General features: G+C 37.4%; 4 protein-coding genes across 15 annotated transcripts; 3 read left to right on the forward strand and 1 right to left on the reverse strand.

The window, feature by feature from the left end:
* Positions 1–5,010: 5,010 nt before the first annotated feature.
* glrx2 (glutaredoxin 2) lies at positions 5,011–7,902 on the forward strand. 7 transcript variants are annotated; one of them, XM_026947260.3, is made up of 4 exons: positions 5,011–5,067; positions 5,716–5,782; positions 6,804–6,980; positions 7,167–7,593. In XM_026947260.3, exons 2-4 carry the CDS (start codon positions 5,717–5,719, stop codon positions 7,323–7,325), a joined length of 402 nt encoding a protein of 133 aa, XP_026803061.1. In that variant the 5' UTR covers positions 5,011–5,067; position 5,716; the 3' UTR covers positions 7,326–7,593. The 7 variants fall into 7 exon arrangements, with proteins under 7 accessions (XP_026803061.1, XP_026803057.2, XP_026803056.1 ...); XM_026947256.3 differs by having other exon boundaries at positions 5,026–5,086; XM_026947255.3 differs by lacking the exon at positions 5,011–5,067 and adding an exon at positions 5,093–5,286.
* A 1,736-nt stretch (positions 7,903–9,638) lies between these two features.
* Positions 9,639–26,460, forward strand: uchl5 (ubiquitin carboxyl-terminal hydrolase L5). Its single transcript, XM_026947284.3, has 11 exons — positions 9,639–9,879; positions 12,620–12,683; positions 13,752–13,857; positions 14,104–14,229; positions 15,189–15,250; positions 18,382–18,512; positions 19,821–19,884; positions 19,966–20,068; positions 20,153–20,266; positions 22,036–22,134; positions 26,224–26,460. Exons 1-11 carry the CDS (start codon positions 9,804–9,806, stop codon positions 26,266–26,268), a joined length of 990 nt encoding a protein of 329 aa, XP_026803085.1. The 5' UTR covers positions 9,639–9,803; the 3' UTR covers positions 26,269–26,460.
* A 2,451-nt stretch (positions 26,461–28,911) lies between these two features.
* On the reverse strand, positions 28,912–39,638 carry LOC113547068 (platelet glycoprotein V). Of its 2 annotated transcripts, none has more exons than XM_034308737.2 (2): positions 37,247–39,638; positions 28,912–31,530 (listed from the first exon to the last, which is right to left on the reverse strand). In XM_034308737.2, exons 1-2 carry the CDS (start codon positions 37,442–37,444, stop codon positions 29,671–29,673), a joined length of 2,058 nt encoding a protein of 685 aa, XP_034164628.2. In that variant the 5' UTR covers positions 37,445–39,638; the 3' UTR covers positions 28,912–29,670. The 2 variants fall into 2 exon arrangements, 1 of the variants encoding a protein (XP_034164628.2); XR_008302621.1 differs by lacking the exon at positions 37,247–39,638 and adding an exon at positions 31,832–36,673 and having other exon boundaries at positions 31,394–31,530.
* On the forward strand, positions 36,973–60,742 carry ccdc50a (coiled-coil domain containing 50a). 5 transcript variants are annotated; one of them, XM_026947273.3, is made up of 12 exons: positions 36,978–37,153; positions 48,899–48,961; positions 51,095–51,224; positions 52,326–52,416; positions 53,322–53,424; positions 55,223–56,065; positions 56,489–56,613; positions 56,694–56,738; positions 56,964–57,059; positions 57,872–57,951; positions 58,073–58,176; positions 59,380–60,742. In XM_026947273.3, the coding sequence occupies exons 1-12, from the start codon at positions 37,105–37,107 to the stop codon at positions 59,397–59,399; spliced, it is 1,749 nt and encodes a 582-aa protein (XP_026803074.3). In that variant the 5' UTR covers positions 36,978–37,104; the 3' UTR covers positions 59,400–60,742. The 5 variants fall into 5 exon arrangements, with proteins under 5 accessions (XP_053093940.1, XP_026803074.3, XP_026803075.3 ...); XM_026947274.3 differs by having other exon boundaries at positions 36,979–37,153; positions 55,223–55,372; XM_034308736.2 differs by lacking the exon at positions 55,223–56,065 and having other exon boundaries at positions 36,979–37,153; positions 53,322–53,439.
* Positions 60,743–60,948: the final 206 nt, after the last annotated feature.

The following is a 60,948-nucleotide window of genomic DNA, read 5'->3' on the forward strand; positions in this document are numbered from 1 at the left end:
ACGGATGTACTTTGTAAATGTTTCAGCTGAGCTTAGTGAGAAAGGAGGGAGAATAACAGATTTAAATACAAACTATAGCCCATAGCTTAAACACGGACCGACTGAGTGAGTGTGTGGATGGGTGGAGGATGGCTATCTCTATAAGTGATTGGGAACTAGTAATCTGGCTCAGGGTAAGGTGATGTGAGCAACCCCACCCCCACCCTGATAGGTTAGGTTGGTTAGGGTTAGGAATAGGGTTAGGCACAATCGCATCCCCACCCTGACATCTTTTATAGCTCCCACAGAAGAAAAAAGAGCACAGTCCCATATAGTACTTAAAAAAAAGGAACAGATGTAATTTGTAAAAATTTCAGCTGTGCTTAGTGAGAAAGGAGGGAGAATAACAGATTTAAATACAAACTAGAGCCCATAGCTTAAACACGGACCGACTGAGTGAGTGTGTGGATGGGTGGGTGATAGCTATCTCTATAAGTGATTGGGAACTAGTAATCTGGCTCAGGGTAAGGAGACCTGAGCAACCCCACGCCCAACCTGATAGGTTAGGTTGGTTAGGGTTAGGAATAGGGTTAGGCACAATCGCATCCCCACCCTGACATCTTTTATAGCTCCCACAGAAGAAAAAAGAGCACAGTCCCATATAGTACTTAAAAAAAAGGAACAGATGTAATTTGTAAAAATTTCAGCTGTGCTTAGTGAGAAAGGAGGGAGAATAACAGATTTAAATACAAACTATAGCCCATTGCTTAAACACTGACCAACTGAGTGAGTGGATGGGTGGGTGATAGCTATCTCTATAAGTGATTGGGAACTAGTAATCTGGCTCAGGGTAAGGTGATGTGAGCAAGGGTTAGGCACAACTGCATCCCCACCCTGATATCTTTTATAGCTCCCACAGAAGAAGAAAGAGCAGAGTACCATATGGTAAAAAAAAAAAAAAAAAAAAAAAAAAAAACTTTTGTGCAAAGTTTTTTATCTTTTTATCTTTTGCATAGAGACTCTCCCCCCCGGAACATTCAGATAGCAAGGTATTAGTAAGCAACTAGTAATTCATCAGTAAGGCTTAGCAATTTGAAATTAATGTTAATGTGATCAGTAATTAATAATTACTTAACAATTAATAATTAGTTATTTAAAAAAGTGTCAGTTTTTTCAGGACATTCCAAATTGTTGTATTCGATATGTCCAATGCTTGTGTAATGGTTCTGATCAATTTTCTTTCTTTTCTTCAGAATTGCTTGCTTTCTTCTCATAGCTCTCTCGTCTTCACGAAGTTTTATCTTTTTTAACAACAAATGCAGTTTTTGCAGATGAAACCCAGGGCACAAACCAAGAGTAGACATTCAGAGCTATTAACTGTTCAAACATTCAATCTATCAGGGCACACCTGGGCAACAAGAAACACCTGTCAGTCACATGTTTCAATATTTCTGATCACTTTAAAAATGGATGGGTTCAAACAAAAAGTGTTTAACACATCTAGATGTAAATATCAGGAAATGAAAGCTGAAATTTGGATTTATGGTCTCATATTCATCTTTTGATCTCAAACTCAAACGTCTTCAGTGTATAGGAAAAACAATAGAATTGGCCTTCCTTTCATAAAGGACTGTATTTTACAGCAAAATACTGTTTTATTATTTTTACAAGATTGTACTGTAAATGATTAGGCAATTAGAGCAGTACATTGTTTTACAGTAAAATACCACACAATGCAATGCATAGTGGTATATCTAACATTTTGGCAGCAGTGAGAATGGTAATAATTTTCCATTGTTGAGATCAATTAATTAATTCAGTGTTGGAGGTAGTTAAATCAATGTAATCTAGTTGGGCTAGCTATAGTAGGTCAGTGGTTAAGGCTTTGAGTTTCAGATCAGATAGTTGTGTGGTCAAATCCCAGCACCACCAAGCTGCCATGGTTGGCTTCTTGCTACCTTAATAGGTAGCAAGCTTGAAATTATGCAGGATTCTGTTAGACAATTGTGCTGTATAATTGAACACAAATGGAAGATTATTTCTTTCACCACCTATAATCTCCATTTCAAAATATAAAAATGTAGAATTTCTTAAATTCTTAAATCTTAAATGTAGAGCTTTAATGTAGATGACTAATCTAGAGAAGGGGGGCATGGTGGCTTGGTGGCTTAGTGGCTAGCACCATTGCCTCACATCTCCAGAGTTGGGGGTTCAGATCCTGCCTCTGCTCTGTGTGTGTAACTTGCATGTTCTCTCCGTGCTTCGGGGGTATCCTCCCCCAGTCCAAAGATTGTCTGTAAAGTGTGTGATTGTGTGCTGTGATGGGTTGATGCCCTGCCCAGGGTGTCCCCTGCCTTGTGCCCCAAGTCCCCTGGTACAGGCTCCAGGCTTCCCTGCAACCCTGTGTATGATAAGCAGTGTGGAAAATGGATGGATGGACCAATCTAGGGAGGCACATTGTAGTTTAAAAAAAAAAAAAAAATGAACCGATATGGTGTCCATACTCATTGGCTGTGTGGACAATGTACCTGGGCTGTTATATTCACTCACAGAAGGCTAAACCAGGGGAGAGACCCAAATAGCCGAACACTGTCTGTTAAAATTGGACAAAAATCTGTGGTCTTCAGTTCAATAGCGTATTTTCATCTTGCTCCACTGGATGCACTATTCTCACTAACTAGTAAAGCAAAGCACCCTATACAGTTGAAGTCAAAAGTTTACATCTCCCTTTCAGAATCTGCAAAGTGTTTATTATTTTACCAAAATAAGAGGGATCATACAAAATGCATGTTATTGTTTATTTAGTGCTGACCTCAATAAGATATTTCACATAAAAGATGTTTACATATCGTCCACAAGAGAAAATAATAGCTGAATTTATAAAAATGACCGCGTTCAAAAGTTTACATCCCCTTGATTCTTAATACTGTGTTGTTACCTGAATGATCCACAGCTGTGTTTTTTTGTTTACTGATAGTTGTTCATGAGTCCCTTGTTTGTCCTGAACAGTTAAACTGCCTGCTGTTCTTCAGAAAAATCCTTCAGGTCCCACAAATTCTTTGGTTTTCCAGCATTTTTGTGTATTTGAACCCTTTCCAACAATGACTGTATGATTTTGAGATCCATCTTTTCACACTGAGGACAACTGAGGGATGTTCACCCCCCAGCTCTTAATGCATGGTTTTTCCTTCTGGAGCATCAGTGAGCGTTTGAACCCTCTTTCAAAAGGCAGCTTTGCATCATTATCCTCCTGAAAAACCGACTTCTGTCACTTGCTAATTTCTGCAAGTTTGCACACAAAATGCCTCTGTACACATCTGAGTTCATGATGCCATCAGTACAACACAAGCTCACCAACGTGACTGCGCAAAACAGCCCCAGCCTCCTCTGTACTTTATACGGTTTGGTTGTAATTCTTCTCCTGGCCTTTTGTAAGTGTGGCTAAAGTGTCCAAATACTTTTGGGGGCGACTATACTTTTTTTTATTTTTTTAAATAAGGCATCCATGTTTTTCCCACTTTGTAGCTCTTATGTGACAAGATAAAGAATTATGTAATTCCATTTTTTATGTCATGTTTGTGGTATATATATATATGTGTGTGTGTGTGTATAACTTATATAACTTTATATATTTATTTATATAACTTATATATATATATATATATATATATATATATATATATATATATATATATATATATATATCAGGGGCGTTTCCTCCGAGGAGGCAAGGGAGGCAGTGTCTCCTCAAAAATTGGATGAGAAAATAATCGATATTGCAAAAATAACACGACGCAAATATTACTAAAAATGACATTAAAAGTATAAAAGTCACTCGTTGTTATACAGTAACACTGTCCAACAGCGCCACCCGCAGGTACAGTTACAGCAGAGGTTTGCCTCCCCTCAGCCCACTGACTTATAACAGAGACCCCAGAACGCGCCGTGGGTTTAGTGGAGGGTCATTGAGAATGAATGGGGGAAAGTCACGTGAGAGGAGGCAACGCCTCCATCGCGCTATAACTGGATGTGATCGGTTATGATTGGATGTGACAGGTTATGATTGGATGTGACGGGTTATGATTGGATGTGATCGGTTATGATTGGATGTGATGGGTTATGATTGGATGTGATCGGTTATGATTGGATGTGACAGGTTATGATTGGATGTGACGGGTTATGATTGGATGTGATCGGTTATGATTGGATGTGATGGGTTATGATTGGATGTGATCGGTTATGATTGGATGTGACAGGTTATGATTGGATGTGACGGGTTATGATTGGATGTGATCGGTTATGATTGGATGTGATGGGTTATGATTGGATGTGATCGGTTATGATTGGATGTGATCGGTTATGATTGGATGTGACAGGTTATGATTGGATGTGATCGGTTATGATTGGATGTGATCGGTTATGATTGGATGTGACAGGTTATGATTGGATGTGATCGGTTATGATTGGATGTGACAGGTTATGATTGGATGTGATCGGTTATGATTGGATGTGATCGGTTATGATTGGATGTGATCGGTTATGATTGGATGTGACAGGTTATGATTGGATGTGATCGGTTCGTTCGATAAATCCCGCCTCTTGTTTTCGTGCGAGCTCTCGGCCTGAATGGACAAAAGTTTTTCCAAAACATTGTTCAAATTGTTACTGCAATAATTGTTACTTTAGTTATTATTCTGGAATAAATGGAAAAATGCATAAAAACACTATCTAATGTATAATTAGTATTAAATATATTAAATTAAATTAAAAAATAATAATAATATACAAAATAGAATTATATTTGTTCTCTCTTTTTATGTAATGTTTATATATATATATATATATATATATATACTGCCTCCTCATTTTAAAACACCACCGCACGCCACTGATATATATATATGTGTGTGTGTGTGTGTGTGTGTGTGTGTGTGTGTGTGCGTGTGTGTGTGTGTGTGCGTGTGTGCGCGCGCGCGCATATGCATATAGCCATATTATTTTGTTTTTGGAGAAACGAGACTTTTATTTTGAAAAAAAAAAAAATCCTGATGAAATTGACCCGGATGTAAAATAAATAATATAGTACAGGTATGAGGGGGAAAAATTGGTAAATAACTGTTGTTTTATGTAACTTGTCAAAATAGAAATCTTAAAAAATAAAAGAAAATCTATTATGCTCTTGAGAGAATGTCTACATAAGTCTGGAAAGGTTTACAGTCCAATTCAAAGGTCATTATCTTTGTGAGGGTTTATTATGGTGTCCTTGTACTAGTACATGACGGTGGTGTTCTTGGTCCAGAGCTCTCAGTAAGTCACGTGGGGCAGCTAAAACACCCTTACATTGTTCATTTAAACTTGTCCGATAGGCTGTCAGGCTTTGTGTGGTGTATTTGACTCTCATAAAATAGAACTAAACCAGTGAAGCTCCTGAATTGGCCAGTGGCAGCATCTGAGGATCCTTTAACGGTAATCTCTCCCTATAATCAGATGAGCTGTAATTAGAAAATCCTCCTCACACTGCTGCGTCTTACTCAACTACTGCCAGAATACAGCATCGAAAAATGGTTAAGGTTCATAGGCAGCTCATTGTTTTAACGGAGCTTTTATTCTTTGCGTCAGCTGCATGCTTCTCCTATCATCCAGCAAGGTTCAGTTCCTAACTCTGTGTAAATAAAGCTTGTTTGCTGCTTGTGTCACTCTGAACTAATCCTAATGAAGCCTGTGTTCTATGTCTAGGATGGGAAACTTCATGTCCACTAGGGCTGGAAGGTTTTCAAACCAGGCCTGTACTCAGTTTATCCAGGTAAGCATTCCTTTCTACACTGATTTCAGATTTCTGATGTCAGAAGGTGTTGATTCACTTTCTACAGCAGCAGATCCGACTGCTGCGTTTATATGACAAGTCTGTTTTAATACGCTCATAACAGCTCATTCACAGGGCCTCGAAGTGGGGTCTGGTGTCCCTCAGGCGTCCGTGGCTTTTTTTTTAATTATTATTTATTTAGTTACAACAGGGAAAATCACAACACATCATTATCAAACTTTGTATATTTATTAGTGAGTATTTAGTTCATGAGTTCTCATATGGTGGTCAGTTGGACTGCTTACTTGAATTGAATGAGTTTTAATCCAAACCTCGATAACTCAAAAACGAAAAGTCACCTGTAAATGATTTAAATGTGGAAGGTTTAGGAACAGAAACCTCTATAGGTCTAACAAATAGACAGAATATTATTGTACGCATTTAAATAATGTTCATTAAATAAATCTGTACTGTACTCTGGAATTTATTAAATTTATTTATTAAAATTGGAGAACACCTAATCTATGTTTTTTTTAAAAAGAAAAAAAAAACGTGTTGTTAATTAACAAAGAAAAACATATTGATATGATGAAGTTTCTTTATTGGGAGAAGTTTGTTTAACATTTATGGAAGGAGTCAGTAAGTTTTCTGACTCTCCAGAAGAATCTTCAGGACAGAGAAGTTCCTGCTTTGTGGTTTCTCAGTAACGTGGCAAGCTGCGTTTTTGTCTGAATAACATAATGAGGAACAGCTGGAGAGGGAAGGACTGTTTATAGCTGTTATAACATAAGTGATAGCAAGAACTAACTTGTCTTGTGGATGTTACATAACATTAAATGTAAATGTAAAGGGTTAAAAACCATGACATGTTATTCATTAATAAATTAGAAACTGTAATTGTTAGCTAATTGCTGTGGTGTAAGAGTAATAAAACACTTCAGGATATGCTGTTGTGGCATCACACTGCCCCGATATGTATCATGATTTATTCCTTACATGTGTTTTTTTTCCCCTCATTTAGGATGTGGTGTCTCATAACTGCGTTGTTATATTCTCCAAGACAACGTGTCCTTATTGCAAGATGGCCAAGAATGTCTTTAATCAAATAGGAGCCACCTATAAGGTGATTGAACTGGATAAACATAATGACGGCCAACAGCTTCAAGAGGCTTTAGCACAAATGTCCGGTGCCAGAACAGTAAGGCATTCAAGATCATTTATGTGCATGTTCACTGTATAAATTACTGTAGTAGCTCATTAACTTAAGGCCAGTTATACTGTATAATGTAACAATGGAACAAAAATCAAATCACCCCGTGTAAATATAGCTATGTTGGTTCTGAAATGGTTTAAATAGCTTTTTAATTGGTCTGGTTTCTTTCAGGTCCCGAGAGTCTTTATCAATGGACAGTGCATTGGAGGAGGCTCTGATACACGACAGCTTCATGAACAGGGCAAACTGTTGCCACTCATTGAGAAGTGTAACCCGTGCTGCTTAAATAATGCTGCAGAGGGATCAGGGAGTGGACAATATGTTTCATAACTGTTCATTAATTTATGCACTGTTATTTACCATCCTCCTGCAGCCCAGATGAATTAAATCAGTGAGTACTGAGATAAAGAACTAGTGACTGGCATCCGGGTTTCATTATTTTGGTGTATTTTATTTTTTGTTAAAAGTGTTCCTACCTCAGTACTATTTAGTCATGTTTAGTTTTTAAAATAAAGTAATAGTGTAATGAATGCCTTTTTGACAAGCATGTGGAAATGTATTAATTCTCTGAAGATGATAAAATATTGCTGCATACAAACGCCAGATCGTTACAGCGCACTTGTTTAATTGCATAGAGATCTGTGTCTGTTACGGCTGTTTAGTGGGTGTGGTTTAAACAAATTTTGTTAACATGATGACAAGATTGCAAAGAAATTTTTGTTATCCAAAAAAGTTGTTGCTAAGGCAAGGTAAACAATTAGGAAGGCAAGTGTGGCAGAATTCTGCTGTACCTCATGCAGTGTGGCTCTGAGATGAAGGAATTACATTAGGCTATGATGTGGAATGAACCAAAAATCTAGTCCATTTAACTACACATATTTTAAATTATTAAAGAAAATTAACTAGACATCTGTAAGATTGCACTTTTTGTATCACCAGATAATTCTTTTGTACAAAACCAAGTCAGGGACACTGAACTCAGCATTACAGAAAACCCTCCAGACTTCTTAATAACCGATAGCGAAGCACTCAGAGTTGTGCCCATTTTAAGTTACGTCCTTCCCATTATGTCCCTCTCATTTGGAGTTATGTCCCTCTCATTTGGAGTTATGTCTCTCTCGTTTGGAGTTATGTCTCTCTCGTTTGGAGTTATCTCTCTCTCGTTTGGAGTTATCTCTCTCTCGTTTGGAGTTATGACCTGCTCATTTGGAGGTGTTCCAGCATGAATACGCTTCTTGCAGTCTCACACACTTGCTAAATCAGGGGTTCCCAAACTAGGGGTTGTGACCCCATGTGGGGTCGTAAGAGAAACTCACAATCTCCTCTTTTTATCCCTTCATTTATTTTACACATTAGAAATATTGGTCTAACTATGAAAAAGGATTTAGTCAAGCCCTATTTAAATAAAGAGTGTATGTGCTATTTTAGTCTTTTCACTGTCCTGACATGCAGCAAATGGACAAATTTCCCAGTCCATCTCCTCCACAAAAACAAACTAGTGCTGTGTCTCAAATTGCATTAACACTAACTGGTTGTCCTACTATGTTCCTATATTCATTTGGAGTTGTGTCCCTCTCACTTGATTTTCTAAATTAGTAAATACTTTTAAATGTAAGGTCAGAGTTTTCAAATGAGACACAGTTCCAACTTTATCTGATGTACTAAAACAATGACCAGGGAAAACCATTTTTCTCTCCCATTTCTCTTGTCATAAACACTATCTACTGCTAAGACAATGGCACCGTAATCCAGGTAGAAAGACAATATTTTTAGGTTAAGCATTTTCTCCCCATAGAAAACCTGTTATAAAGAAAACACCTAACGTGACTTAATGGACTAAGGCAGTGATATTGGAGGACCAAATTTAGTACACACCTTATTAATAATGATAATAACATCATACTCTGGGTTCATCTGCCTGTACATGATACGCATCATCAATAAGGTGTGTATTAAATCTGGTCTTTTAATATCACTGTCTTAGTCCATTAAGCCATATTAAGTGTTATCTTTATAACGGGTTTTCTATCGGGAGAAAACGCTTAACGTAAAAATTTGTTGTACTGAATTTGATCTTTTCATATATCTGTCTGAAATGTGAGAAATGTGAGAGAAAAATGATTTTCCCTGGTCCTGATTTTAGTATATTAGGCCACATTAAGCGTTTTAGAATATCCCAGAAGTAGAGTTAAAAAAAACCACAAAAACTTTGCTGTATTTTTTTGTAGTTAATTAAGAGAAGGTACAACCCCATCTTGCTCCTACCAGAGTGACTTGAACGCCAGAGTAACTTGACATGGCTTCGTAAATGCGACTTCCCGACTCGTAATGACGACTTCCTGACCCGTAAACACGACTTCCCGACTAGTAAACACGACTTCCCGACTCGTAATGACGACTTCCTGACCCGTAAACACGACTTCCCGACTAGTAAACACGACTTCCCGACTAGTAAACACGACTTCCCGACTCGTAATGACGACTTCCCGACTCGTAAATACGACTTCCCGACTAGTAATGACGTCTTCCCGACTCGTAAGTACGACTTCCCGACCCGTAAGTACGACTTCCCGGCTTGAACGCACAGCCAGGCTGCACTCCCCACTCCAGCTCAGCAGGTGGCAGTAAGTGTCTGATGCACCTGCAGTGAGTCTGCCGTCTACAGAAGCGGTGAAGAAGAGGAAGACGCTGGCGTGTTCGTGAATGAATGCTTGGCGGTGTTTGAATATTTTAGTAACCCTGCCAGCTAATTCTGTTATTTATTGCATGGTATAATAATTCTGCTTTAGATAAGTCGAGTGTGAAGACATGGCCGGAAGTGCTGGAGAGTGGTGCCTCATGGAGAGTGACCCTGGAGTTTTCACAGAGCTGATAAAAGGCTTTGGTAAGCTCTGCGTGTTTCCTCACCTACTGTATTTACTGCATTAGAACAGAGATAATCAACCCATGGCAGGAAAACTCCTGAAATATACTGTATTTCACAGTGTTATACACGGCTCTGGAGTGATTGTGCTAATCTTCATGGGCTGGTCCACTAAATTTCTCTGTTGTCATTGTGCAGCTAACTAGCATGACAGCTAATCCTCATCCACAAACACACGCCCGTGAAATGAAGCGGCTCCTTTACTGCGTGGCCTTTTGTTTTGTTTTGTTTTGTTTCGTTTCAGCTTATAACTGGCTTCTTGTTGTTATCTCGACTGTTTGTGGATATTTATTTATTTATTTATTTTAATGCCGTTTTCTTGTTTTTGATCTGCACCACGCATGTGTTAATTCACGCCGCTGCGCATGCGCAGAGAGATGTCACAGCTCAACGGTTATAACGCACAAAACCAAACCGATTCAACACAAGCTTAACTTTTATATCATAACATAAAGCGTATAATGCTAAAAAGATGAACTGATTAAGAGGTTTTTTTTAAATCTCTAGCCTTTAATTAATATATAATCATTTCCAGTTTTGCATTCTCAAGTGTTTTTATTATGTAATTGCTGCATATCAAACCTACCAATTAGCAATACAGTTTCCATAAACAAATATTTTCTTTTCACTTTTTTAAATTAATAAAATGATAAAATGTTCCAGTCACTAACAGTGATGCTGTTCCTAACAGAGTTTATACACTTTTACATTCGGTGTAAAGCCCTATTTGGATTGGATTAGTTTACTGGCAGTCACTGTAATACTTTTTTTTAAAATTATTTTTATCTATTTATTTTTTTTAAATAGGCTTCCTCAGTACGCTTGCCGCTTCCTCTGTGTTTTCTGCGAGCTCGGACCTTTGCGTCACGTGAGTCATTAGATATTTAAGGAACTGTCAGTGAGACGACTAGTCATTATTTATCAAAAATTAAAAGTGGATATTGTGCATATGTGAATGTAAAGTAATGCTTTATATCTGTAACATTATAACGGCTCCTTGTATCAGCCTGCTGTATTTCACTTGTATTAATGATTTTATTTTATTGCTCCTCCTGAAAATGCTTTCCCAGGAGGCCTGTGTAGTCGAGGTTTTACAGCCCAGACCAAGTGTATGGTGGAGTGCCTCTTCTAAAGCGTCTAGTTTTCATGTCGCAATTCAGGAAGTGTTTAATATCTGGGTTAGGGTCACTGATTTGTTTTCCCCCAAATCAAGGTGACATCTGCATACAAAATCATGGATATTCGTCTCAGGAATAAAATGATTGGACGAGCGCAGAGTTTGGTGAAAGACATTATGTAATTGGGCCTGTAATTTTCTCAGAGCAGGACAGAGAAAAACACCAACAAACACCAACAACAACACAAACTTGGGCACCTTAATACAGAAGTCGCTCAGAATTATGTCATTGTCATCATGACATGGATGGCATCTTTTGTTAGTAACAATCTTGGCAGTTAACTGTGATGAGTGATGTATATTTGCTTACTCAAAACAGTGAACTGTGTAGTCAGTATTATATATATAACACTCTGATGTCTGTATGTTGTTGAGCTGAAGTAAATACTTGTATATACGGTATGAGTAGAACGCATTTAAAGGTAAGAAGTGCTGCTTTTACCGTCCTGACTTTCCGAGTTAAGAGGGCATTTTCTTCGGGGTTTTCCTAGTCGGAGTTTGGAAATTCCAGGTTAGGAGATCGAGACAAACACAGCACGGTAGCACAGTGGTCATCAACGCAACCAAAATACCAGTCAGAATGGTTATCTGCATACCTCACTTCCTCTTTTACTCAACGGACCTATCTACTTGTCCTTTGTGTCAGAGTGGGAGCAAAACTGCATATTGTTAGAATTATTGTTTCCATTTTATATACACTGTTTAGTTTAAATGTTTGTGTGGTAATAGTACAGAGTTCTACCTTGCGTTTTTGTGCCTCCACCACCAGATACAGAAAGCATTATGTTTTGGAGTTGTCTGTCTGCGTCTGTCCGAGATTTATGTTAGTTATATAACAATGGACACAAAGCAGCTTTATAGAAATCCGGCTGTAAATTTTAAATTTATTCCTAATGAGCAAGCCAGAGACGACGGTGGCAAGGACAGAAAATTCCCTAAAGTGACATGAGGGCAGAAGGAGTGAGGATCACTGGTATCTCAGGAGTAACGTGTAACACTAACACTACAGAATGTGATTGTAAAAAGAGAGGGAGAAAAAGGATTTAAGGATGATCTCGTTCTACTACAGAAAGCCTTCCCAATAAAATGCATTTAATTCTCCTATACTGTGTACGGTCTGAGTGTGTGTGCCTGTGTGTGTGCCTGTGTGTGTGCCTGTGTGTGTGCCTGCGTGTGTGCCTGCGTGTGTGCCTGCGTGTGTGCCTGCGTGTGTGCCTGCGTGTGTGCCTGCGTGTGTGCCTGCGTGTGTGCCTGCGTGTGTGCCTGCGTGTGTGCCTGCGTGTGTGCCTGCGTGATAATCTGTTGTGTTTTATATCCTGACATAGTACAGTGCTTTAATTCATTTTACTTGGTTATGTCAATTTATAAACATTAAATTAATTCATTACAGTTTTTTTTAAATTAAGCCCCAGACTGAAAAGTACAATGAGAAATGTCAGTTCTGCAGCCAAAAAAATTGACTGCTCTAGGTAAAGCATAAATGTTTAAAGCTTTGTGTGTTTGTTGTTTTTTCAATATTTCCAGGATGCAAAGGAGCACAAGTTGAAGAGATATGGAGCATGGAGCCAGAGAACTTTCAAAATCTCAAGTAAGGAGTAATCCATAGTGAATAACGGTGTAAACAGCAGACATGCCAACTAGGAACTCCGCAGTTAACATCGGATTACGCTACTACAAGTTATCACTTAAAAATACGTGAAAAGGAAAGTCTTCTTTTTTCCTCCAGTAAAAATGTAAGAAGAGCCAGTCAGCTTGTACATCTGGCCTGATTGACATTTTAGGAGTTTTAAACTCTCTTAAACTCCCACATTAACTGACATTTCTCGAAGCCCCGCCCTCCTTTTAGACATACCATAACTGTGTTCAAAGGAATATCATTAACCAGGGAGACCAGATTTTAGCAAAATTTCCAGCACAACTACATCTCAAAAACACACATAAGACTAGATACTAGCCCAAAAACATTGGAAAAGGGAGACTTTTCTTCTTTTTGTCAGCCTTTGGGTGGGAATCGCTGCCCTGCGATTGTGCAGATCCCTGTGATCTAGAAAGGTGAGCAAATCAATGGCGCATTGGCTTATACCTGTCATATAGCAACATTAAAAAAAAAAAAAAAAAATCGTAGTTAGTATTTGAATAGAATTTAAAATGTATGAGGTTGTGAATGAGGATTTATATATAAAAAAGTAAAGCTAGGGCATTAATTCACATCATGAATACGCAGTAAAATCTGTGAATGTATTTTCGACTTGGCTAACACTAGATACTAAACCTCAGTTTGCTATATTTATTAGGGATGCCACTGAAAATTCTTGTCCAAAAATTGCACTTCTGCACACTGCAGAAAAAATAGGAAAAGATTCAATGGGATTAAAATAGAGTGACACATTTTTACAAATACTTTACGAATAATCTTAGTGGTAATGATAATTAATAAGTGATGAAAAGCCGTGCTTTCTGTCCTGTGCCGGCCAGCACAGCCACATCCAAACAGCACACTCAAGCCTACTGAGTTACTGTATAACCCCATATATACACACACCATAATGTTTCTTAGACAAGTGACTGGCAAGGGTTCAGGGTTGGCAAGTCTAACACAGTGTGATTTCAAATAAACAAAATATTATCTCTTGATTTTGCATGTTTTGTCTTCCAGACCAGTTCATGGCTTGATATTTCTTTTCAAATGGCAACCTGGTGAGGAACCAGCTGGCTCCATTGTACAGGACTCAAGACTCGACCAGATCTTTTTTGCCAAGCAGGTATATTATGGTGTACTGTATGCAGTTATATCACTGTGCTGTTCAATTCTGATTGGTCAGAAGGTGTTGATTAATTTTCTATAACAGCATGATTTTTTGGGCCACACCACACCAACCTGTTGTTGATTATTTTTGTATAATTGCATGTTTTATTCCTCACACACACACACACGGTGCAGTTTATGTGTGGTGTGGTTTATGCTTATGCCGGAGAAATGATCCAGCTTCATATTCTTGAGGTTTTAGGTCATCAACAATGCTTGTGCGACCCAAGCAATAGTCAGTGTGCTGTTGAACTGCTCTCATCCTGACATGCACCTTGGTGAAACACTGACAGAGTTCCGAGAGTTCTCACAAAGTTTTGATGCTGCAGTAAGTTTGATCTTTTTTAAATCCAATTCATTTTATTTAAGAACAATTAGAAAGTCTGCTGATAGCTGCCAGTAATTTTTCCTGGTCCAGACAGTATATCTATCCAGTCCTCTCTGATAGGCTAAGCTATTAGTTTTTATTTAGGTCACGTTTCTCAAAATAAAATAAGTAGCATTATTGAGTAATACAAAAAAAAATGTGGTGCAGCTTTTACACATTTTTGTGTAGGATCTTCACATTTTAACATTAAATTTGTCTCTCAAATTTACGGCAAAAGAGTAGTTTTTGTCTCTCCAATAAAATGGGAGCTGGGCCAATCGACACGTGAATCTGGAATGATTGGAGCAGGTGATTTGAACTTTCCGATATTAAATGACACCACTTTGGGAGCCCCGCCCCTTTTCTAGGGGGACTCTACTCAGTGTAGAGGAGAATGCAGGATTCAAAAACTACTACAGAGACTTCAGACACACCCCGGGCTGCCAGGTTCACAGTTTTGAAACAAGGTTGCAGGCGGGCAACCAAAGTTAATTCATGTAAAAAGGCTGAAATAAAGGGGGGAAAAAGCACATTCCTCTTCCAGTTATTGAAATTTATGTCTGGTTTCAGGTGTTTTCTGTTCCATTCTAATGCACAGCTTGTGTTTCCTTAGACTAAGAATCTGTGTGATCCATTCAAACACTATTAGTTATTAGTTATATGTTGCAGTTATTGTACTTTTATAATGTTGCTTATTTTAGTCAATTGGAAGCTTAAGCACGTATTCAGGCAATGCACATTTTTGCTGTATTAAACATGTTTTTGACACCACTGTCATATCAAATCATATCACATTTGAAATTTGGGCATCGAAGGGCTTAAAAAATGGGAAAAGATTAAGTTAAACAGTATTCTCATTTCTATTTTTGTCTGAATACATTGTTGTTTGTCTTTTCTGTTTTTGTCGTTTCCTTTACAAGATGAAAGGTCTTGCTCTCAGTAACTCTGAAGTAATTCGACAAGTTCACAACAGCTTTGCCAGGTAAATCATCTCAAATTACTTAAAGTAACACCTTGACCCAAATGTAGCTGCCTACCATAATACCATATATATAGATTCCTCTTCAGTCATTTTAGCTTTAAATAATGTATAGTTGCTTTAAAAAATTTAAGTAAAATTCAGAGTTTGAAATCAAGTTGCCTTCCGTTATTGTATAGACTTTAAATGTTTCGATGGAAGCAGTGAGCTCCTGTTGCTATCAAACCATTTTGCTCAAGTCTAGATCATATGGGCTGTGACCACCACACTGCTCGATACATGGAGGGGCCCAGTGCTCATAAAAGGATGCCTGGAGAGATTTCTTCACCGATGACCTCTGCAAAAATGAATACAGAAACCTCTTTCTGATTATTGAATTATTAGTAGTCCTACCTCTATCTACAGCTGCTTGTTAGAGGGGTTTAAGTTCAATGAAGCGAATTAAAAATGACTGGAGGAGTAGCCTCTCAGTGGACTCCCTCCACAGACTCTTACTCATTAGCATTGAAGGCCCTGAGTTGGACAGTGTAAGTGGCTAGAGGGTAGTTGACAGGTGGCACTCAGACAGAGAGGGTTTGGAGGGTATCCCTGTAAAGCAGAGACAATATTTCATGATCTTCTGATCAAGACCACCCACAGTCCAGCCCAGTAAGCTTTTTTCAACCGCTGTACAACGTGTACAACATTCTGTTTAATAACACTGTTTACTAATATAGTTTAATTCTCTTCCTTACAAATACATCCCTTTAATAGGAGTTCTCCATTTCTGTTGTCTGTGCAGTTAATTGGTGATGTATCTGGGACCACGGGCCCCTGACAGACCGTTGTGCAGAAATTTATTTACGTCAAAATTAGAGCTTACATTTTAAAATCTTTTAAAGAAAAGTAATGTTGAATAAAAAGTGTATGTGTACAATTATATTTGACTATTGACATAGTATTTAAAATATGCAGCTAAGAAATATCTAATTTTTATATTTCGTGGTGGGGCTATTGAAAATTTTGGCAGGGCAAGTAAAAATCTGAACTGCTGGGCCAGTAGAAAAATCATTAGCGTTGATCCCTGCGTGAAGTATGAGGAGTATGGCTGGGAGGACATCAAAAGACTTGAAAATGGTGACATTCCTGATGGGTCTCCAAGGAGGTTTTACCAAGTTTCCCTGCTATCTTTGTCTTTGGGACAGCAAGGACACCAAGGCGCACTACTAAGGTGGGACTGGCCACAGCAGAATGAGTTCGCTGTGGGGAGGAACAACGTCAAGTGAGAGCCATTGGTGGACCTGCGGAAGGTGCTGATGCCACCACTGCACATCAGATTGGGCCTTGGGAAACAATTTGTCACAGCTGTAGATACGGAGTCAGCAGTCTTCAAGTACCTTCAGTACGTCTTCTTTCATAAGCTGTCTGAGGCAAAAGTTAAAGCCATTGTCTTCGTCGGTCCACAGATAAAGACGATCCTGGAGTGCAAGGAATTACCCAAGAAGCTCACTAGGAAGGAGAAAGCAGCTTAGAACAGCTTTGTAGCAGTGAACAGCAGCTTAGAACAGCTTTGGTTGAGGCTCTGGTGAAGAACTATAGGACAATGGCCTGCTTGACAAATTCAAGGAGAGCATGGGAGCGTACGCAGAGGAGTAAGGCAAGCGCTTCCACTGGGATATACTAGACTTTGAACACTGCTACAAAGGACAATATAACGAGAACATGATGGGAGACAATGTTTGGGGGCTGCTTTGTGAAAGTGATTTTACAATACAATCGTAAATCTAAAAAAACTACTCACTTCTAAATCTTTTGTGCACATTTTTGTCTAACTTTAGTTAGGTACATACTAAATGTGACTGAAAAGACACAAAGTTTTCTCAATGAAAATTGGTAAATTTCAAAATACCAATGTCCTGATCAGTTTGAGGGAAATAATAGCCATTTTCTATACTTTTGTGGTATAAGCATTTAGAAAATAACACTTACTACTCAGGAACAAAAACTGTGTTTCATAGTGTAAAGTACACTAAAAAAAGTAGTCAGCTTCACTGAAGCAAGGTGAAAGTCATGGTCAGGCCATGCAACAACGAAGAGATCTTGTTTTTCCATTTGTAAACCACTTCTAATAAAAATGGTAAACAAAATGTAAAATGACAGTATTAAAAAAAAAAAAAAAAAAGTTACAGAGAGGGCTCACTAAACTACTCACTTCACTGAATTGGTTCGGTTCATCCTAGTTAACCATAATGTGGTTACAAATATGGTAATTGATATAATTAACACTGAATTAAATAGCTGTGTTAGGGCGTTTGCAGCAATATGAGTAGTAATTCTTGTGATGTTTAAAAAAAAAAAAAGAAAACTCACTCCTGATTCATCCTCATAACTTAGATTAAATAATCGATAAAAATACCAAAAATAGTAACAAGCTACACAGTTTAATGAGTATCCCAGACCTGCCAACCTTTATGCCTTTACCATAGGAGCTCTTATTCTCCAGTCCATGATGCAAGCTGAGATCCACACATCTACCCATGTACTGTAACTGTCAGACTTGGTTCCTGACTTACACAAAAGCCCTATCTTGGTTCCTGACAAATTCAACAGTTCCAACTTGTCTGCTGACGGATACAAAAGTTCCAGTTTGCCTCCTGACGGATGCAGTAGTTTTGCCCCGGGTAATCTGCCATGTAGTGTACTGTTATAAATTAGAGGGAAGGTGGGCAGTGGTGTCTTCTTTCTGGTAGTAAATTGATAAAATGGACTGTAAAAATTTTGACACTATTTGCGTATATATGATCGAAGGCTAAAAAGCAATCGTACAGGAGTTGCGCATTATATTAATGACCTCTTTGTGTTAACGCCACCTAAAGTATTCAGAATCTTATAGCAGCTTGTTGTATTAAGGTTTCACAACAATTCAACACCATTTCAGGCAAGTGTAATGATTTAGGCATTCAGTTTGTACACTAAGTGATAACTGATAAGTGTTGTAGTTCAAGTGCAAGAATAAAGCAAGCTCAGGACAACAAGCGTGTATTGGCTGATCAGCTACACTCTGAGTAATTTCAATCAAATTGTGTCATTTTTTTTGTAATTGAGTTAGTTGTCAAATATTGATCATGTCAGAACTTTCTCAATTTCTTTTCCAGGCAGCAGATGTTTGAGTTTGATGCGAAGTCATCAGCAAAAGATGAAGATGCTTTTCATTTTGTGAGCTATGTGCCTGTGAGTGGTAGACTCTATGAATTAGACGGACTTCGTGAAGGACCTATTGACCTCGGTAAAGTTCCAGATCTATAACCTTTTTTTTTTTAAAAAAAAACAAACAAAAAAAAACAAAACTTGATTTTCTTTATTTTACTGCAGCACATAATGGCACTTATTCATCAAAGTCAAATCTTCTTGTAAATTGAGCATATTGCAGATTCCCCCGACAGTTTCCTTTTTGTTATCTCTGCTATCAAATATGCATCTGGTTGGAATGCGTGTAAATTACACACGTCAAATTGTTGATGATTGCTAATTATTATAAGTAAAGTAATATACAGTGCCCTCTGAATATGAGCAAAAATTAAGATTTAGAAATAATACAACATGCAATATGTGATGTTTTAAGAACATTTTATGTTTATCTTTAATGTTCTTAGCTTTATGAAAGTGGACTTCTCTTCAATCCAGACAAAGTCTTTTCAGTAAGATTCAAATTTGGAACCTGAGCTGGTCACTTCAAAACACTTATTCTGTCTTCCTTTTTATCATTTCTGCGAATATGTTTGGCTCATTATCTTGTTGAAAGCTCCATGGCCTGGTCAACCTCCTGGCAGAGGCAACCAGGTTTTGGGCTGAAATATTATGGAATTTAGCAGAATTTGTGAAGCCATCAGTCTTCAGAAGAGCCACAAAGCATCCTCAAAGCAGCACTGATCCACCAACATTTTTGTCTGTGGGGTATCAGGTGCTTCTCCTTGTGTGCAGTCTGATTTTCATTTTACCAACCAAGCTGATGGTGTACATGACCAAAAGGTTTTTGCCCACAGCACGAAATACAAACTGTAGGTCTAATGATGTTTGGTGAATTAGATTTTTGTGAGATGCTCTCGGGAAGGACTTTCCCCCCTAAAGATGCTTTTCGCATCTTCTCAATCAGCTTCATGAGGGAGCTTCACCTAGGAGGCTTTATATAAAGGCATTAACTTCAATATTTACTTATTTTTTATATTCACTTTATAAATTCATGTATTCATTTTATATTCATCTAATGTATGACTGGTTGTTTATGCCTAAATGATGCCATTAATTTAAGTTTAAAAAAAAAAAAAAAAAAAAAGGATTTGAAAAGTCAAAGCTCCTGGTCCGTCTGTTTAAACTGGTACTCTATTTAAACTGTGTTAACAGTCTGTTTTTTTATTTCAAGTTTTTATTCTGAGGGCACTTCAGTCAAAACTCCTCATTTCTTTGCAACCTTGATGAATAAGCATTAATGTGCTTTGCAGTGTTTTTTCTTTTTGTCTTTCTTTTTTTTTATAATTTGTACATCAGTGAATTTGCAAGTGTGTGTGTGTGTGTTAAATAAGTTGCTGTCATTCAGGCCCTTGCAACCAAGAAGACTGGATCAGTGCAGTTCGGCCAGTAATCGAGAAAAGAATACAAAAGTAAGTGTTGCAGTGAATTACAATTCTATGTTCCTTAAAAGTGGGTATTTTTTTTATTGTGCTTGTACATTTGCTTATCAGATACAGTGAAGGAGAAATCCGTTTCAACTTAATGGCCATCGTATCTGATCGCAAGATGATTTATGAGCGTAAAATTGCAGAGCTACAGGCTCATCTAACAGAGGTAGGAACTTGCTGATGTGAAATATTTTGAAACACTTTGTTCAGCTGTGGCTTTCTTCAAACAAAAATGTGATTGTGATCACAGGAAGAGCCAATGGATACAGACCAAAGTGCTAATCTCCTGAGTTCCATCCAGTCAGAGATCGCCAAGTACCAGCTCCTGATTGAGGAGGAGAACCAGAAATTAAAAAAATATAAAGTATGTTCATATTTTCTCAGTTATATCTTGTTCATGTCAGTCATGTTTATGATTTGCATTTCACTCTCGGTCCATTTCTGTGGACGTTCTCATTGTGAAAGTGAGATTCCTTTGGGTAAAAATAATAAGATTTTACAAGTGTCTTTGAAGACTGTGATACCCCAAGACTTTTCTCTCTTTTCTATTTGAAATTTTAGTTAGGAGAAAAATGTGGTTGAAATGCAGCCATCCTAATCCTAAGCCTACAGAAATATACTTCAGTTAATGTTCATTTAAATTTCAGAATGGAGAAATAGTGTGATCTCTGTGACTTTGATTATGGGCATAGTTGTTGGTGCCAGTCAGGCTGGTTTGAGTATTTTAGAAACTTCTGATCTCACACACAGCAATCTGTAGAGTTTACACAGAATGTTGTGGAAAAACAAACAAAAAAAAAAATCTGGCCATAAGCAGCCGTTCTGTGGGCAGAAATGCCTTGCTGACGAGAGAGGTCAGAGTGGTTAAAGCTGTCAGGAAGGCTACAGTAGCTCAAATAACCACTTTTTACAACCGTGGTGAGCAGAAAAGCATCTCAGAAAGGACGTCACATCTAAACTTGAGGCAGATGGACTCCAGCAGCAGGTTCATGTTTTTTTGCACATTAAAACAAGCATATCTGTTGTAGTGTGTGCAGTGAAAATTTTTATAACCAGATTCGGTGGCTTATAGCCCACTCACATTTAAGATCATTTGCATAATTTGCAAAGCCTACTTTTGTGAACTAGTCCTAGGATTTTGGGCAGATCTTCACAAAATTGGTGTCAAATGGGAGTCCCAATCTCAGTGATTCATTCACATCATTTTGACATTTTTTAAACAATTTGGATGCCACATGCCTCACTCAAACAGCTGTAACTGAAAACTGCTTGGATGCATTTGCAAAACAAAAAACCTGATTACCAAGCTCAGTACAAGGTTTTGATGTATGAAAAGGTTACAGCATTGATTAGCCTGAAGGGGGAGGAGTTAAGTTCTAATACCTTTTTCTCACGAGCACTAAGTTCGATTTGCACATAAAAATAAGCATATATCTTGTAAGGTGTTAAGTGAAAATTCTTTCATGTTCTCATTCAATAACTCAAGCCGTAAAAGTAGCATTTTGCAGAATTTATAATGATAGGACTTCAATGAGTATTTCTAATGATGGCTGGGGTCAGCTTTCAGCAGGCATTTTAAAGGGTTAGCATTGAGCTAGCATCATGAAACTTTAAAGGTATGTTCATCTATGGTCTGTCTGTTGATGTGGTCAGTGTCAGTGTTGTTGGGGAGACGCTGAAGAAAAATTTTTAAAATTTTTTTTTTAAGTACCTGATCACACTTAATCTTTAAACACCTTTTCAACAGGTGATGCCGTTTTAACGTATTTCTACCAGCATGCGACCCAGCAACATAAAATTAAAAAGTTTAAATAGGATTTATCTTGTTGTTTGTACCGTCTTGTTAATTTTTATTAATTAAAATGTGCAATATATAACATTACACCACAAGATATAAACATGACATGCATTTCTGACATCCTTTGTTCTATTAAATATATAAATTAAATGTAAATATAAAGCCATAATACTAGAACATTTAATTAGCTATGGTTCAGATGTATTTTAATCCATACAATGTGCAGTATCCTATTCCAGCACAAAATGGAAGCATGATCCTATTAATGTGAATAAATTTGCTTGGGCCCAACAGATTGTTGCTTGCTACTATAATTATTATTTTTATCATTATAGATTGAAAATATTAGAAGAAAGCACAACTACCTACCTTTCATCATGGAATTACTGAAGACTCTTGCTGAATATCAACAACTGATGCCACTGGTTGAAAAGGTACATTTGCTGGGCGATGTGACAAAAATACGATATAACGATCCTCAGACATTTCTACAATACAGGTTATCTATCATAACATGCAGATTTGCTCACAATGTAGAAGTGTTGCACAGAAAAATGTTATAAACAATAATACATTCATTTATTATTAATAACAAAAATGCATAATACATTTTTATACTAAAAATAACCTCATTAACCTTTATAAATAATAAATACTATAAGTTTTTAACACTGAAAAAAATTTTTCTTTTTACAATTTTAATGATTTTAATGAAAGTGCCAAATAAGTGAAATGATTAAAAAAAAATGTTTATGTACTTAAAAAGTATCACAATATCCATGATATCTAAGAGTATTGTGACATATTGATATTATATCGTCATATGAACATTTTAATAATTTTTTTTTTTTTTTTTTTATAATTTTGACTATAGTAAAGTCAAATGGGTTTTTATCATTCCTCTATAGAACTTTTATTAGAATGAAACATCGTTTTATCAAGACCATGATGCAACACTAGGAGTATAACGATACACAAAATTAAAATTCAATACAATATGGTGGTGTCTCAATACGATACACTTTTGATACAGCAAAAATAACCATTGACTGAAAATCTGTCATTGGATAAAACATTCAACATTATAAAAGTACAGTATTAGAAATTTAATAATGACACAGTGTTTGTGAGATCCATTCACGCTCTTAGCAACATATAATGAAACACAAGCTGCACATTAGAATGGAAAAAATTAAACATAACTAATTAAGCCTTAAAGAGAGAGAGAATTTTTCAGAGGAGAGATTGTGGGCTTAATTAATTTTAAATATTACAGTAGTTGACTTTTTATTACGCTACTTTTATTAAGTTAAATGTGTTGTTTGATATACCGAAGTATCAAATCGAGAGCCTTGCATCAAACAGTCCGATTCGATATTCAGTGCACCATGGTCGTGAAGAAACCATGTTCAGCTATGTAGAGGCCTATACGAGGCCCAGCGGCCTGCAAAAACCCTTCACCTAGTATAGAAAATTTTTACCATATATAGTTCTGAAAATTAGTAGCTTCCATGACCTGAAATACGTTTCCTCATTTAATCTAAACCAGAAGTAAAGTTCTAGCATTTTAATGTGTGCTTAGCCCAAAAGTGAAAAAAACTGTACTTCAGTCCAATTCCATTGAAAAACTGAAAAAACTGAAACCAAATTATTAATATGACTTGAAAACTGTATCTCAGGCCTGCCAAGTTTAAAATAGTTTTAAATTTCGCATAGGAGCACCGCATTTTAACATTGAAATATGCTAGAATGATTTATCACTCTAAAAATATGCAAAAAGAGTAGTCTTTTATTTTTTTATTTTTTTTTTTCCTCAAAAAATGGCAGATGTCAGTCTGAATCTGTGTTTTGAAGTCTCTTATATCACCTGATACCCCAGGAAACCCTGCCACCAGACTCTCGGTTACTGTCAGGGTAAACAGAGTTGTTTTGAGTTCATTATTATGAAATAAAATCTATCAGTGTATGTGTTTGACTTGGGATACCACTGAAAGATTTAAGCCAAAAATAGTCCAAAATAGCACTTTTTTGTTTCATTAGGGGGGAAAAAACAATAAATAGGTCTACAAAGAAGTGTAAAATCTAACACTTTACGAATAATTATAATGGTAATGATAACTAGACAGTTGTGAAAATCGCCGTTTGTTCTCCTGCACCAGTGCAGATGTGTTCTCACCATCTAGCCACATAATACTGGTGAAATATATTTATGGTTTCTTAAGCCTCAAGAATCTATGGTATTTTTAAGCGTTTGCCATAGATTTAGTTTTGCAGTGTTGTGTTTGGCATCACTGTTTTCAGCAGAACCTCAGCTTTTAGAATTCCTAATTTGAGTTTACTTTTAGATACTGTATTGACAAAACAGAATCCAAATCACCCACAAAAAAAAGAATTAGGAAAAATGTTCTGGAGGAAGTTAGTTGAAAGTCCAAACGACTAGGTCTTACACCATATATGGAGGACAACATGACTGCAGTTGAAAATTGAAGCCTAAATGTCTCTGATGCCATCTAGTGTGTGACAGTATTACAAATCCACTAAACTCCACATAAGTGAACCGACCAACAGTGAGGTTAATTTTTTGTTTTCAGCAAAAAAAAAATTGGTCCTAAGAGTTAAAGTTTAAGTTTCACCCTTAGGTTTCTTTTTTTTTTTTTTCTTTTTCCTTTAGAATTAAATAAGAAGGAACTCTAGTGAATTATTTACAAATAAATCAAGGCACAGACAGGCATTTTTTCAGTGTGGTCAGTCGTTTCCTGTCTGCGTTACTGAATATCATCTGCAGAAAGGAATAAACAAGCGAACATTTTAAAACAGTCTCTATAATGGACTATTTTTGCACTCAGGTGATGTGGGAGTATTTATTGTCCAGCAGATGTCAGTATATGTCAGTTGATCTATTGTTCAAAGTGTTTAAATGCATTGACACAGGCGGGAAAAAAATATTTAATCACTTTCTAATTATCATGAACATTAACATTATTTGTAAAACGTTAGATTTGTTGTTTGCCTATTTTATCTTTTTGTGTCAAAAATGGCACATTCGGTTTGCAGCTAAATTTTTTCAGTGGTATCCGTAATAAATATGCTGTTAAATATGTCTGAAGTTAGCCAAGTCACACACACATTGGTAGATTTTATTTCACATGAATAAACTCAAACACTCAAAACATTCTCCATTTACCGTGACAGAACACGTGAGTCCAGTCAAGTACTTGGTGTAAGGGGGCGGGGTTTCCAGGTGGCGTCAGTTCTTATCAGAGAGGTCAAAACACGTAAATAAATTATTTCAGATTAATGTGTTGAGAAAAAGACTGCTCTTTTGATGTGCTATGGACATAGCTCATACTAGCGTACTCTGATTTTAATTTGCTGAGCTCTTACTCGAAATGCATAAAGTTTGCCAGGTCCTATGTACTGGTGTTACAGACTAAAACAGTGAAATCTTTATATGGTGGACAGCAGGGCTTTACTAATTTACACTACCAAAAGGAAAAGTGCCATCTTTCTCTTGTTAGATGAAAATTTATGACTGTAACAGTGATATTGTGGGCTCAACAAATTTACCTCATTTACCAACCTGGCCACTGACATTTCTAGCAGGATGTCATCCACTTGTCCTTTCCTTCTCAAGTTATGATCTTGGCACAACCACAGACGCTCATTGCCGAGCATCTGTATACCGATACGTGTCAGATTGGCAGACATATCGATGTATCTCAATCCATTACCGCGTACGGATGCCAACTTTACCATGTCTTTTAGCTATTTTTCAACACGTTCTGTTCTCTGTTCAAATTCTCATATCTCCCCTGCTGGTGACCTTTTGCTGTGTGACTGAAATGAGTTTTAAAAAAGTGGATTTTATTTATTTGTTTATTTATTTTAGATTTTGACACTTTTGTTTCCCGTTTTACTATTAAGAAAGCAGATGAGAAAAAAAAGCTGAGAATTCAGAATTTGAATGCTTGTTTTATATGAAGCAATCTGTTTTGTGGAAATAAAACAGATAAAATTGAAAATGTTTTTCATTTTCAGTTGTTTTTTTTTTTCCATTTAAAAATGGAAACGGATGACGCACAGATTTCTGTTCATATACTGAAAGGAAAAAGCAAATGCAACAAAAAACAGTGCAATAAACTCAATTCACACCTCACACTTAACAAGTAAGATTTCTTTAATAAAAAGAATTTACTGTAAAGAAGAATATTAGGAAAGATATTAACATAAAGTTAACTCTTAGGACCAATTTTTTTTTTTTTTGCTGAAAACAAAAAAATTAACCTCACTGTTGGTCGGTTCACTTATGTGGAGTTGAGTGGATTTGTGATGCAGTCACACACTAGACGGCATCAGAGACATTTAGGCTTCAATTTTCAACTGCAGTCATGTTGTCCTCCATATATGGTGTAAAACCTAGTCGTTTGGACTTTCAGCTAACTTCCTCCAGAACATTTACACTCAAAGTTGCTTACAAGTGAGACTGAATGCATTCTTTTGTTGTTTATTTTTTCTTTCATCAGGCTAAAGAAAAGCAAAGTGCCAAAAAGATCCAAGAAGCAAAGTAGCAAGAACACATTTTCCAGTACTTTGTGTGATCTCTCAATGTACTTTTGCCATCTGTAATAATAATAATAATAATATTGACACCTGGAAACTGAACTCAAGTGTGGTGCTTGCTGTGACGATGTTCATAAGACTTCATGTTTGCATGCAGAAATATGTTTAAATAAACCTGTCTTATTTTCATATAATTGTTATTGTTGGTCAGAACTAGTGTGGTTTGATTTTTATTTATTTTTGTCCAGGGCTGGTATTTCACTAAGTGAGCTAACTCTTAATTATCATAATTATCAGAATCATAATTTCCAGTGTCTATGACAACAATACTCAACAACATTCAGGAACATGTTATTACCTTATACATTTTTTTTTGAGTAACAACCTTTAATATTAGGATATAATCTTTTTGCAAATTATATATAATAGATTTATAAGACATTTTTACTCTTTTTTGAGGCTTGCAGCCTTATTTTGTTTGCTAAAATATGTAATGTTACACTATATGGCCAAAAGTATGTGGACAAGTTTCAGGTTTATTTATTGTGCAAAATGTCAGTGACAATTGTATATTGGTTCAAGTACTCTACAGTTGTGTAATACAAAAAAAAAATATACATCAAAAGATAAAGGTGGAGGAGAGAGGAAAGAGATTATTTACAAATTTTATATATATATATAGTATATATATATATATATATATATATATATATATATATATATATATATATATACTATACAAAATATGTGTAGTAAAGTACAGATCCTAGCTGTAAACAATATGCTGTAAACAGTATGTGAACAAGAGTGCAAAAGGTAGTAAAGTAAATAGTGGCTGTGTGCAGTTGTCGTGTCTGAGCAGTCCTCTATAGACACAGGAGAGTATAAAAAGCAGGTGACGCAGCAGTACAAATGAAGAGATTGTCCATGAATGTCAGTGAGGTAACCAGTGTGTGGGAGGTAGTGGCGGCACTTCAGCCTGCTGGTTCTGGACTGAATGTTGCGGTCTGTCTGATGGCAGTCTGGTAAACAGTCTTTGTGCTGGGTGATTGTGGCATGACACTTGACCATCAGACCCATGTGTGATTGTTGAACATCTCATTCCAGATTTATTCCCTTTGCGGTTATAATAAGCTCCACTCTTCTGGGACGCTTTCCACTAGATGTTGGAGCGTGGCTGCGGGGATTTGTGTTCATTCAGCTACAAGAGCATTAGTGAGATCAGGCGCTGATGTTGGGGTTGAGGTCAGGGCTCTGTGCAGGACACTCGAGTTCCACTCCAACCTTCACACACCATGTCTAACACACCACGCTTTGTGCACAGGGGCATTGTCATGCTGGAACAGGTTTGGGTCTCTAAGTTCCAGTGAAGATAACTAATGCTACAGCATACAAAGACATTCTATATAATTGTGTGTTTCCAACTTTGTGGCAACAGTTTGGGGAAGAACTACATATGAGTGTGATGGTCAGGTGTCCACATACTGTACCTTTGGCCATATAGTGTAAAGGTATACTGAAATGGTAAATCTGGAATATAAAAAAATGTAGAGTGGTGGTGCTGTCAAAAATGAGGTGTGAGTGAGTTTGAGTCTTCAAATAAAACTCTACCCTTACCACTAAAGTAAAATTTGTAAAGTAAACATTTTCTCAAGAGCAATGCCAAAGGGGGCATAATAAAAACTAGGAGTTGTGACCCCACGTTGACTTACAAATTTTGTTTCATTCATTTATTTTACCAATTAATATTAGAAATATCGAAGATGGATTTTGTGTGCTAACATTTTGAAATGTTACTGGGAGTCACATTCAGACAAGCCACTTTTTCCAAAAATGACATCTTAAAAGTGATATCTTAATATAATTGAATTTATTTCCAGTGTTTCCTATTATGAGATTACAGTAAACCAAATATATGATTATTAAACATATTTCTTAGCATTTTTACTCATTTTTACAGTTTGAAATAGTGTTGTTCTAATTGCAGGTAAATTGGCTAATTTGAAGTATTTACTCTAGAAAGAAGCAATTATGGTGAAGCTTTCTATAAACTGTTTCACTGAGGTTTCCAACACGGACAGAGGAGTTTCCGGTCACGTGACAAGCTGTGTTGTCGCGTAAGCTTCGAGAGAGAGAATTCAGGACAGACTGGTGAGGGAATGATTGTTTATAATGTAAGTGAGAACAGGAGCTAACTTGTCTCCTGGATGTTCCACAACATCAAATGTAATTATTAACAGTTTAAAACCATGACTTGTTCATTAATAAATTAAAATTTGTAATCATTGGCAAATCACAGTGGTATAAATGGAATAAGTGGAAACCCTCTAAGGGTCCACTCCACCCAGTAACAATCCAGCCTGTCAGTCTCCAATAGTTTTATACAGAAAGCATGCAGCAGTATTTTTAGCCATGTAAATGCACAGAGATATATAAGCAAATGTCGCTTTGAGTGAGGTGCACTTTTCATGAACATGAAGATTATATTGATAGGATATTAATGAGTGCATCAAGTGAAACTATTTAGGCTATAATTATTTGTATAGCCGTTTGATTGTTACTAACATCCAGAAATTCTGTTGCAGAAATACTAATGTGGCTGCATGAACTGTACCAATACCAACCTTACCATGTGAAGCTAACTCAATCATTCTGCATGATGATGGTTTCTGCCCATGTTGACCAAAAATAGGAACTTCCAGTAATGAACTTCAAAAATGGGCGAAGAACCATGAGTTGACTGATGACTCATATGATATCGTGAATATGCTCAATCTATCTAGTAGTTCCTCTACAATACAATAAACCAAATATATGATTATTATTTGTAGACATTTTTACTCATTTAAAGCTTGAAACAGTTTTGTTCTATTGCCAGATATTTTTTCTAATTTTAAGCATTTATTTCCAAAACTAAGCCAAGCCAAATATAAGCTTCAAATATGTAAAAGAAATGCATACATTTACCCATATTCACTCCCTAAAGGGTTTTTTTTTGTTTGTTTGTTTGTTTGTTTGTTTGTTTTTTCTTCTGGCATAACACCTCATACCTTGAAACTTGGGGGGAAAAAAGCTCATTTTAATAAAAAAAAAAAAAAAACAACTCTAATTTCATCAGATGACATTTAATTTTATTTAAGATCAAAAACAGTGATTAAATGACTTGTGAAATATGAATTATAACTATATGGAAAAAAATATTTATATACAATTTTGACACACCTACGCATTTTAGGGATCTTCTCTAGAAAACAAAGTTGTACATAAATCATAATATTAACATGCTGTCATAATTAACATACAGGGTTCAAACAGATATAGTCATAGTGAGTCAGGACAACAGAATATGTCACTGAGAAACACTGTGGTTAGAGATTAATGATGATAAGATGAAATGCAATGTACTTTTTCTAGAGCTTGCCATTAAAACTCAGCAATCTTTTAGTTATGATTGTCTGATTTCTAGTAAGAGTCATCCCTGTTTCCCACAAAGCCTTGTGCAGACGGTACAATGCATAAGCATTGGCTATGATCAGAAGAACACTGGTGACTATGAGAACAACATGCAAAGCCATCAAAAACCCACTGTAAAGTCCAGTAGTAGGTACTGTCCACAGGTACACCCAGCGCTGGTGGCGATTGTTATGGACAATATCAGGACCATTAACAAGGACCACAGTGTCATAGAACACACTGGACTTGGTGACATCAATATGTACTTCCTCGGTTGTAGAAGCAGTGGTGGTCAGATGACTTGAAAGAATAGTGGTTGGTGAGAGGGTATTTGTAGCTACATTGCTAGTTGTTATTGTGCCAGTGAAACATGATGCTAGGTCTCCTGTAGTGGTGACGCCACATTTCAGACTGTCACTGGTTAACACCACCAGTTGTTTGTTAAGTAAGTAGTAAGGTTCATGGCATAATACATCATGCAGGTCAGTAACTACATTTCGGTTTTCAATAATCCATTCTGCAAAGTCCAGAATAGTGCATGTGCAGTTCCACGGGTTGCTCCCAAGAGTAACAGACCGCAGTGCAGTGACATGCACAAAAATATCTCCTGGGAGGTTATTCAGCTTGTTGTTGCTCAGCCCAAGCTCGGTTAGACGATGGAGATTTTGAAAGATCTTTGCTGAAAGGGACCGGAGCTTGTTACCACTGAGTAGTAGCGTCTTAAGATTGGTTAGGGCTGAAAACTGATCTTGGTGTAAATCCTGAAGTATGTTGCTTTTTAAAGATAGCTTTTGAAGATTGGGCAAGCAGCAAAAGAGGTCCTTTGGTAGTGAGGTGAGCTTCTCATTAAAGTGTAAATTCAAAGCCCTGAGGCCAGTCATGTTAGCAAAAAGGTTCCAAGGCACAGTGGTAAGATTGGTATTATACAGGTAGAGCTCCTGAAGTCTTGGCATGTGACCTACTAGCTGGTCCGGCAGCGAGATTAGGGGATTTTTGTAGAGTGTAAGTTTAGTAAGGTTGGGTAGATAGTAAAAGGTCTCTCTTGGAATATAACGAAGTTGGTTGCCAGACAGAGTCAGGGTTAACAGAGAGGGCATGTGCCAAAAAAGTCGAGGAGGGATTTCTTGGATTTGGTTTTTATGCAGCATGAGTGTTAACAGGTTGTGCAGATGATCAAAGGAACCTTCCTCTATAGTCTTCAGCTGGTTGGAGTACAGTATCAGGGACTTGAGCTGGTTAAGGTTGTGGAACAACGTCTGTGGGATCTTTTGTAGTAAGTTCTCACACAGGTTCAGGTAATTCAAGCTTGTCACATCCTGGAAGATTCTGGCATCCAGATTTGCAATTTGGTTTTTCTTGATGTTCAGATCTGTGAGATTGACCAGCTGTTTAAACGTGTCCGCATGGAGAGACGTCAGTTGATTCCCATCAATGTGAAGCTGCTCTAGGTTCCACAGGCTGCTGAACACTCTTGGTGGAAGGGCAGAGATGAGGTTAGATGACAACACAACTGACCGGAGATGAGAAGCACTATGAAACGCTTCTGGGTGGATAGTGGCAAGAGGACTGTGGCTAATTTGGACACGCTGTAAAAAAACAAGAGCCTGAAAACTTTGGGGATTAAGGATTGTTATATGAGTGTTATTGAGTTTCAGGCGGAAAGTTTGATTGGCTTTCAGATGTGGGATTTCAGTGATGGCCCCAGTGCATGCAACATCCCCATTTGGAAAGCACACACATCTACTTGGGCAGGAAAGGCTGAGTGGAAGCTGCAATCCCAGATGCAGTAGAATAAGAATGAACCACATTCTCTCAGACTGCAAAACAGCACAGAAATAAAACAGATTAGAAATGTAGACCACACAGATTATAAATTCAGTTACAGTCTGTCAGTTAATTGTAATTCCTATATTTGTTTTAATAAATTCACAACTAGCAGAATAGGAAAGGAATTTTATAATACCGCCTGACCTTCATCTATCCAATTTCAATTAATTACAAATATGTAAATGATGTGATTCAAGATTACTTCAGCCACACTCATACAAGAGAAAGGCCTTGTTATTCAGCGATGTAAACTACCGAAGTAAATTAACAAAAGAATAAAGTTCTACTTACCTTTCATTTCATCACAGAGCTCTGGAACTGGATTTATATCTTTTTATGGATATCAATCTCCACTTTAATAATGCAAACTCATAACTCTTCAAAGCTCTTCCTACCTCTCATCAGAGGACGTCTTCTTATAATGGAACAACTGCATGTCACTTGGCCTGTTTTAAAATGCATCTAGAACTATATCTACAAGGAAAAAGACTGAAAGGATGTCTGAATCTACTATGATAAGCTGCAAATATGGAACCCACATCCCGTTCACTGCCTTCCGTGTTTCACTCTCTTTATTTCTCTTGACTTTTAGCACAATGACTGATCCTCAACAGATAGAAGAAGACAGAAGAAAATGCAGGCAGAACAACACACTTTGGTATACAAGGGACAGCCAGTACAATTGCAGTTAAATTACTCAATGATGATTTAAATTACAGACTTCATACTTTCCACATAACATCACACACACGTTTACCTCTTTTATCATGTGGAAGTTTCCTCATATCCTCAGTGAATACTATACAATTTCACAGAAACCAAAAGGATTCCTGTTACGGTTTTAACCAGGGGTGACACTAGAGGGTGTGGGGAGCCCAGGCAGGAAAATGCAAGGGGCCCTCATGTTATTTTTTTGTTCCTCTTTATTCTGTTGCTGAAAGATTATTTTAATAATGCTCCCACAGCAATAAAAAGAAATGGATAAGGTTGTGTTACAGTTTAATAAATATATTGTATAGCATAAATGTAAATATATATAAGTATTATACGTTTAAATTACAAGGGGCAATATCAAGATGTCTGCTTTTCTGTTAAAAAAATAATGATTTCCCAAATCCAAATACAATATGATCAAGATTCCCAATTTGATAACCCATCATTACATCACATAGGCTACAGCAGAACACCTTTAGTAAAGTGTTGGCTTTTATACTCGGTATATACTTTACAAAACCAAGCTATCAAGACAATTCAAGCAAAACATAAATTTCTACCAAAAAAGCTAGCTAAATAAACATTATTTGCGTGAAGCAAGTGCCAACACTGAGCTAGTTTTTGCATTACATTACTTTATGGCTTAGTCTACATTTATTATTTTTTACATTTGTTACATTATCTCCACTACTTACCACAGTTCTGCTCCCTCTTTTCCTCTTCTTCTTGTTTCCTCTTTCATTTCTGGCTTCCAGAATGTCAACTTCTTTTCATTTTTATAAATGAGACAATTCAAAATAAAATCCCACACACAAGCAAGATGGGGCCGCTCTAGGTGACTTCCTGGTATAGCGTTGCACATTACCTATCAAAGGTTTTGGGAGAGTTCTGCACAGTGAGTTTTGAAATTTTCATGGACTCAGTGTCAGCCTTAAGGTGGCCTCTTCATTGACCCCAAGCAATTGCCTGCCCTGTCTGTCCTGTAGCTAAGCCTCTGGTTTTACCAGCAGAGCAGCACAATTGTACCAGTCCGTAGGTCAGTTGTAACACGACATTGTAAACTTCCATGTACATCAGGATCAAGGATAAACCATCATACATTTATTACCCTGTGTCATATAGCTTAGTGGTGGATCGGAAAATATTAAGTTAAAAAAGATCACTTCATGTCCATTATATACATGTGAGCAATGGGTGAACAGTCACCCATTTAAACATGTAACCACACTAACAGTGATTACTATAGCACGGTTTTAATAGGGTTTAACCATAATTCTAAGGTTTTAAAAAGGATAACGTATTTATGCGCTCTGCATCGTTTGCAGTTCAATTCAAAATTAGTGTGATCATCTTTTCTGTCTCAGTGCTGTCATCTTTCACTGATCTTATCAAACAACGTGTTACAATTGTGCCCCTATACCAAGGTTATCTAATATTCAGTATCCTCTTATGAGTCAGCAGTGTGCATGTTATGCTTTAGACATACTGGAAACGACTGAAACAGAAGTTCATTTGTCTCCTATATTCTTCCTCTTTTGTTTCCTGTTCTTTGTGTTTGGCTCTAATGACATGGTGTCTGTTGGTGTATGATATCATTTTATCTGTGCAGACTGTCAAGTGTTAAGCCACATAAGTGACTTAGCTTCTCTGAGCTGGCATAAGTGTTGAATGTGTACAGAAGCTTTTATTAATGTTTTATTTATTTGTTTGATTGTTTGCTACTGTTTTTTACAACTGCTAAAAGCATTTTTCAGTACAATGTTCACTCATTCAGAACTTTCCACACACCTTTCTGTAGAAAGATGCAGTTTATTTTATGCCCAAAACGCTCTACAGTGATCAAAACCCTGGAAGCACACAGTCCCCTCCAAAAGTATTGGAACGACAAGGCCAATTCTTTTGGTTTTGCTATACACTGAAGACATTTGGGTTTTGGATTAAAAAAAAAAAAAAATGAATATGACATGATAGATCAGAATTTCAGCTTTCGTTTTCTGACATTTACATCTACATGTGTTAAACAACTTAGAACATGGCACCTTTTGCTTGAGCCCAACCATTTTTCAAGTGATCAAAAATATTGGAACATGTAACTGACAGGTGTTTCTTAATGCCCAGGTGTGCCCCGTTCGATTGCTTATTTAATCAGTTAATAGAGCTGAATGTCTACTCTTGGTTTGAAACCTGGGTTTGAACCTTGGTTTGAAACCTGTGAAGGCTGCATTTGTTGTTAAAAAGAAAGAAATGACTGGTGTACTAACAACCAGACAAGGAACAGCCAAGGAAGCAGTTGATGACAGAAACATTGTGAGAGCCATGAAGAAAAACCCAAAAACAACAGTCAGGGACATCACCAACCACCTCTACAGGGCAGAGGAAAAGGTATCACAATCCATAGTCTGAAGAAGACTTTGAGAGCAGAGGTACAGTATAGAGGCCATACCACAAGACACAAACCACTCATCAGCTGTAAGAATCAGAAGGCCAGATTGGAAATCGCAAAGAAATACAGAAATGAGCCACAATTTCTGTTTAATCTGTATTCGGTCTATATTCGGGTTGCAGTCATATTCCGAATACAATGTTTATATGCATATAGGCATCATAATATTCCTGTATACATGGATGTTGTAAGTATGCGGATCTACACATGCACTTTTCCTTTCCTGCTGTTATTTCGTGGGAGATTCAAGATGCTGCCATTGGTTATAGAGTACGCACAGTTATTAGTTTTATTACTACTTTTTCACACTAATTTAATTAGGACTCTAACACTTCTCAAATGCCTGAGAACACCGCCTTGAAATGGAAAGGGTCGGGTAAGTGTCTGTTAAGCTAAGCATCTGTTAGCACCCACAATTCCTTGTGGACTGAGACTGCAAATATATCTCCTTTCAGTGGATTTTCTGAATAAGGTGTTTACATGCAACAAATTTCTGATTAAAACAGGCATATTGGGAATCAGAATACTGTCTTAATCTGAATCAGGCAAATGGATTGTGGCATTTACATGACTCAGAACTAATTAGAATATTGCCAACTTCCGATTAATATCAGAATATTGATGTGCATGTAAACGTAGCTAATGAGCCAAAACACACTGGATATGCAACCAAATATTTAGTGTTAGTCTTAAACTAAATTAAAGTAAATATCAGTTCCAACACTTTTCCTCACCTAAAATTTGGGTGGTCTGCCACCAAAGGTGCCATGTTCTACATTGTTTAACACATCTTCTCAGAAGTGATTTCTTTTTGTGCATTTTTTTTTGTGTGCGTTATTTATTATAGTATGTGACTGATATCCAGTTTATTTTCATATTAGGTTTAAGAGTTAAGTGTAATTATTTTGTAATTGTGTATGCAAATTTGCAGATTGAGCTAAAAAACAACAACAAAATCCACACTTTAACAATATCCAAACTGAATATCAGTCACAAAAACTATGCAGGTTTTGGTTCAAATGTAAAATATGATGTGCAATAATTGACCATTCCTTTTTTCAGTAGGACAAACTGAAGTTTCAGACTCAAGAGCTGTGATTTTATCCTTTTACATTCATCATCAGAAATCATTCTTGAAAGACAATCAGTTAAACAAGAGGCTTATTAATCAAGCTGTAGGGTAACCTCATTATTTGCACATCAGAATTTGACAAAGGACAACTGAGTAGAAGGGAATATTTATTTGAATTTTGCAATTATAATTTTATACATTTTAATTTCATTATACTGACAGATCTTAGTTATATGGGTTCGACTGACAAATTATGAGATTGACTTACATCATACTTGAAATCACCAGCCAAATTAACATTAAAATCTTTACATTATATCTGATTAGTCATTAAATACACTAATCGGCAACTAATAGAAACCCCTGTACACCTTCTCAATCGCGCAATTATCCAATGTCCCAATCTTGTGGCAGCAGCAGTGCAATGAATAAAGTTGTGCAGGTACAGGTCAAGAGCTTAATGTTCACATCAAATATCCATCCATCCACTGTACCGCTTATCCTACACAGGGTCGCAGGGAGCCTGGAGCCTATCCCAGGGGACTCGGGGCACCAGGCGGAGGAAACCCTGGACAGGGTGCCGACCCATCGCAGGGCACGATCACACACACAGCCTACAACACGTCTTTAGACTGGGGGAGGAAACTGGAGTACCCGGAGGAAACCCCAAGCACAGGGAGAACACGCAAACTCCACTCACACAGGGCAGAGGCGGGATTCGAACCCCAACCCTGGAGGTGTGAGGCTTTTTCCAGTGTTTTCAGTGTATTTTAGAAACTGCAAAAATCTAAACCTACATTGGGTACAGTCTGACAGGAGAGGAACCTCAAGGTTCATCATGCGTTGTGAGTTCTGAGATGCTTTTTTTTTTTTTATTTTAAATATTTAAACCAGCCTGTCTGACACTAACAGTCATGCCAGGGTCAGAGTCACTGAGGTCACAATCCCCCTGTTAACTGAACATTAACTGAAGCTCATGAATCTGCATGATTCTCTGATTGATTGGATAACTCTCCGAATGTGCAGGTGTACATGTGTTCCTAATAAAGTGGCTTGTGATTGTATTTTCCTACGTGCTAACTCCCAGCCCTCTGAAGTACACCATCTTCCTCATCATGTTTACGGAATGAATCTTTCCGCAGCGACTGTCGCAAATCCGTTGCCGTAAAATGTGGCTGAAATGCGGCCCTGTCGTGATGCAGAGGGAGGGGCTCGAGAGAGAGAGAGAGAGAGCGAGAGAGAGAGAGAGGTTACAGAAACCAAAAACAGAAACCTGCCTTAAAATCACTGGAAGCATTCTTCCTGGAAGCTGAAACCATCTTTATCTCTAACACCATGGAGGATATGAGTATCGATCAGAAAAGGCTCCCTGGCGTCAAAGAGGGTAAGTGGAAGCGTGTCGCGGCTTCGCTCGAGACTCTGGTGATTTCTCTGACATGTTTGTGGGATATGTTGTGAAATAAAAAAGCCAACACACCTCCATGAACGTTCTCGGATTTCCTATAGACAGTGCAGTGGTGTCATTGCTGCAGCACCATGATGGCTCCTGCCAGGCAGCTGCAGAGATTAGGGCTCTGACTTCCTGCCGTGAGACCAGCCTGATTAAAGCCTGATGTCTCACCAAGAAGTAGCTGTGTGTTAATACACACACACACACACACACACACATCAGCATTACCTGAACTGTCCCGGTGTATACACTAGCACAGTCTATTATTGATGATGTAGCGTGTATGGTGTCGCATTGGTCCACACCTCGTTGTTTATTGTGGATTATTTTCCCCACAGCTCTATTTTTTTTTTTTATCTAAATAAACAAAGCTTAGCCTTAGGGATCAACTCAAACCCGAGATCTGCCAGGTGACACTTGAGCTGGCTGATGTTCTGTCAGCAGATTTTACACTGCGATTCGTTTTTGTCTAAATAGCTAACTTAATTTGATTAATAACCAGAAATCCGTCGGATATTAATCTCAAAAACTGCATAATAAGGAAAAAAAATCCAGGGGTTCATCAAGATCCGGTTGTTTTGGGCCTTACTGGAGTCAATAAAGTGGTTATGAAAAAAGTACATCTGGATTCTGTATGATTATGTTTGTTTGTTTGTTTAAAATGACCTTTTGTTTAATATCACACGTTAAAAAGTAAATAGAGTGCCCATGTGTAGGAATACTATAAATAAAAGACGTATAAGACCTGAAATTATACCTGGAATGGGAAAAATAATAGAGAAAAATGTTAATTCTAAAATATCTAATGTAATGTTGATGACCAAAATTATAGAAAATATAATTTCTGAACAAAATATTCTTGACATAATTGTATAATTCAGTGGATGGATGCGTGTGTGTGTGTGTGTTTCCCATTAATTTTTTAATTTGGGATTTGGGAATATAGAGATCAACAAAACACCCCAGTCCTAAAAAAGTCTGGTTCACGGTAAAGCTTCCACACCTGATGTGGACCATGCTGTGGTTCAGATTTCAAGAGGAACTGGATGTTTGGGTTGCTCCTATGCTCGAAAAGAGTGTTCAGACTTCACCCAACTGTGAAAATGACCTAAAATTGACTTTATAAGTGTAGACATTACGCATGAAAGGGTTTATCTTTTTTCCTTTATACTACAGCGCGGGTGAATTCTCAAATCTGATTGGTCAGAAGGTTATTATCGAATAACGGAGCGGCTCGGATAGTAGTTCTGGCTGTAACATGAACTACATGTTAATATTAATGTGCTAGTTCTAATATGCTATTGTTTCTATAGTAACTGCTCATTCACAGGGACTTGTACGGCAGACGCCCCACATAATCTAAGATTAATAATAAACAGATTAAAGAAACTGTGTTGTTAAACAAAGTGAAATGTATAATCGTTGATGTGGTGACTTTTTTTGTTAGGGGACATTTATGGAAGGAGTCTCAAGTGTAAGCACTTTTACAGTCACTGTGCTGTGCAAAATTTCCAAGGACGGAGGAGTTTACGCTTTCTGGTTTCTCTGTAAAATGACAAGCTTTCTGAGAGAGATATCTCTCTCACTCTCTCTATCTGATCGAGTGAGCAAGATGTGAATTGTTTTCGTATAACTGCGTGATCTGTCGTTTGTTATTCATTACTCAGGAGAAACGCTACGACTGTATGACGTACAACTTGATATAAATACTAGGGATGCAGAGATGCACAAAATTCAAATTTGATATGATTTTGATACAGCAAAAATAAGTATGGCCTGAATATGGATATGTGGCTTAGGTTTCCATTTTCAATTGATAAAAGTATTGAGCGCTATTAAAGTAAAAAAAAAAAAAAATCCTTGAAACTTAATAATGAAACAATGTTTGCGTGATTCATTCAGACTCTTAGCAGCATATAACGAAACAGAAGCTGTGTTTTAGAATTAAACAAAATTAAACATGGCTAGTAGACTTGTGCAATACTGATTTTTTTCCTGATCATCCAGAATCACTAGTCTAAAAAAAAAACCAGGAAAACAAACATTTTCACCATTTCCTGTTTAAGAAGAGTAGAGGAGTGTGTAATAATATTATCAGTTGTGCTGTCGGGAACTGTGGCATTCGTGAAAACTCAGCTGGATGGTGGATTTTTAAGTGCTTCTGCAGTAGTATTTCTGCATATAAGTAAATATTAGAAATAAAGAAATAAATATTTTGTTATAATCCTTTTTTACAAAGCATTTGTCTAAAGTTCACGTCACCTACATTTTCCCTGTTGAGCTACTGTTCAGTGTTGAGCAAGAGAGCACACGTACAGATGCTCGATCAAATTGAGACACCTTGAAATCTCTCTCATATTCCTCAAACCATTCCTGAACAGTTTTTTCAGTGTGGCAGGGCGCATTATATCCTGCTGAAAGAGGCCACTGCTATTAGGGAACACCGTTGCCATGAACAGGTGTACTTGATCTGTAACAATGTTTAGGTAGGTGCTACGTGTCAAAGTAACATCCATATGAATGCCAGGACCCAAGGTTTCACAGCAGCACATTGCCCAGAGCATCACACTGCCTCCGCCGGCTTGCGTTCTTCCCATAGTGCATCCTGGTGCCAAACGATGGACACGGACCTGGCCAGCCACGTTATATAAAAGAAAATGTGATTTATCAGACCAGGCCTCCTTCTTCCACTGCTCCGTGGTCCAGTTCTGATGCTCACCTGTCCATTGTAGGCACTTTTGGCAGTGGACAGGGATCATCATGGGCACTCTGACAGGTCTGCGGCTACACAGCCCCATACGCATCGAGCTGCGATGCACTGTGTGCTCTGACACCTTTCTATCATAGCCAGCATTAACTTTAACTCTTAGTAGTTCTTCTGTGGGATCGGACCAGACGGGATTGTCTTCACTCCCCATGTGCATCAGTGAGCCTTGGGTGCCCATGACCCTGTCACTGCTTCACCTGTTGTCCTTCTTTGCATCACTTTTGGTAGGTACTAACCACTGCACACCGGGAACACCCCACAAGACCTGCCGTTTTGGAGATGCTCTGACCCAGTCGTCTAGCCATCACAATTTGGCCCTTGTCAGCTGATCAGATCCTTACACTTGCCCTTATGCTTGCTTCTGTTTTCCTGCTTCCATCATATCAACTTCGATAACTGACTGTTCACTTGTTGCCTGATATATCCCACCATTCGACACCCTTTGACTGCTCCTTTAAATTTCTGCTTCCAGACCGTGGTCAGAAAGCTCCCCTGTTCTAGGAGAGCACCAGGGCCAGAGCCCAGGGAACTTTCTGCCACTCTGGGGTAATTTCCAAATTTTTGGGTCTTTTCCCTTCACAATGATGAGTCAGACGAGAGTGCTGCTGATTTAGTAGTGTTTATTCCACTCGGTTTTACCTCTACAAACAAAAAGAAAGAAAAACATTTGGGCTAGTGACAGATGCAGTCTCTCTCTGCGGCTCATGTATGTACATACCCTCAAATTAAAGCTCCACTTTGACCTGACTGTATTTAACATTAGTTTGCTAGTTATTAGGGATGATACCGAAAGTGAAAAAGGACCTAGATTTTGACCTATAAAGATTAAATAGGTCTACAAAGGAGTGGCATCTAGCACTTTACAAATAACGTTAATGGTGTTCAACAGAAAGTGATTAAATCCACTGATTTAGCAGCAAGAACAGAAAATGTCATCGTGTGAGCATTAGGCAACTGATTTGTAAAATGATCTCAAAATGTACTGTTATGCTTTTTAAATGTTTACTGTTCATGACTGAAGAATCACTTAAAATCGATCATCGAGCTGAGTTTTGGCAACTGCACAGCTGATTATTACGCCTCCTCTACTCTCCTTAAACCTGAAATGGTGGAAATGCTCATTTTCCTGTCTTTTTTTTATGCTACCAATTATGTCCAATTAAATTGTTTAACATGATGCATATTTTAAAATGGGAAATCATGATTAGGGAAAAGCAATATTGCACAAGCCTTATGTTAATGTGACTACATTTTAATGTTGCAACTTTGTATGTAACGTTTTGTGGCTTTGTATGTCATAGCTGTGTGGTTTGAAGCGACAGTAGTTAATATTTGCATCAATACTGCAATACTGACTCTGGAAAAACCCTGCTATTAATACCAGCAGGCCAGAATACTACTTTTTTTTTATTCGCAGTACTTGTCAGACAGAAGTTTGTCTGCACTGATGCACATTTATATTTGCAGGCTGCCCAGTGAGATACCTGACCCCAAGTCTTCAGCTGAAGTGTGGTTGTAGATGGCACATGGCAGGGTCAATCAGAGAGAAGTGGAAGCAAACATGGAATAGAGAGCGAGTTGGATGACTTTCACCCTTGTGTTTCCTATCGCTCATGTTCACATGAACTTGTGCAAAATGACATTAAATCTTTTTTCTGCCTTCAGTCTGTCAGCTCCGTTCGGCTTTTCCGAGCAAGACGCCTGTATGGTGCAAGTGAAGATTTTCATGTTCTTTAAAACTGCCCAGTGTTAGGCTTGAAAATCGTTAAAACTCCATGTCAGTAATTTTTCATAATCAGTTAATTCTGACTAATGTAACTCGTTTGAGTTCCAGTACCAAAAAATTATGTCAATGCCTGATTATAATATCAGCCAGATTTTTTTTCTCTTTTATTAGAAGGTTTGCGCAGGTCTTGAAGTGCTTAAAAGTGCTTGAATTTAGCTTTTTGAAATGTAAAGCCTTGAATACTTGGAATACTTGTGCTTAAAAGTGCTTGAGTATGAATTTTTATTTTACATGCCCAGTACGCAGCTTTAAAAACGTAACAAAACTTAATGACAACATAATCACAGTCTGTTCTAATAACTATTTTTTAGGACACTGACAAATGAAATCTATTTGAAATCTATATTTCAACACCTATCTGATGTGTTTGATGCAAATCAGACCTCCGTCTAAAAATGATTCAGAAATGCGTCAGGTGCTCGTCTCCAAAACCAAAAATGTATCACCCAGACCTACAAATATGTAAATTAAAAAAAAAAAAAAAGAAAAGTTGATGGAGCGCAAAGATAAGACAGATGCAAGATAAGGACATGTGTGTTCTTAGCACATATAATCCCATGTGAGTTCTCCTTCAATCTGTTTCTTAACAATATATATATTATAGAATATATATTTCCAATATTTGGAAAACACATATATGTAAAATTCATTAATCTGTATAAGAAATATTATCACGTAATAGTGCATAAAGTTCAACGGTTTCTGTTTGTCCCTCTGTTTTCCTAGAAACATCATATTCTGGCTTAGAGCTGATTATTGTTGTTAATTGATATAATAGATAATTAATACATTTAAAAAAATGAATAGCTCGAGATTATGGCCCTTTTAAAGGCTCACAAAAATGCTGACATGGTCGAGGCAGAGTGAGTTTTACACACCTGTCTTAAAATTTACATCCTGTAATCACAGCATTTTAATTCTAACTTTCTAATAGTGTTACTCACGCTCAGCTGTTTATATGTAGCCATTTATATTGTATAGAAAAAGTAATGTGAAATGTCTCCTGTGAAGTTGGTGTTTAAAACATCCTTGATTTAGCTAAGTGTATGAACCCTGTTATTAGCTAGCGTTATGAGCGAATGTGATGAACTTGGGCCAAGTAACAACACTGCAGCTGTTATGGTGTTATATTAAACCAGGGATTCGCCAAATTTTTGGGCAGAGGACTCCTTTCTGCAACCCCAAGCCTTGACCACCCTGCATTTTTTTTTTTTTTAATTTCCAGAATTATAATAGGACAACTGTAAAGTTTGAACATTTTATTATATCAGTAACATATGTGACTGAAAACCTACAGATACTAGGAACAACATGAAACTGCCTGGTGTGTACTTGATGCTTGTCTTAGGCCTGCATGTGCAGAAGCAGCGGTAATGAGAATTCACACACTCACCTGTGTATCTTGTGTCCGAGCAAAACATCCCTGTCTGTCAGGTTTCCAATTTGAACTGTAAAATGTTCAGCAATTTCATGCGCAGAGATGTTAAAAACCTGCTGCTGTCGTCATGATTGTTGTAATGAGCAAATCGAAAACTCAAATCAAAAACTCTAACCTTACATTCAAACGTATCTAGAAAATCCAGAAGACTGGTACTCAATAGACCTTTCATTAGGTTTCAAGGCGATGTGAGAGGTTTTGAACATTCAGACACTAACTGTAAACTGTAAACTAAACTGTAAACCCGGTTAGTGTACGTAAGTATATGATTTGAGACATAACGGCAGTTTGGTTAGCAGAGCTACATGGACAGGGAAATTTGTCCATTTTTATTGCTGGACTACACTAGTACAATGTCCTGATGGAAAAAGACAAATATTAATATAAACATATATTAATTGATCACATATTAGCACATATTAATTTAAAAGTGGCTTGTCTGAATGTGACTCCCAGTAACTCTTCAAAATATTAGCACATAAAATCCATCTTCGATAGTTCTAATATTAATCTATAAAATAATTTAATGAAACAAAAGAGGAAATTTTCTCAAAGCTCTATTTGTAAATCAAGTGACCTCACATGGGGTCATGACCCCTAGTCTGGGAACCCCTGCAAGGGTGTGGCAAACGTCTCCACACACAGGGGAAATTAACACTTTTTAGCAAAATGTAATGTATTTACAAAACATCCTCCACATGATTGCCGTTTCTTTGTAAACACACACACAGTTTTCTCTCCCAGCTTTGGCTCCTGGTTTGGCAGCAGCGTCGTGTGTGATGTGCTCGCCCTGTGTGTGTGTGTGTGTGTGTGTGTGTGTGTGTGTGTATCAAATACAGTGATAAAGTGCAGTCTGTAAGCGCAGTGGTTTAAAACAAATATACATCATATATGAAGTTCAAATGCAGTGCCTTAATTTGGTGATATTTGTTTGTACAGGAATTGCAGCCTTTTTTTTCATACAGTCCTGCTTGTCATGCTCAGTGCTTGGTTACAGATCTTTTACAGCCAGCGCCTGCCTGATGTATGTGACAGATAAAAAACACAGACACTGCATATTTCCCCAGTGATGCTTTGCTATTTTTTTTTTTTAGCATTTCCTGTTTGAGCCCAATTGTGCTTTTAGTTTTATCTTTAGCAAGTGAAAGTTCCACCCAGCCGTAGTTTCCTGTGCTTTCCTGAAAAACCTAATTTTTAAACCCTACATTGTTGCTAGCATTGAATTATGATTCAGACGTAATGCTAAGCTAACTGGCTGCTTTGAACATGTAGTTGCTTGAGAGCATATTGGTCAGGGGTTCTAGTTTCTACAAGGGTTCTACCTGTAGAAAGGGACTTCCCATATTTTATAGTTCTACATAAAATTTTTAAGGGTTTTCCCAGAGGAACAAAGGTTTTAACCTTTTGCTGTACAACATTTTTTACGTGACACTTTTTATTATTGAAAGTTTTCCTTTTTAAAAGACTCGGCAAAGCACAAAGTTAAAAAATAGCTTTTGATGTGGTATATTTTGCAATTAAGCAATATCGCATGAGTTCAGTTATACTGAATATCAGCATGGCTGTGAAGCCACAGGGCGAGCGCCACAGGTAATCCACAGGTAATCCACAGGTAATCCACAGGTAATCCACAGGTAATCCCAGCCATGCTGATATTCAGAATAACGGCATGATTGCAAGTGTGATATTGCTTTCATACAACAGTCTTATAAGAAATGAATTTTGACTAACTGATATTTCAGACACAGTATTGCCAAATAATTTTAAAATAATCCCAAAGAAGCCCCACTCGGCTGATAGGCCGTCAGCTAGCTCGCTAGCTAGCTCACATTGATTTGTACATTCCCATTAAAGGTGCATCTGGTGAAATTGGCTTCGCTACTTCCTTTTCATTTTCATCTGACGAGCCTTCATATTTTAAGTCATAAATTATATTCATGAAAAATCGTTTGCCATGTCCTCTGATGATGTCACTACTGTAGTAACGGTTTCAGTGGGACTGCTGCTAGAATTTTATGTCGCAAAAACAGTGAAACGTCCCAGTGCTGCTGTATAAAAGAAAATATGATTATATATATATATATATATATATATATATATATATATATATATATATATATATGTATATATATATGATAATGATAAAGTTTTTTGGCAGTGTTTATCTTTGCACAGATGGTTCCAGATTGATATTTGCCTCTCTTCTTTCAATGGGGAGAAAAAGGCTGCTCTTTGGTGGATTATTGAGTAATAATTTATATTTATCTGGTGTCACCCAGATGAGGATAAGTTCCCTTTTGAGTCTGGCTCCTCTCAAGGTTTCTTCCTCACGTTGTCTCGGGGAGTTTTTTTCTTGCCGCTGTTGCCTCTAGCTTGCTCATTAAGGATAAATTTATGAATTTTAAATTTATATCCAGAATGTATATATTTTTGTAAAGAAGCACTGTACAAATAAAATTAATATTAGCCTGAACTGAAGTTATACTGCAGAGCTCCTACATAAAATGCGTAAAAGTTGGCAGGTCTTATAATCAAAGTTAATGCCACTGGACACCTTAGTAATGTAATATCATCTAGGAGCAATAAAATCGTTAGTCTAATGGACTGGAGGTGAAACTCTGTTATCATCAGCTGAGTTTTAAGGCATTTGATTGGATTTAAGTAGTTAAGATGTCTACAACTCTAGAGGTGCTACTACTCTGCAGTCACATCAGTAATCATTTTTGTTCCATATGATTTTTTTTTCCTGGTTTTGCTATTCTTCATGTATGCTAGTATTTTGTCATTGTGAGGTTTTATAGAAGCATTCTTCCCTATTATAGTGTTTTACACATCTGCCTATGTCTGGGGTAGTATACTTAATTTGTTAGGTAAAAGAATTAAATACAACAGGACATGCTGTTATAGGAATCTAATCAAGTGGTTTCTTAATGAAATTTGATAAAATTTGCTAATACGTCATTGCCAACTGTTTGTGTTTTTATGAAGCACTCTGCACTGGTATGTCACTTCACTTAGATTAAAAACACTTGAGGAAAATCTTGGTGCACGTTACAAAAGATAAAACCTCCTTTAATGCCTGGGAACTCTTTCCATTACACTACACTGTTGGCCTCTTGACATAACTTGGGTTTTTTAATGAGTAATATTTCAATTTGTAATCATTCATTTGTAGGAATGGTCTGGTGTGCTGTATCATACATTTATGGTCATATTAATCTGTTGTTCCTGCTCTGTCAGAAAGCATTCTGTTGTGCTAGTTTTGGCTAAAAGTTGTACTTTATCTGAAAGGTTGATGGGCTGAAGATGAACATGGGCTCAAATAAAGGATTAGTCTGCGAAATGAACGGTTTCTTATTTATAAAACACAACTCATGCTATGAAGCATGTGCATATTGCAGTGTTTACGCTGTCCTGGGGTTGTAGGAAAGGGATGCCCAATTTAATCAAAAGCTATAAATAAATATTGATCTTTTTATATCTTTATTCAGTTAAGATAATTTTAGAGTAATTTTGTCATTGCCTTGTTCAATAAGTTCAGTACTTTGTTGCATTAGGTGCTTTGTCAGTCATGGGCTTTTGATTTTAGCTGGACTTGGGCTAGCCTTATCATGGCTTTATACAGAGAGGTTTGATTGATGTCTGTTAATAATTCATATTCAAGTGTGTTGTGTGTTGTTGTTTGACTACATAGAGGTTTGGTTTGGCTGAGCTGGTGGCACTGCGTCTCTTTTACTGTGGTAAAGTTAGTTTCATATTCAGACATTCGGGGATTTCTGGTCAATGGTTCAAGAATAGCACACCAAACTACTACTGTGTACCATGTCTTCCATCATCACAGTCTTGCCTCTCTTTCTTTATGTAATCTGCTTTCATTATTTTCCAATCATTTCCATCCTAGTATTCTTTGCACCTGAAAAAGGGTTACTTTTACCTGTCACTACACACTTTCTACAGACAACACAATACATTTTCTGGATTTGGCTCTGTTACTGTTCCCTTGTCGTCATCACCACGGCTGCTAGCTTATGACATATCGTGTGTATTTTAAATTCTTTTACATTTATTTATTTTTACTATTAATCATTTATTCCAGTCATGATACAGATTAGATTTTGGTATTCATTCAAACAGGGTCAAAGTCACAGCAAGGTCATATGTATGAAATAGTTTTTCTTTAATAGTTGCCTTCCTGTTTAAAGTATATTTTAAGGTATTTGAGGTGACTCTCAAAATGATGCAAGGAGTCCACCAGGCTTTACTTTTGGCTTGTTTATTATCGAATCTGGTTTGTTTTCATACTGAAATAACCAAAAACTACAAAAAAAATGTTGGTTTAGTGGCATGTAGGACTGAAACCTTCTTTATAAAACCCTTTCATTCAACAATATTCAGTGACATATATTATATTATATTATATTATATTATGTTATGTTATGTTATATTATATTATATTATATTATATTATATTTCCAGACCTACCAATTTTTTAAATAATTTTTAATAATTTTGCGTAGAAACTCCGCAATTTAACACCAGCATATGCTAGTACGAGTTATCACTCAGAAATATGCTACAAGTGCAGTCTTTTTCTTCCTCAATAAAGCAGGAGACGACCCAATCAACATATGAATCTGGAATTTTTTCTACCCAGTAATCACCAGAACAGCACCAAAAAATGCCTTTAAATATCATGTTAATGGTGCTGATAATTATAATGTGATCTCCTGTGGGTTTTTTTGGGTTTAATTTTATTTGTTTAATTATTTATTTATTGCTCTTCTGCACTGGTCAGCGCTCAGATGCATTTAAGCGCCTTGAGCAGAAGTTCAACATTGAAAATGTCAGCCATGTGGACATTAGACAACCACTTTGTAAATGTAGTGTTATGTGGGTTTTTTTTTTTTAACTGTTTACTGTGCAGTACTGCAGAATCACCTAAGTTTTTGTGATTCCCGCAGCTCCTGACAATACATCAGATGACATGGTGGAAATGCTCATTTCCTGTTGGTTTTGGAAAATCATTTATCATGATTTTAAAATGGAAAATCACAAACAGGAAAAAATAAAAATATCACGTAAGTCTAGTTCTATTCAAATGGACTACGTGCTGCGTATATGGAAGCACCATAAACCATTAAAGTTTAAAGCTTTAGTAGAGCAGCAGATTCAATATGGCTGTAGCACTCATTGTCGCAGTGGTTAGCGTAACAGGATTATCAGTTGTCAGGGCTCGGCTGGGAAGGTGGAGTAGATGGTCTAACTTTACTTGTTTCACTTGTTTGGTGATTTTACTGTAGGGGGAAGTACAGGAGAAACCAGAGAGAGCGCCAGCAACCGTTCTCTTATTTACACCAGTTCACTTCTACATAAAATAAAAGCTCATGCACAAGTCTTGCATTTTATACACCATTAATTAAATTTTTTCTCCTGTGTTTTACACCCCGCATTTTTAAATCATCAGTCCATCTAATCAGATTTATACATAATTATTTAGTGGAAGTATAGCAAACCTGCTGAAGCTCGATTAATTTTGTAATCTGTTTTTTGGATTGCTGAATTGTTTTAAGCTCTAAAGTGGATCTGCAGTCTAACATGTGATTGTGTAATTACTGCTACATGACACATAGCAGAGCAAATCTGGGCACACCTTAACGAGCCTTTTGTGTGCTGTGTATTTTTCCATAGTGTGTCGCGATTTTGCTGTGCTGGAGGATCACTGTCTGGCCCACAACCTTCAAGAACAAGAAAGTAAGTATGCTGGTTTATCACAAAAAGTTTTCAAAAAAATGTCTGCTTGAACTGCTTGTCTGATTTACACTACAGCCAATAGTGTTCAAGGCATGTTCAAATGCACCACACCCCCACCCAATTTAAATAAACCTTTGTGAGCTGGCTAAATATGGAGGAGCACAGCAGAGAGATTAACAAGAGCCTTTTACTTTACTCTTACTGATGGAGAAACCCTGACAGTGTATGAAGACCATGTCACGTTCTCGCTCAATATGAGGAAGTGACATATTCCAAAACTGAAGAGACCCAAGGTAGTAAAACACCTCTGAAATGCGCCTGACACACAACCGCCACCATGTACAGATTCCTCCTTCTTCCAACCAAATCTTTCCCTCAGCCAGTAAAATCATATTAACTGCTAACAAGATATCACTGTAGAGCAAGACCTATGTCCGGGGACAGGGCATATATGATCACAGAACGATGTAGTGAGCGATGACGTTGTCTCTGGTTATAACTAAATCATCATCAGAAAAATGAGTTAATCATTTTCCGAGAAGTGATGAATTCTAAAATTAAAACATCACTCTCCAAAACTATATCCTGTGTGTGTGTCTTTCTTTTTCATTTTTTGGGGAAACCAGATTTTATAATGCTATAACTTTACTTCTGATTAAGATATCTACAAAAGGGATATATATATATATTTTTTTTCCCCCAGATATACTATTGATTTGTATTGGTCCATAACATTAAGGGACAAAAAGTTCTCAAACAATAATTTACATTTTTAAGGGCCCTAAACCTGATTCATTTCTTCATTTTTCATCTGATTCTGCGATCACTCTGCATATCTTTATTTTTTGAACTCCAAACTTCTCTGACTTTTACCCTGATTTCTGCCACAGTACTCAGCTTTTTTTCTGGACTCCACTGAGTTAAAGCCAGTTAAAATGGGCCAAGGCAGTGAAAATATGGACACGTTCATGTTTTTAACAAATGCAGACCCTTTCATGATCATAGCACAGATTTGTTTTATAGACATAATTCAATTATTTATCAGATATTACGCAAATATGTACCATTATGGTTCTTTATTAAAGACATTAGAGTTTGTTATTCCTGACCCATAGAAACAAACCCATATTAAAAGTACTTGCTAGTCTTAATAATAGAGTTAAATCCAAGTTGCCAAATATAGCTGCAAACAGTGATTTAGGGAACCAGCACTTTTATGGCCCCTCTCCATTGCGACAGAGGAACATAAGAAGCCATGTGTTTCGCAATGAGAGACACTAAATTTGATGGCGATATGTCACGCTGTTGTTATGGTTCTTGTTTGGCGACTCCACCGTCAAATTTCTTTAAAATGCACTGTCCTGCATTTTAAAAATCAGAGAAATAAGATTTGTTCAAATTACACTCAGTGTTGTAATCTAAAGTGAAAAGTGGACTTGCGTTTCTACTATGCGGCATTGCGGAATTATTACTGCAAACGTATGTCCAACTGTGTCCTGTTGGTGGCGCTAGAACTTGTGATGTACACTAAAATTGGTGTGTAGGTAACTGAGACTTTCCTCCATCACTGTGCCAAATTTAATAAAAAGCTCGTGAATAGTAAATCCTCATATCATTCAGAATTACAGTTGGCTGTGCACAAAACATACAAATTATGGTTTCCTGAATATCAAGGAAATTTGGTAATAGACATGAAAACATTTAATGAAAAAAAAAAATTGTGTTCCACTAATTGTATATTCATTGTTAGTATTAAGCCATACTATATCTCACCATAAAACAACATGCAGAAATGCTCATATACCAGATGAATTTTGGAATCAAAATCTAGTAGTTTTTATTATAATTAAATTGTTTCCCCAAATAACTCATTTTCATTTAGAACTTGAGAGATGCAGCCAATAAGTGCATGTCCTGTTTGGGAGCTCCTGGGTGAAGCTCACTCATTAAGCTTTTGACTGGTAGTGTATGTAGTTCGAAATCAATTAGTGGAAAAAAAAAAAAAAACTCAAAATACACCAGGCCTCTATGGGTTGAAGTGTAGAAACAACTACTGTATATATAATTGCTGCTGTTTGTGATAACAGTGTGGCCAATTTTTACCTTTTTCCCTGTTCTTGCTTACTTGACTAGTTGAGAACCACCTGGCGTCCAACATCCACAAGAGTCGTCTGGTGCAGCAGGATCTCCGGGTGGCCAAGCGTCTCCAAGAAGAAGAGGACCAGCGGGCCAAAGCCCAAAGTCAGAAACAGCACCAAGACATGTGAGCAGCCCAGAAATACCTAAATATAACAGGGACAGAACTGTATTTACACCTTTATCAGTGACTGCACAGACAGTACCAGACCTCCCACCCATGATGCATAGATTCACAACATTACAGTTATCACTCAAAATTCGCCTTCTTTTTTTCCCCTTCAATAAAAAAAAATGAACAAATAGCCATATTGAATCTGGATTGATTTGCGCAGGTGTTTTGAATTCTCTGACATTACTTCATGCCGTAGAAGCCCTGCCCCTTTCTCCCTTCAAAGATGTGCCCTTGCTTTCCGGCATGGTAAATGGACCAAAATAAAATCTATTAGTGTATTTTTGACTTAGCTAACATTAAAAATAATGTTATGTTAGACAGATATTTAACATCAGTTAACTATATTTCAACTATATTTATTAGAGATGCCACCAAAACATTTTCAACCAGAAACAGCACTTTTTCAGCCTAACAAGAAAACAAGACAAAAATACGATTAATAAAGTGTCAAATCTAACACTATACAAATCATTTTATTGGAAATGATCATTAGAAAATGACTAAACGTGCTGTTTGCTCTCCTGCACCCTTCAGCCTAGATGTGTTTAAACAGTGCGGCCAACCCGTTAGAGTAGAAACCGGAGTGCACAGACTCTCTATCTGTGGTTTTACAGTAACCACCAAGTGCATCTGGGAAAAGATCTTCCACTGATCTGTAGATACTAGAAAAGTTTACATGCACACTTTCTTATTAATTGCTGTATGTGACATCTTTTTAAACATTTCTACTGTAAACCATTCTACTTTCCTGCATGTAAATTTCTCTAGTGTTTACATTTTAACTAAACCAGACATGCAGTTTCTGTAAGACCGAGTACATACGCTCACTGCAGCTTGGGCTGCATCGAAAATGTGCGTTCTGTAACTTCCACCTTCCCTGGCAAGACTACGCATTATTCCTCTTCAGGGGTGGCAGGTTTGCAGTCAGTGCTGCGGGAGCCTGACAGAGACTTTCATTATTATCTGACTCAATTTAACTGCAATAAGTTAACTATTCTCAAACTGTTCTATGCTTTATGGCACTTCATGTTTGTATTTTTTTTTTGTCTTTAGTGAACGCATTGACAACGAAATAGCTCAAGAGATTCAGGAGCAGCTGGTCCGGCAGGCCGAGAAGCAGAAGCAGCAGGAGGCTAAGGATGAGGTTAGAATTACAGGATCTGTGACTGATTACAAGGGACATGTCACACACTTATTTTCACAAGAAAAAAATATCACTATTTTAAGGCCTGTAAACTTACCAAGACAAGGATTCACAACCCAAAGTGGGGTTTGATTTACAAATAGGTTCGTGAGAGATGAAGACGCATTCAGTGTTCTACTGTTCTGAAATGTTATTAAGAGTCGAATTTCAAACAAACCACATTTAATTTAAGAGTATAAGTGCTATTTTATATTATATTTCGCTATCCTGACATGCTGCACTGGTGCAGGAATTCAGATTTGGACAAAAGATGGACAAATTCCTCAGTCCATCCACCTCCACCAGTTCCACTGAATCAGAGTCACACAACGATGTTGAGGAAGTCAAGTTCTTATTGAATTCTGCATGCCTGCATCATGCAGGAATACTGCAAACGAAGAGCTAATCTTGCATAAGAGCATTTTTAGACATGCAGGCAGACAGAAGATGTGGTTTTTTTTTGTTATGCTCTCAGTACAAGCACTTGTGCCACAAAGGTGAGCTAATTACAGTGCTCCATGCCAATGGAGGTCAGGTTTTATATACAGTAAATTTTTGCCAGCATCACAAAGGTAAAAACAGGAAATATCATGACACATTGAATCAGTCACATTCCTTTGCATGCAGTGCTGATGCTGATCATGCCGCGGTTCTGTTAAAGTGAACCCCAGACCACTATTTACAAGAAGACCAGGGATCAATATCTCTGGACCGCTCCAGGGCTCGAAAACAGCGTTCACACTTTACCAGTCGTACTGAACTCTGGGCTCAAATGAGTCTGGCCCCGAGTCTGGAAAAAACACTAGCCTGAAAACTACTTAAATCCAAATTAAAAACATTAAGTGTGTTTGTGTGTTTTTATATAGGCCATTGCTCGTAAGCTGCAGGAGCGAGAGATGAAAGAGGAACGGAGGAGGCAGAAGCAGCTGGAGGCCAAACTGGAAGAGCAGTACTATGAAGACAAAGGAGGTGTGTACCTCGGGAGTGAGTAAATAGTGGAGAAATGTGGGAAAGTTTGTGCATGCGTAGGCGCGTGTGTGTGAGTGTGCATGTACGTGTGTGTTCTCTTATAAGAGACATTTGGAAGTTGTTGTAGATGTTTATGCATTTTGTGGTTAGGATTTATTCAGATTTTTCAGGCACAATATAAAGACATAACTTACGTTGGAGTAGTTGTTCTCAGGTGCTGTTTTCTTTAACAACTTGTCAGTATTAAATAAGAGAAACTGGAGTGGTGGAAACTGGAGTGTGCACATATACAGGGTTTCACGGTAACCATGAGGCATATGGGGAAGAGTTGCAGCTCGTCTGTTATAGTTAAGATGTGGTGACTAGAAATGCATGCTTTCTTATTAATTGCTTTATGTAAGTATGATCTTTTTTCCTAAAATAACACATTTCCACATTCCTTCATGTAAACTTTTCTAGTGTCTACATCTTAACTAAGACAAATGTTTAACAACTTTTTTTTTCCCCCAAGAGCCTGTTGGTTACCGTATAACCCTGTATATACGCACACTCCAGTTTCTACCTTAGACAAGTGTTTTGTAAAAAGACTACTGAAATTGTAGTGCCATTCAAACCCCACAGGTCTACGCATGTTTCTCGTGGGGGCTGGCAGGTCTGTAAATCACACTGTTGCAACAAAAAAGAATCAACTGTGTAAAAAAAAAAAGAAAAAAAAAAAAAGATTTAGCTGCTACAAAAGATTTGCTGTAAAAATGCTAGGAGGTGCAGATTAGGTGAGCAGTGGTTAATCATAAAGACTCATAGTTTCTCCATAAAGGCCTTTGTGAACAGCCGCTGGAATCACTACTGTTCTGTCCATGAACTGTCCATGAGCTGAAACACGACTGTCTCAGCCTTTGAGAATGACTGCTCTCTGTGGTAAAAAACACAAAACTGGAAAAGCAAGATTTCATCCATTACTCACCTGACTCCACCCTCTCATCTGGGTTGCCCTTATGCACCTACGTTGATGTTTGTTTGTTCTTTCCTTGTTCCTGTGTAATTGAATTTGAAGGCTTAATGCCAGGCCTACACCCATATGAACCACTGCCATAGTACTCATAAACGTAGAGTAGATAAACAAAATGGATGTCCGAGTTTCATCAGATTTACAAGACATTTAAAAGTTATTCATTTAAAATTCTTTTAAATTCATTTAAAATTTAAAAGTCATGCATAATTTGCTGTTAAGGATTTTTTAGTGAGAACAGAAGAAAACCTTTGAAATGTTAATAATTGCCATTGCATATGATAAGACGTTTGGTTCCTACTATCTTACTATAGCATCCAGATCTGGGGGGAAAAAAAGGGGTCAAGAGTGACTTGTTTTCTTTTGTAATGAACTCGCATGAGCTCATTAGCTCTGCTGATCGCTACTTAGCACTGATAGCCGCACGGGAGTTAGCTAACATTACATACATTTCTATGAAGGCAGTTCATCCAAAGCTTTACCTTACCTTACCTTGTTGATTATAACACTATCTACTTGATTTGATATATAAAAAAACAGATATTCAGACAGTTCAGTGTTTTATGTTTGTGTCCAGGAGCAACGTCACTGATTTTGTGTCCAGCTTCATCCCCTTCACCAAGAAATTCCTATAGTTTCTTCACAAATAAACAGAAATGCCGAGATTATGCACTAGATGTTTTTTTTTTTTACATGAATCTACATAGCATACTGTTGTTACTCTTCACATTAGAATGATGACCAGTACTTTTATGTCACTTCTGTCTCCCCTACATATGCTCCAACCAGCCTACCGACCCCCTTCAGACCCTCAAGTGGAATACTCAGGCTCTGATTTGCCAGTGTCTGGCAGAGAAAGGAACCGAGAGTTAAGTCGAGGTCGATCTCCTGAACACTGGCCTCAAAAATTGGACCAAAATAGACGACTGGACAGTCATGGTAATCAAAATAGATATCCTGAATATTACCCCGTTGAAGTCAATCCCTCAAAAGTCTCAGAGCATCATAAATCTGAACAGAACCGAGGGAAAAATGAAGGTAAGGCCAGAAGACAAGTGCCTGAGCAACACCTCTCAGAGGTAAAGACTAAATACCCAGAGGAATACTTGGCTGGAAGAAACAGACACACGGATGCAGAACCACGTTACAACCAGGAACTGGCGATGACTATGAAGGAGCGAGGATATAGAGATGACCCATCAGACAGGGACAGGACAAGGAGAAGAGATCAAGATCAAGAGAGAGAAAGAGAAAGAAGGAGAAAAGGAGATAAGGCACAATACAGAGACAAAAGTCAAGATAAGCTGAATAGGGACCCCAGTAGAGACAGACTCGGGCACAAAGAAGTGGACATGGGACAAAATGGCTATAGACACAGAAGCAGAGATAGAGATGTGGAGTTGGAAATAGATAAACGTGGACCAAAGGAGAGAGTAAGGGATGGGGAAAGACATTGGAGTAGGGACAGAAACAGAGGCCGAGAGTTGGACGGTCCACCTTCCAGTAAACACTATTCAGAAGAAAGCGAGGAGAATGCAGACTACACCAGGCAGAGGCTCTACAGCAATGATGAGGTGTTTGAGGAGCCCAGATCTAGAAGTCACTCTAAAGGGCAAACCCCCAGGTACAGAGGTATGCACAAGGGCCCTTGTGTTTCAGTGTGTTATGCTTCTTCGCTGGCCCTTTGTTGCGTGAAGTGGTGGAGGGGCTTTTAATCAATCTATAATCTGAGACTATTTCCAAATAGTCTCTCTTCCTTGTGGCTTATTGGGTGAATCCTCTGACCAGCATATAACTGTGCATATAATTTCTTCTCTTTCAGTACATGGCACAAATCCATATTGCAAACAGAATGGTAGCTAAGCTTGTCCAGAATCTTCCTAAAGTTTTTTTTTTCCTCTTGGCACCATGTTTTTGTCAAATGGATTTGTGATCATACAAATCGAGTTTCTTTCTTGTGATCGATCATAAGTGCTCCTACAAGCCCTAATGTATAAATTGATGTTTATAACATGTTAGAATTCTATGAACTCGGCTCTCTGGTGCTCCCTGTAGGACGAAGCGTGCAGGAGGAGTACGGGATGAGGGAAGCAATGCAAGGTTTGTCTCAAATGGACCTGCGAGCTCAGGAGCTCAGAGACATGGAGGTGGCACGCAGAATACAGGAAGAGGAGCTCATGGTACCTGTGCCACTTTTCTATAAATCAAAAATATTGATTTCCACAATTCTCATTGATTAATGTATTTCTCAATTACATAGGCAAGTAAACTTGACAAACGAGCTGCTCAAGTTGCACAAGATGAGGTTAGTAGGTGTTTTCACTTCTTAATGCCATCTGTCATTAGTCCAAGCATATTAAGGCTTAAATTAATTTGACTAATTTAATTAATTTGATTAAAAGTGGCATTTTAGCTACGTTTCTATTCACTGTTTGTCATAGTGGCATTTTAGTTGAAGTACCTCTTTAGTGCTGTACATTTCAAGTGTCATTCCTTGTGTAAATAATACACTATTTGTTTTCTCTAAAAGGAAATAGCGCGACGATTCATGGAGGAAGAGGAAAGGGAGTACAAGAAGTCTAGAGAGAGAGAGAGACAGCAGAGACGACCCGAGGGGGACTCCAGGGTAATCTCGGTGGCACAGTACTAGTTTTATATATATATATTCACTGGCCACTTTAATAGGAATACCTTTACCCCTATGCATTTGTGCAGTTATCCAATGAGTCAATCATGCGGCAGCAGCTCAGTGTGTAAAATCATGAAGATACAGGTCAAGAGTTTCAGTTAATGTTCACATCAAACATCAGAATGGGAGAATATGTGATCTCAGTTTTGGTGTTGGCCTGGTGTTGGGCTGGTTTTAGTATTTCAGAAATTGCTGTTCTCCTGGGATTTTCACGCACTCCCTAGAGTTTGCACAGAATGGTGTGAAAAACAAAAAGCATCTGATGAGTGGCAGTTCTGTGAGCAGGAAGATCTTGTTAATCAGAGACTCTGAGGAAAATGGCCAGACTGGTTTGAGCTGACAGGAAATCAACCACCTTTTACAACTCTGGTGAGCGGAAAAACCTCTCAGAACTCACAACACATTGAACCTTGAGGTGGATGGGCTACAGCAGCAACTCCTGTCAGCCAAGAACAAATATCAGAGATTCTCAAAGGCTCAAAGAAACTGGACCAGGTGATCTTTTTCCAATCTTAATCTGTCCAGTTACTATTACTGCCCATGCTTATGTTTGATGTGAACATAAACTGAAGTTCCTGGCCTGTATCTGCATGATTTTATGCATTGCTCTGCTACCACATGATTGGCTGATTAGATAACTGCATGAATGAGCAGGCACACAGGTGTTCCTGTTAAAGTGGCCTGTAAGGGTAGAGAGATGTATATTTGGGATTTTGCCACCCATGTGTTCATTTTTATGTTTTATTTAGCCCACAGAGGAGGAAATGGACCGACCACGAACACGAGAGGAGTATGACTACCAAAAGGCTCGGAATCCAAAATCGTCCAGGTATCAGACGTGTATGGAATGGGAATTCACTAATATTGTTAGTGTTGAAAACCCACACTGTCACACTCCAACTTTTCATATTTTCTTACTTTACATTTTTCTCGTCTGTCCTCGTTTTCAGACCTCCACCACATATCCATAACTATGTGAATGTTGACTCCAGTTATGCTTATTCAGTTAACTACTCCCCTCGCCCGCCTTCCAGACCCGAGGCTGCTTACAAAGGTTTGTACATATACTTTGGCTTTTTTGCAAAAGTAGACCCACACCTTTTGGGTGGAAGTAGTATGCTGTGATTGTGAAAGGACTGACAGATGAGTGAAAAGACACGGAGGACCAGCGCAGTGTTGGGTCCCATCTCTCTTGTTCTGTTCTCATGTGGTGTCACGTCATTTAGACTAAAAGCACATTTGATATGGCAGAGCAACAGAGAAAACAGTATGACCTTCTGTAATGCCTGGGAACGCTTGACATTACACTATACTGTTGGCCTCATGACATAACTTGTGTTTTCATGTGAGTAATATTTCAATTTGTAGTCATTCGTTTGTGGGAATATGAGAAACAGTGGAAGTGCGCTGGTTGAATCATGCTTATTAACTACTGGGAATTGAGAAGTCCTAGCTTATCTGGTTTTCTGTCTTTATCACACATTTATAGTCACATTTATCGATTGTTCCTGCCTGATCAGAAAGCATTCTCTCATGCTACAGGCTACTGGACAAATCGATGAGTTGAAATTGAACATGGTCTCAAATGAATCATTAAGGACATGATGCATGTGTTGATTCACTGATTCTAGGCATTGAAAACTAAGGTTCAACCCCAAAGCTTTGGAGTCAGTTCCACACACCGACACCCACATGCAGCAAGCAAAGTGAACTTAGCATCAGAGTGTTTCAGTTAACGAGACAGCCAGAGGATATTTATTCTGTCTTTATTCTGAATTTGTCTGGTCAGAACTCAACAAATCAGGGATTGAAATGCAGATAAGATATATAGTCGAAAAAAAAAGTGTGAAGGACCAGTAAAAAGTGTACAGAATACCATCACTTTGCAATAGTTTGGGCATCTCATCTGATTGGCATAAACCTGTGATAATATTCTCACGCTGTGACAGATTATCTGATAAATGTCAGTAATGCTGTATTGCAGTTAGTGACTTGATATTTAATTAAGCCTGTTTAAGGGTTCTGTTGTAGTATTAGTTGATTGAAATGCTGCAAATAAATATTTTTGAATAAATATTTTTGGTACCTAAAATCAATTAATCTATTAATTAAAAAAAATGGATTAAAAATCAAAATGTAAAAATAAAACTTCCAGTGTATTAAGAGGAAGAACATGTTTTCATGTTTCAAAAGACATTTATATGATACATATAATATAACATATGTTCATGGTGTTGCATGTGTCTTTGTCCCACAGGTGCCTACTACAGACAGTGACTTGAGGCCCTTGCTGTCATTTCATGATTTGTGCTGTACTTCTGTTTTTTTCTTCACTTTTTGAAGATTGCTGTATACTGCTAGCAGGAGGTTGTGGGGTCTGTTTTTACGCTGATCTCATATAAACCACCAAGTCCAGACTTTTGAATACACAAATGTATTGTCATATCTCCGTGTGCACGATGACCAAACACTCATTTGTTGTGCATGTTTGAAAATTTTTGACAACAATGACAGATTTTTTTTATTTATTTTTAATTTATGTTTTGTAAAAACAGACATGAAGATCATATAATTTACTTTTCTAGATATTACATTGTTGTGATATTAGTGTTGTAATTAGTAAATGTATTTACTGCCACATACACACATTAGCCATGCCAGTATGTCGGCAACGGATGTACACTTCCTTTTCACGCCAGCAGGTGTGTGTCCTGCGTGTTGTTTTTTCGGTCACAACCTTGCATTCAACTGCGCATGGCAATTATGTCTGCAAAGACAAATGCAACAGTATACACAGTACGGCAGTGAGTATTTACTGCTCATCATGGCATGTGTTAGATTGTTTTCAGTCCAAAATGATCTGTCATACAGAGTTTTTTCCATCTGCATTTGTTCAGGGAAATGTACAACATGATTATTTGGACTTGTCTCCCTGTGTAGAACTGAAAGACAAACATCAGTTAAATTCCTTTGGTACAGTATTAGTGCCTCTACTATACTAGTGTTCAGCTGCCAGTACTATATGCCTCTATCTTACATTCATAACCATGAAAACATCACTTATCTGTCACTGAAGGATTGAACATGCTACTATGCTGAAGTAAAGTTACTGAGTATTATTCAACAGTTTTTGTTTTTTGAACTGATTTATTTAGTATGTATATTTTAGTGATGATTCTTCATAATAAGATATAAAATTGTCCATGATCTAGCGGAAATGCCTTGCCTGTTCTTTATCTGCCAGAAATAAAGGGTATTGCATTCATGTTTTTCACTGAATGTTGAAAGCGATTAGCTGTTTGTTGCTAGATGATCATTTCTGGAATATAATGAAGTGCTTGCTGTAAAGTGACTTTGCTTTAACTACTGTCATCAGCTCATATTTCGAGGAAGGAATCTGATTTATATATCAATATTTTAAGAGGCAATAAAAAATTAGCTATTACTGTTATTCACTGGTAAAATTCATGCTCAGAACAGGTCATGACTATAACTATTTATTCTACAATCAAATGCTGTATGTCTTGTGATCAACCATAAACGTTTGTATCTTGCACATTATTTCATAAGTAACACTGGCCAAGTATCATTTACATAAGAAATAAATGGATTTTAAGTAAGATTTTTTGAGTTTTTTTTGTTAATCTAAAATTCATTTAACTCACAGGATGTGTTCTTATGTCTGTATTATTGGTAAATCTGTCAACTGATTTAAAAACATTTTAGCTCCTGAAAAGCGCTAGCATTATTGTCAGAGGTTGTGAGTGCTGTCAGGGTGGGAGGGGCATAATCTGTTTTCCCTGTCAATCACAGCAACACTAGCAAT

The sequence above is a fragment of the Pangasianodon hypophthalmus genome, chromosome 11 (genome assembly GCF_027358585.1).
Source record: "Pangasianodon hypophthalmus isolate fPanHyp1 chromosome 11, fPanHyp1.pri, whole genome shotgun sequence".
Lineage (NCBI taxonomy): Eukaryota > Metazoa > Chordata > Actinopteri > Siluriformes > Pangasiidae > Pangasianodon > Pangasianodon hypophthalmus.

What these genes read in the sequence shown, in the direction of transcription:
- LOC113547068 (XM_034308737.2), bottom strand. Translation starts at nt 37,444, where the DNA reads ATGCTGATGTGTGTGTGTGTGTGTGTGTGTGTATTAACACACAGCTAC. An exon ending in ATCCGAGAACGTTCATGGAG is followed by an intron (nt 31,531 to 37,246) that starts GTGTGTTGGCTT and finishes GCTGTTTTGCAG; the next exon opens with TCTGAGAGAATGTGGTTCAT.
- uchl5 (XM_026947284.3), top strand. Translation starts at nt 9,804, where the DNA reads ATGGCCGGAAGTGCTGGAGAGTGGTGCCTCATGGAGAGTGACCCTGGA. An exon ending in AGATCTTTTTTGCCAAGCAG is followed by an intron (nt 13,858 to 14,103) that starts GTATATTATGGT and finishes TTGAGGTTTTAG; the next exon opens with GTCATCAACAATGCTTGTGC. An exon ending in AGAAATTAAAAAAATATAAA is followed by an intron (nt 20,267 to 22,035) that starts GTATGTTCATAT and finishes TTATCATTATAG; the next exon opens with ATTGAAAATATTAGAAGAAA.
- glrx2 (XM_026947253.3), top strand. Translation starts at nt 5,541, where the DNA reads ATGGTTAAGGTTCATAGGCAGCTCATTGTTTTAACGGAGCTTTTATTC. An exon ending in TTCTCCTATCATCCAGCAAG is followed by an intron (nt 5,627 to 5,715) that starts GTTCAGTTCCTA and finishes TTCTATGTCTAG; the next exon opens with GATGGGAAACTTCATGTCCA. An exon ending in AAATGTCCGGTGCCAGAACA is followed by an intron (nt 6,981 to 7,166) that starts GTAAGGCATTCA and finishes GGTTTCTTTCAG; the next exon opens with GTCCCGAGAGTCTTTATCAA.
- ccdc50a (XM_026947273.3), top strand. Translation starts at nt 37,105, where the DNA reads ATGGAGGATATGAGTATCGATCAGAAAAGGCTCCCTGGCGTCAAAGAG. An exon ending in GCTCCCTGGCGTCAAAGAGG is followed by an intron (nt 37,154 to 48,898) that starts GTAAGTGGAAGC and finishes ATTTTTCCATAG; the next exon opens with TGTGTCGCGATTTTGCTGTG. An exon ending in AGCAGGAGGCTAAGGATGAG is followed by an intron (nt 52,417 to 53,321) that starts GTTAGAATTACA and finishes GTTTTTATATAG; the next exon opens with GCCATTGCTCGTAAGCTGCA.